At 40.2% G+C, this 55,762-nt stretch overlaps 1 long non-coding RNA gene across 1 annotated transcript; it reads right to left on the reverse strand.

Annotated features, from left to right (window-relative positions):
* Window positions 1-2,077: 2,077 nt before the first annotated feature.
* Window positions 2,078-41,827, reverse strand: LOC146558894 (uncharacterized). The gene is made up of 3 exons (XR_014888738.1): window positions 41,699-41,827; window positions 28,887-29,023; window positions 2,078-3,960 (listed from the first exon to the last, which is right to left on the reverse strand). It is a non-coding gene; the product is annotated as an uncharacterized LOC146558894 (long non-coding RNA).
* Window positions 41,828-55,762: the final 13,935 nt, after the last annotated feature.

A 55,762-nucleotide genomic window follows, 5' to 3' on the forward strand; every position in this document is an offset into this window, starting at 1 on the left:
ACGTGTCAGTGTCTTCATGAATGATAAAAACAAATGCCAATGAAATTTCTGTATCAAACATTCAGTTCAGTTTCAGTTAAATTTTATTTATACAGCACCAAATCACAACAACAGTCGCCTCACAGCGCTTTATATTGTAAGGTGGACCCTACAATATTACATACATAGAAAAAAAAAAACAATCATATGACCCCCTATGAGCAAGCACCTTGGCGACAGTGAGAAGGAAAAACTCCCTTTTAACAGGAAGAAACCTCCAACAGAACCAGGCTCAGGGAGGGGCGGGGCCATCTGCTGTGACTGGTTGGGGTGAGAGAAAGGAAGACATGCCGATCATGCTTAGGTGTGTAGTCACATCTGAAGCTCCACTCTCAGCCAGGAAAACCCTGTAATCTCCAATTTTATATCTCCTTTTATGTGTTTTGTACTGTACACCTCATTAAAAATGGCAAATGGCCTGTATTTGTATAGCGCTTTACTAGCACTTAGGACCCCAAAGCGCTTTACACACCCAGTCATCCACCCATTCACACACACTGGTGAAGGCAAGCTACATTGTAGCCACAGCCACCCTAGGGCGCATTGACAGAGTGCCTGACACTGGCGCCACCGGGCCCTCTGACCACCACCAGTAGGCAACGGGTGAAGCGTCTTGCCCAAGGACACAACGACTGAGACTGTCCAAGCCGGGGCTTGAACCGGCAACCTTACGATTACAAGGCGAACTCCCAACTCTTGAGCCACGATCGCCTGTTAATATTACTAAATAATTAATTAAAGTAATGGTGAAAGTTTTCACAGATTAACTGATTGTGAACGTGGTGAATTGCCACACTGTGTACTTGCAGTTTCATTCAGACAAACGTTTCAAAGCCTCGGTGAGAAAAAGACACCTGGCGTGGAAAAATAACCTGGTCTGACTCCACTGATAGAGTCTTCTCAGAAAAGAAAGGTGACATCATTTATTGGTCCATGGCTTGCCACAGTCAACACAAAATCACAACATGACACACTCAGTCAGAATTTCACAGTATTTAACTTCTAGGAACTGGCTTCAGGTGTGAGCTAAATTTCCATCTATCTGCACACTTCACTGTAAACAGATCCCTTTAATTATGTAATATTTTCACTGGGAATACTGGGAACACAGTGTGCATTCTTCCTGAATCTGTCGGCACAGAGTGTCATACACACACATACTATAAAAACTCAAAGTTAATACATTGTAACCACTTTTTTGCTTCAGATTTAGTTTTATGTATATATCCTTAGATACTCCAAGTGTGCAACAAAAGTTGGAAAACACAAAAAGTGACACGTTTTGATTGTGGCTGTGTCTTGAGAGCTTTCATTCTCAGTGTTATACTCTCCATTTCCTACAGTTTGACAGCTCTTGCTGCGATAGAGGGCTAGGAAACCTTTACAATATAATAAAAGGGTGTCTTTTTTGAGTTGCTTCACATCCTCCCCGTCCATCTAAATATATATAGATTTTGAGTCACGACTCATGAGCCATGTGTTTAAACGGATTGAAAGTTGTGGATAGTGAAAACAATAGATGTGAATTATGTAACATATGCCTGTCATTGTTCATGAACAAAAGCAGACTGCAAAATAAAAGAGAAGTGCAAACATATTAAGCTCTGTTAATATGTGGCCCTTCTGCTCACCTAACTATATGTAGCTGCCTCACTATTAGTTAATCGTTAACTCAATCTGCTTTAGAGGCTTAGAGATTTTTCACAGGGCTACCAATGCTCTGAGGAGGGCAATAAGAAAGGAGCAAGCTTTCAGAGAGTGATTAAGTTTCCTCACATGTCAAATGCAGTGCTGAGCGTGGCAATCTTTTACCACGTCTTCTACCAAGTCCCTTTCTCAGTCAACTAATCCTGCATCACCCTCATCACTTTTTCCTAAAGGTTGTGATAATAATCTTACCAGTCTGGACTTGCTTTACTTTCGACATGACGCATGTCTAAAATAAATGCAGACACATTAATGACATGCACAAATTTGGGACTCAGTTCAATTCAGCTTTATTTATATAGCTCCAAATCATAACAACAGTTGCCTCCAGCAGGCGATTCATATTGTAAGGTAAAGACCCTACAATCATACAGAGAAAACACCGACAATCAAAACACCCCCATGAACAAGCGCTTGGCAACTGTGGGAGGGAAGAAATCCCCTTTAACTGGAAGTGACCTCCAGTAGAACCAGGCTCAGGGCAAGGCAAGGCAAGGCAAATTTATTTGTATAGCACAATTCAACAACAAGGTGATTCAAAGTGCTTTACAGAGACATTAGAAACAAAAACAAATAAAAAGCATGATTTAAAATTGATTAAAACAAGCAAATAAACTAACTAACTAAACACACACATTTCACACCTGTTTGCGCGATCTGAACCCTTATCGTAAGGGGAGCTACCAGTCCTTCTGTGGACGAGCTACTTTCTATTTTAAATTCCCTGAATTTAAAATACTCTCTAGACCCAGTCTAGACCCAGTTGGGGAGCAACCCAGAGCTCTAGGGAGGGGCGGTCATCTGGTTGGAGGCGAGGGGAGGAAGGCAGGTTGTTGTCACGTCTCTCGTGTTTTTGTAGGACGCTCAGCTCGCCAGAACACATGACTGTGTTGCACAATGCGCTCATATTATCCACCCAACTCTGTTTCCAATTTACAAAAGGATTACAACTTTCACCTGCGATCCATTTTTGTTAGTCCCAATCTAAATTAGATAAACTGTGCTGTACTGGGTCAAATTCAATATCTTTGAATTGGCCTAGTTAGCACAAGTATATAAATATATATAATAAATGCAACAAGTGCAATTTGTTCCCTGGACATTCTATAATCAACTGTAACTGGTATTATTTTAAACTGGAAGTGTCTAAGAACCACATCAACTCAACCAGTTGACACACAAAGTTATAGGGCAACATAACTCAAGCCAAGCCAGGACATAACGATGAAGAAAAAGACCATCAGCACAGAAAACGTGCACCGGGAGCTTCGTATGGGTTGAGTAGGGGCTCCTGTAGGGGTAATGTGCCACCACTTTTATTCATTTAGTGAATCTCTCCTTCTGTTTGAGCCTGCGTATGGGGGACTGATGCTGTTATGTGTCAGCCTATATGGAAAACACAGAGTCTTGGGTGGGTGTGGGGGTTATGTTGGGTAAACCTTTCCCACGACAATGAAAACATTGAAACATTACAGTGTACGAGAGCAAATGATGTTAATCCTGTCAAACCAGCCATAATTTGTTCTGACTGCTTCACAGCAGGTATTAAGAGCCTGACGCCGCAAAAGAAAAAATGAAATAAATTGTTTTTGCAGACATCCAGGAAATGAACAGAATTAAAATTGCATATGTAAAGCATATCTAGCTGTGCAAAACAAGCTGTTTTACATGTCTAGATATGCTTATTTGCAGAAATAGATGTACAGTACATTACACCTGACAATGTCCGTCATTACACAAAAAAGTTCTCTTTGTCCTCGAGAGGAGGATCTTTGTCTTCCTTTCTCTCGCTCATTCCTTCAGAATGGCTTGAGCCTCCAAACTACACCAGACCGTTGCCCCCTCAGCTGTTGTAATCAGACTGCTCGTGCTTTCTCTGAGCCGTTGCCTTAAGAATTTTCTAATTCTGTTCTCTTGTGTGCTCTCATAACATTTGATGTTATGGCTGGAAATTCCTGCCTGTTGAAAAATTCCAGTTGATTCCTGCAAATCCTAATGACCTGTATCCTTAAACTGGCTGACATCAGCCTATCTGTTCAGTTTCCATTGCTCACCTCTGTTCTTCTGGCTCCCTTGCTGCAGCCTGCTATAGAGAAGAGAAACAAGTAAGCAATCAAACCAAATCTCTAAACAACTTCAAACCGTGACAGAAACAATTACCTCAGCCAGCTCTAACGTGTCCTCCCCTCTTTGGCAGAAGTCCCTGTGACGCTCCTGTAAAGGATCCAGTTACCTGTTTACTCAGCAGTTTAGAGTCTGTGACTCCCGAGTTTTCTGTAAACAAACCCTTAAATTGTTTTTGAGTTTGAATTCAAATTTCCTGACATTATGACACGGCTAAAAGAGCATCATCAAGTTTAAGATGCTGATATCACCTGTTTTGTATGTAACACTTGTATGCAGTTGGGTTTTCCCTCTTCTTTGTTATCAAAGCCTCTCCTCTTATTTTAATGTAACGCCAAGCTGAGAACTGTGGCTTCACTGATACTGGTGTGGCCAATTACCAGATTAGATATTGGATATTTGATTATTTTTGGATTTTTTTTTCTTTTTTCTTTTTGTCATGCAGCCAGCTCTCTGCATTGCTAATTTTTCTAGATGACAGTATTATTACACTGACTTTATGTCACAAGTAACTATTTTCTGTGTTTGTAGAAGATACATAAAGCAGCAGATGAGAGCGAGCGAGCGATATATCACAGAGAAACACTCCAGCCACAAGTTGCAATAAATTTAAAGCTCAAGGGTTTGGGCCAAAAAATACTTCTGTTCTTTTTTCTTCTCTCCTTTGAAAGGATTCATAATGGAAAGACAGCTGTGACACAGTGAAGATAAAAAGACTTTTATTTGAAAAAATAACTTTGTTCTTCAAACTTTGTACATTTGTAGCACTCGCGGCTTTACAGATCTTTGGCATTTTAGCGAGTGATTGCTGAGGCAGATATTTAGCTCATGTCTACAGATTTAACCAGATTTCTTACGTCTTTAAGCAAAACAATTTCAGCTGTGATAACATGATTGAAAAAGCAGTTGTTCAATGATTAATTACCCTTTTATTCTTAATTTCTGTTGCTGAGTTACAACATTTTATGATCAATTTAATGTTAATCAAATTATTTTATTAATTAAAAAAACCAAACCAAACGTCATTTTCTTTTTTGAACAAGGACTCCAAAACCTATAAATCTCACACATGGATATACATATAGATATATATGCTAGCTGTGTTCAGCAAGGCCCAAAGCAGTAGAGCTGGCGAGCACTGGGCTGTAATGCAATAATGAAATATAACGTCATTAATATTGGTTAAAAATGTCAGCAGAGTTTTATGTGATTATTCTGGAAACCTTTTCTCTCTTTCTGTTTGCTTTGGAGAACAGCTGAGAGCTGGATAGCTCTCAGACTCTAAAAGTAGCAGATGTGTGGCTTTTTTCATATTATTATTCATTTAATTTAGTTAATTTTTGCAGCATCTACCCTGTTTTTCATTTGTTTTCTGTTTTTCTTTTACACACATGATTGGATTGTTTTTCATGTAGAGGTTGTGCAATCATAGAAATAATACTTTTGACAGGAGATTGGCACAAAATAATGTGACAGATGTTCTTACAGCAGTTGTTTTGTTATTATAATATTATATTTTTGACCCAGTGTGAAGATCATCATGTTTGTAAACAGATTTGTCTTTAGCATATATATACATATTATGTTTGGGTTCCTGGAGTTGACCTTTTGTCTGCTTTTATTCTGCACTGACTGACACTGTTGACTGTCTTTGACCTCAGTTTACAACACCCTCTGTGATGTAAAGATCGTCGTGACGATAGGTGCTCTATTTTCAGAACGTGACCTCTTTCATGTAAAGTGGTTTATTTTAGCATCTGCTTGATGAGTTACTGGGTTTTTCTTCTATTGCCAGGCCATGCAGTATGATTGAGGTTTGAGTCACAGGGACATCTTGTGCAGGAAGGATCACTCCTGTAGTCAGAGATGCATTTAAACTTGTGATAAAGTTAGCTCACCTCTACCTGCTACTGTAGGTGCTAAGCTATAAGGCTTGTATGCCCATGAGCAAAGAAACAGGGATGACTGGCTGATGATGCACACTGTAAACAAACAAAACCGCCCCTCCCCATCTTGAAATGTCACAACACCCATTGGAGGTTTTCTTGATGCTCACACACACACACACACACACACACACACACACACACACACACACACACAGTGTCAGGGCAACCAGATCATTTTTGTAGGTTGTGTTGCCCTCGACTATTATTCTTGCAGTGTTTGTAGCTACAACAGCTTCTTTAAGTGCTTTTTCAAAAACCCAAAAAAGCACCAGCTTCTGCTGTTTAGCAGTTTTTCTTTCAACTTTTCAGTTGATGGTTCACACAAAACAAAACCTTAAGAAGCTCCGTTGGCCTTGAGAGCGTTATGATGGACCTTTTTACCATTTAATATAGTTTTTGTGGCAAGACGGCTTTGATTGTAACTCTGAACAAATGTCCTTGAATAGAGCATATGGTCAGAACAAAACTACCATGATACAAAAAGTGTATTTTTATAACCCAGATGTTTTGAGTAGGTGGACAATAGTGGACTGGGCTGCCAAAGAACAAAATCCTTGAATGGCTTCCAAAGGGACTCGTGTTTTAACATATTAGCAGAGTGGGAGTGGTGACCACACTGTCATGTTGGGTAAAAGATAAAACAGGAGCTCTGACCTGGCTTCACACAATAACTGTGGGGATTTTTGATCTAATGCAACAGACTGGAAAATGTATCACTCTGCTGAAATTATTCTCAGCAATGACGCTGTACACTGACCGATATCTAAATGTGCTTTCCAGAGGAAATTCTCTCCTTGCTGATGACTGATTGTTTCATGACTCTGCTATACTTAATCGGCCTGTTGTGTCTAATTATGTTCCAAATTTCACCATCTCCTTTCACCAACTGATTCTGCTTAATCAGGTTTTATGTATGTGTCTAGTACATTTAATTTTAGCAGAAATACGTATATCTGTTCAAATGTGAAGTTTTTAGCCATTTATACAAATATTATTTGCTTTCAAATCTGCTCTTCTGCTCTTCTTTTGGTTCATAGTCAGCATAGTAATTTATGATCTCAGAGAAATGTGACACAAAAAAGGCCCAATGAAGGAGAAGGCAACTGAAAAGGTATTTGTTGACCCGCCCTGTCATCATGTGAGCTGTTATGGGCCTCCATGAGTGAAGGTATGCCCCACTCCACCATCTTGTGGGTTATTAAGGTCACATGGGTAGATGTGAGTGTGAGGGAAACAGCTTGGAAGGGATCTTAGGACTCCACCTCCAACTAGTCAGCTCCACTACTGGGTTAAATACCTGGGACTCCATTCGGTTTTAAAGCCGAACAAGCCTCTTAGATGAGATGTGAAGTGCCTCCAGTTCAAATGCTTAGGACTACTGTGACTGGGAAGACTGAAAAGCTGCATATGAAACAAAACAGCAACTTCTTATTTTCTCTTGTTAAAAAAAAAGAGAAAGTGGTTGGTTGGTGTCACATTTGAACTTATGCAGCTAATTTAAAACACACAACTAAGAATCAATGCCACAGGCAAGGTTGCCAGTGCATGCTTTTGTTTGGGCCTTTTTAGTTTTTAGATAAATAAACACCTCATTGTTACATAATAATAAATAAGGATAGTTATGTGACCTTTCCAGTTATAGTGGAAAAAGCATTTATGGCCCTATTTTAATGATAATTTTGTGAAATGTCATCATCGCTGATTTGAGCAGACTCATTATGACTAGCTAGAGGTCTTTTCTTGCCAATATCTGTTCTAAACTTTGTCCCCTCCTCCCTTTAATTACTGTACAGTCTGAATAATAAAGCTTTGTGTTTATACGGATTGCTCACAATCAAAAAATAATTAGACATGGCAGTTGCTCTGCATTAATGTAGCTCCCACAGAAAGTTTGCAGTAATAAAGTATGCACAACCAATTACTGAGGAGCCGTAACCCTCTCCCCCCACGCTTGAACAATGGAGAGGAGCATGATTTCCTCTTCCTCTGCAAGGAGCATATGTCTGACTCTCAGAGGACTTTGTACTAAAGCCTCTCAGAGGGTCTGCTTTCTAACAAGCTTCACACAATAACTGATCATCCTCTGTTGATGCAAACAGCAACAGGAACCTGCTAAATCTGGTGCATGGCTGTGCGGATTTATGTCTGACCTACATACACATTCTAGGGGGGCCATATGGGGGCCGTAGACCTTTGGGACATCCATTCATTTGTCTTTATGTATCAGTGCAGAGAAGAACAACTTTGCCTCCCTCAGGTCACAAAAGGAAATGGATAAAGTCAAGCCTTAGTTTAACCCTTCACTCTCAAAACATTTAACCAACACTGAGACACTTTATTGTGCTGTTTACTTCTAATATTCTGTTTATGCATTGATGATTTTAACATTTTTTATATATTTTTTTACTTTATTGTATTTATTTTCATTATGCAGCTATATCACATTCTTCTTTTTTAATCTATTTATTATATATTCCTAGTATAAATCCCAAAATGCCAGTATTGAAAATCTAGTGATCCAAGATACTGATCGATGGTCCTAAATACGTTTTAGGCCGTATTTGTTTTCAGAAAAGAAATTGCGTGCCCGAGTGGTTTCGCAGGTTAGTACTTCTTGGAAACTCAGAACCACTGTCTGGAAATCTGGAATGTTAAACAATATCATGTACTGTAGGAGCACTGATGCATTATTCCCTGTATTCACTGAGGGCTGAAACAGACAAGGTCAGAGGAATTGTTCTTGTTTTTATTGTGTAAGAAGAGATTATGTAACTCTTCTGCAACTGTAGATCTGAGGAATCATTACCTTACAGGTTAAAGCAGATGGAAAAAGTGCTCGATTTATTTATGTTTATGTTTTATAAGAAATATTTTCATGCATTAAACTACAGCTGTTTTTGAACAAAAGTTTCATTAATAAGGATTTTGCTTTAATTACTTTGGCTTCAGTACATGGAGGTACTTTAGGCGGCTAAGTGGTTAGTGGTTAATAAATTTACATGCTTTACACAAGAATGGTTTGAGATCAGGAGGAGTCACAATCCCAGCCTCACAAACTGGTGGTCACAAGGTAGAGTGCTAGCAGTGCTGGTCCCAAGCTCGGAAAATGGGAGGACATCTAGTGTAAAACGTTTATGAGGCGGCGTTTGTAAACTGAAATATGCTGAAATGAACGGCACATTTTTTCCACATTTAGCTCAAAGCCTTACAAAAACATGTAAGGTTTTTTATATGTAAATCTAAATGTTAAATGTTAAATGGATTTAGCTGGACATGTGCTGCGGTGATTGTGAAGTAGAGACTGCAGCTGCTGAGGGCGCACAACTGCTGAACCTTTGGATGGCCGACAAAACGACTCTTCCAATGTTTTCAGCTAAATTGCTGGACATGCTGGTAGGTAAGAAGTGAAGCAGCTCATGGCGGTGAGAAGTGACGGTCAGGAGAGAGCAGACACAACCTGACCACTATGACACACTTTTGGGGGGGGGGGTTTCATAAAGCTTTTATTTTGGTGTTTCCATTGATCCGTACAATAAATTTGCATGTTAGCTAAATTTTTAGTTTCCTGTAACATTTAGATTTAAATGTAATATTTAGATTTAACATTTAGATTTAATATTTCACATCTAAAATTGTGTTTTAAATATAAAAAAGTTACAAATATTTTAGTAAATATTGTAAAAAATGACTTGAAAAAACATGTTTTTGTAAGGTTTTGAGGTAAATGTAGAAAAATGTTGCCGTTAATTTCAGCATGTTTCAGTTTTCAAACAGCGCCCCATAAACTTTTGCATCCATCTGCCGGGACTCCTTGGGAAATAAGGGAGCAACCAAAAGTACCTATGCAAGACAGCACTTTAAGCTAGCAAAGCCTTTACATTTCTGGATAAGCAGGTTTCTCCATCATAAATCTACCTTTTTATCTCAGTTTATTAATCCTTCAATCCGGTAAAGTGATGGGATTCGCATTGGGATGTTTTTCCACTTTACTGCCCAAAGCTAAAGATACTGTAGTTGTGTTAAAGTGCACTTGAATGCAGCCTACATGTGCGCATAATGTATGTTTGTGTTTATATCCATTAGGAGCAAGTGAGAAGTGTGTTAATGGGGGCTTTTCCAAGTGCAGGGGGCCTTTACAGATTAGAGAGCAGATGTTGTATTGATGGGTTCGGCTGTTACTTTTTGCTGTATACTCCTCAGAATGAGCTGTGGGCACAGCAGAGTGCTGCATTCTTCACAGTGGCTTCCTTGTTTTATAATGTAACTAACACCAACGCCAAGCATTCCTAAGAATCACACTACCAAATGCCAGAATGAGATTGTAGTTCTGGGCACAATGCCCCTGTTTTGTCTTACAAGAGAGGTGATTTTATAATGTTGCAAGCATGAGCAGATATATTACAATAATGCCTCCAAATAAGTCATAGTGGAAATTTGGAGAGTCTGAAAACATGCATGGGTTATAAGTACCAAATTTCATTACAATAAAGTCTATTTTTAAGGTGCCATTAAACCTGCAATTATCTTTGGGTACTTTTGCACAGTTACACCAATTTCAAAACATTTGGGATGTTCTGTAAGTAAAAAACAGTGTTTTGCAGATTATGTCAATTCAACAGGACATAGAAAACATATCAAATGTTTGCATGCATCTCCTTTTCTTTTAACAACAGCCTGTGAACATCTGCAAACTGAGCAGATGTTCTTGTGGGAAAGGAATGTGTGTCCCGTGTCTTCTTTGTCGTATTTTTAGTTTCACGATGGACCAAATGTTTTCATTTGGTGAAAGATCTGAACTGCAGATGGACTGGACTCGGCTTTGCAGCTGATGCAGTTTAGCATTGTTTTACTGAAAAATGTTCGGCCTTTGTCAAAAAAGATCTGGACAAGAATCTCTGTTGGATTTTTCTGCACTGGTGGTGCCTGTCCAAACCTGCAAGCTGCCAAATCCACCGGCACTAATCACCCCCATACCATCAGAGGTTTTTAAAACTTCAAAACCTTTGATATGTTTTCTATGTAACATTGTGAATAAATTATGGGTTTATGTGATTTTCAAATCATTCTGTTTTTATTTACATTTTATGTAGTGTGTAGTTGTTTGTTTCAGTTCGATGACTAAATCAAAGTCGAGCATTCGCTGCCCTATAATCTCTGTTTTGGCTACAGTAACTCTTGAAGGAAATATTTTTCTTTAGCTGCTCCATATTTCACACTGTTTATGACCAGATTGGACTTTTGCAGCTGTTTGCTGAACACACTTGTTGCATAGAGCGGTGATAAGCAACCAGAACAGCAAGACTGCATGGTACAAAACCAAAACACTAAAAAGCACATAAGAGGTGACAGGACTGAAGAGTTTGGTTGTATTTACCAACAGTTTTGCCACCTGGATCAGCTCTTATACACTCACCCAGCAGTTACACATATTTCCCCTTGTTAGGAAGAAATTAATGATGTGTACTGATGTCAAGGCTAATTAGTTAAAAACTATCAGTTCTGACATGAATATCTCACAAACTTCATTTTTTATTTGCAGTAAGATAATGACATTCTTGTAAAGACTGACCTTACTAACATTATTCTAAGGCAGCCACAGGATTTAGTTCCAATTAAGATTCAGTACATTTTTAGCAGGTTTCAGGCAGGAATCCTGAAGCTCAGGTGGGCTATCCCCCCCCCGACCTCCTCACCACGGCTTTTTTTCTACCTGTCCAAATCAAGGACACATTAAATCGTGCACTGCCAATGAAAGTCGACATTAGATGTAAATCCAGAACCATGGGGTTTGACTGAGAGGGGGTTCAGAAAGCGAGGCAGCTTGAAACTGTACAGCTGCTTAGAGAGAATCTGTATGTTGGAAGATTTGTTGCAAAAGAGACAAATGATTTATGATAAAACCCTCAAAGGTCTTAAAGTTCAGTGTAGGTTTTCAGAAACTATTTTTCTTAAAAAGACCTTGAAAACTGCTTTGAATACATTTTTCTTTTTTTTTTAAATATTCCGCTGTTTTACATGTTTTGGCAGTCAAACATGTTGAGTATTACCTTCTTTTACCTTCTTTCTTTTGACCGAGCTGGTGAGAAGCCGTTAACCTGCTTTTATTTTACAGACTATAAATATGGCCGACAAAGCTCTTATGAATATTTCAGGGGACAATAAATGCTCTATATAAATGATTATACTCACGCTCTCCAGCAGACAGTTTAATAAAGTGAAAAATTACAAGCAGGTGAAGGAGGGTTGGAAAAAAAGGAGGATGAGGAAGGGTGGCAGAAGGTTTAGCAGAGTGCAAACTCCTACACTTCTTCACCTTGACAATAAACCAAAATATGTTATTAGGAATTATAATAAATATTATAAATTACTCTTGAAGTAAAGCTTACTAACACAGGAACGGGAGGGCCGATGGCCGTGCTAGGTGACATATTTTTTAACCTTGTGATCAAAGTTAATTAAGCTTCAATCCAAGCCCAGTGGCTCTGGGCCAGAAATTTACATGTAATTAATTACCTTCTTACTGCATTTGGAGTTGCTCAATAAATAATGCAAAAATTCATCCTTACACTAAGGTTCAGGTTGCCATCAAGCAAGACAGCTTGCCCCAACGGCATGGGGCCCCTTGCCAATAGAGGTTCCCTGAACGCTTACAAACTTTAACCCACAGCAGTCGCTATGTACAGAATTAAAACTTACCTCAGAATAATTTACAGACTTTTAATGGGAAAAAAAGTTAAGACCCAGGAAAATAATATCACCCAATATTTGTGACCGGCTGCAGCTGCTGGGTCGGAAACCCTGTGAGGTAGTACTTCCTTTAGAAGAGCACAGGATTTAAACAAGCCTCTAAAGAAAGCTTAGATTCCACTTTGTAAATAAGACACTTTATATTTTGGCTCTGAGAGCTGACAGAGAGGATGAATGAGATGGAGGTTTGTGGAGCGTGCGCTGACCCCGGACCTGCTGCGTCTGGTCCTGTGTGATATGAGGTGTCTGAGGATTACGGCTGCACAGAACCTGGAGCATTTAGGCTCAGGCCTGCTGCGTATTAACTTGGACAGAGTTACCAGACAAGAATAACTCTCTCAAGAGATCATCAGAGAAAATGTCTTTGGAGGGGTCTGTGGCCACCAGCCTGTTACATCACAGCCTGAAAAACAAAACATCTCGGGGCCACAGCCCTTGTTGATTTTGGGAGTTATGTAATCTCAATTGAATTTCGCTGGCTGTTGTTTTCAGTAAATGCCCACCTTATCTGCTGAGTGGAAGCCTGGAACTTCTAATACCCCTTTCATTATTAATCACCCTGTTTGGAATCAGGATTACGCCGTGCTGTTCGCAACAAGCTTGTTGTATGTTTGTGGATGTCTGTGCTTTATTTTTTGTGTCTTTGCAAACCAGCTGGATGATCAGCTGGTTTCTCCTTTGGAGAGAAGATATTTTAACCAAAAGAGTTCCTTTTGGCTTAACAGGGTTTGCAGTTTGCACACAGATTTAATGATTGATTTTTGGTCTCTACTGCAAAGATAAGTGATTTGTATGAAGTTAAAATACCCTTAAATACCCTTAATAAGGTTAAAAAAAAACAAGCTTGAAAGCTGTAACACAATAGTAGCTGTACATATATCTCCTTGTGCACCCATTTCTCAAACATGCTGCTTTCTAGGATTGATTTCTACCAGCAGTTAGCACAAGACAGAGTACAGCGCATCTTTCATGCTGCTGTTGAGACAAAAGACAGGCTAACCCTCTACAGTTAAATAATTGACCTATGTTAACATTCAACATTTTTTATTTCTGATAAACTGTAGGAAAAAAATCATGTTTAACAGCACCAACATCCGTGCATCCATCCTGTTTTTGTTTAACTTTCTGTATCTGTATCTATAGCTTACAACAGTGACATGTTTTCTAAAGCTGATTTTAATAAGCTTCTCAAGGAAACACATTAATCTTTTGCTCTGTTTCTCTTTTTTTTTTTTTTTTTTTTTTTTTTTTTTCTTAAATGACATCAGAAACAGCAGTATGCGACATTACGTGATGGCAGAGCTTCAGTTCATCCTTTGTCTTTTTTTTTTTTTTTTTTTTTTTTTTTTTTTTTTTTAATAAATAGGACAGGGGGAGTGAATGAGAGAGAGAGGGGGAGAGAAAGAAAGAAAACCCAAGGGGAGAAGAGACGGTGAGAAGGGGGGGGAAGAGAGACAAAAAAAAAAAAAAAAAAAACTCCTGGGTCACCTGTATGGAGAAAAAACAAACAAACAAACAAACAAACAAACAAACAGAGGAGACAGCAAACAACAAAGAGCAACATAATAATAGAGAAAACAAAGCACCATCACAATAAACTAGCTAGTCATAGATATCAGTATTTACTAAGTAATAAACGATATTGTGCAGCACGCAAGATAGACAGCGCACAGTGTGCTTTGAGGCAGCAGCCAAGAAAGCTTTAGTCCGCGTCTGTGAATACCCATGTGTGCATACCTGTGTGGATCAGCATGCTTGCATTCCAAAGGTTTCTCCATGTAATGATCTGCTAGGGAGTGTGGGGGGGCCACAGCCCCATCCTCCAGGGTGTGAAGCGGGTATGGAGGAGATCAAAACTCCAGACATCCAGAGGCCCCCAGAACACAAGAGACCATGGAAGACCAACAGAGGGGCAGCCGCGCCACTGTTCCAGTAAGAGCTGAGGAGAGTCCCAGATGAGGGCTCACTCAGCAGCCGCGGAGCAGAAGCCAGGGGGGGTTGCAGTGACGCGCCCGTGAGCTCCGCCGGCCCCCAGCTGCGCCTGAGTGACCGAGCCCTAGGCCGAGAGGCCGGGGGCACCCCACCTCCAAAGGGGCCCGAGCGAGCCCCAGGCCCCAGGCCCCGACAAGCGGCCGCCAAGGAGTGAGCCGGTGTGTACCCGGACGCCCACCCCCAGACACAAAGAACCACCAACACACCGACACCTGAGGGAGTCCGCCACCGGCAGGGGAAGTGGTGGTGGGTGGAGATAGGCCTCCAAACCTTGGAGGGCCTACTGCAAAGATAAGTGATTTGTATGAAGTTAAAATACCCTTAAATACCCTTAATAAGGTTAAAAAAAAACAAGCTTGAAAGCTGTAACACAATAGTAGCTGTACATATATCTCCTTGTGCACCCATTTCTCAAACATGCTGCTTTCTAGGATTGATTTCTACCAGCAGTTAGCACAAGACAGAGTACAGCGCATCTTTCATGCTGCTGTTGAGACAAAAGACAGGCTAACCCTCTACAGTTAAATAATTGACCTATGTTAACATTCAACATTTTTTATTTCTGATAAACTGTAGGAAAAAAATCATGTTTAACAGCACCAACATCCGTGCATCCATCCTGTTTTTGTTTAACTTTCTGTATCTGTATCTATAGCTTACAACAGTGACATGTTTTCTAAAGCTGATTTTAATAAGCTTCTCAAGGAAACACATTAATCTTTTGCTCTGTTTCTCTTTCTTTTGATCAGAGCCATAAAAATGTTCAAACTAAAAAATAGCTGTGCTAGCAAAAAACAAAAACACATAATTGTTTAGATCCTGAGAGGAAGTTTACTGCCTGTCGCTTTGCATTCTCTTCTGCAAATCTGGAAGGAGTTTGAAGTTCACCTGCACCTTCTTTGGAATAGGCTCGCTACAGTGGAAAGAAGTGTTTACCTGCCCACTCTCCACCAAATTCACTTCAAGTTTCCATGAAGTCTTTCTGCCCACCTGCAACCCCTTACAGCAAGTAAGGCCTTAGACATTTTTCATTATATGCCTTCACAAATTCTCATAATCAGCTGTCCCTCTCCAACTGCCTGTTTCCTTGTCTACAGAGTCCTCCTGAGTTTGCATGATGAAAAAGCCCCCTGCTCTACAGCCCACTTGCCCTTTATTATTTACTTGAGTTCTGTAAACAAACCTTGAAAAACTCTGCAGTCTGAATCTGGTCCTTGGGTTTGGACACCTGACAAAAGGAAGTGGCTAAACTGTAAAGAGAAAATATTTTCTCGCATACTCAGCACACAGATGTAGTTGAAAGAGATTGGGATACCTTTTTAAAATGAATTACTGGCTCAAGGGCCATTTCAAATGAGAAAGACACAACTTGAACCAAAACTCTCAAGTTAAACAAAATAAAGTAGAAAACCATAGCACTGCATAAGGTGTGCTAATCAGTGTTTTCATGTGTGTCAGTAGTTAGATGAGTGATTAAGTGTGCATTGTATTGTACAGTGTAAAACCTAAAACAACCAGGCTGTAGCCTACCAAACAAATAACATGATGCTGCCTGAATGGAGAGGAAAAAGCCAGCAAGAGCTGAGGCGGCTAGTTCTTCAATGCTCCAGAGAGATGGCCAGGTGCTCCCAGTCGCACTAATTAACCCTGCCTACCTGGAACCTGAAAGACTACACAAAGAGACAAACAAGGGAAAAGACAGCAGGCCAAGGCAGTGAGCCATCGCACTCAAATAGAGGTTGCGTCTTTATTACACTCAGAGTCTGTATGGAAAATGTTCTGGGCCACCTATGCATTTAATCTACACTGTGAAGCTCCCAGTGCACAGTTTTGGTGCAGATGTTGATGCCAGAGGAGGTTTGGACTTCTGCAGTTACTGAGTCAGCGGCGTGTCGACGACTTTTATGCAATAAGCACCTGAGCACTTGTCAACCCTGCTCTATAACTTTATATGCTGTGATTCCTATATGCCTCCACTATGCAATAATACCACTTACAGTTGGAATATTTAGGAATTAAGAAATTGAATGAACTGACTTGTTGCAGGACTGTAGCATACAAAAATTCAGTGAACTCTATAGAATAGCATATTCTTTAACAAATATTTGTAAATGCAGACTGCATGGCCAGGGGCATTATTTTGTAGATCTGTGGCATTGGGACTGAAATCACGTCTAGAAGACAGTTTGTAGGATATGCAGCACAACCCAGGTAAGACAAAGAAAGAAATAATTAGACTTGATATATAGTCACCCTGAGGGTGGAGGAGGAACCTGGGATTGGACACAGTATCACCAGATCTCTGGCTTTGTTTTTGAGAAGTGAAATTGAACTTCAGATGAGTCAGATTTTATTGTTTTTGTCTCTATGAGCTGTAAATGATAATCAGACATTAATAATGTATTAATCTTGGCAATTCTCATTCTCATAATTTTTCTTATTCTCTGTACAGAATAATGTGTTTAGTGATGATGTCATACAGAAAGTCCTGTCCAAATTGACTGCAATTATTCCCTTTTTGTATTATATTATCCTGCTTTATATTATCCTGGCTCAACCCAGTTCTGAGGTTCAATATTTTATGAGTGTATTACAAGTTCAGGAAGCTGTTGTACTTTTCAGAACTCCCTGCACTTTGTCTATAGTCCTTCCTGTCAAACCGTCTCATCTAGTTTTTCTTACTTGTTTTGCTTGTTCGGGTTTATTTTTAAGCATAGGATATAAAAGGCTCGATTTAGCCGTGCGCCTCCTAATCTCATTTCTTTAGGACAGGCCAGAGGGTAACACGACCACTGCTCACCTTCATGTCCACTCAGCACCACTGTGGTACAAGAGCACAATGCAGTGAATGCATTTTCAGCGGGAACAACAAATCAGAGATTGTACAAAGGTCGTATTAGAGGGTGTCCACATGTTTGTACAGAGTTAGCATGTATGTGTATGTTTGTTATTTCATTCCTGTGAGACCATGTTTAGCCCCCGATCGAGCAGATTTCACACAGCTGTGAAATCTAGTAAATTAAGAGAGAAAATTTTAACCTAGTAGTTAGCTGCTTTTTGTAAAAACACTCTTGTAACAGACGAGACCTTCTTATCAACAAACAGCAAACAGACACAGTGTAGCTTGTCATCATAGTGGATTAATTAGCAGCTACTGAGACAGATGTGCTTTAGGCAGAGACCAAAGACAGAGTTCAACGGCATGCCAGTTGTTCATTTTACGGGTAGCAGGAAACATCACTCTGTATTAATTTAAAACGCTGCTTTGTAACTTCTGGATCTGTAAATAAACAACTGTTTGCAATATCGACTTAGTGGCAGTATGCGGACGCTGTATTCACCGCTTCTTTTGATTCTCCAGCTGGCCAAAAAGCTTTTAATTACATGCTCACCTGATATATCAGTGTTTCCTTAGTAAAACTGTAAATCCTTGTGAACCTACAGAGCACACTTTGTAAACAGTCCGTTACACAGCAGATTGTTAGTGGTGTAGAAACTACAGGGCCAAAAGACTCGATGGATGGAAAGCAGATGGACCCACATTGGATTCTGACCACAGTGAACTTGCTGCTAATGAACCATATGAGGCCTTTTCTGCCAGTTCGTCAGCTGACACTCTGAAGGTAAAACACGAGAACTCATTAAGCACTAACACATATTCCCACCGTTATTATTTTTTTTAATGATCCTTGTCAGTAGCTCCAACATGCAGTGGCATTTTTACCTCACCTCGTTTTTAAATTTTCTATCCAGCAGATATGCTTCATTGGGTACACAGTTTATTGTCACTACTACAGTCTTGGCAGAAGAATTAATTGCATAAATCAGATGCCAACTGGGTAGACTGATATATACAATACTAATTCATCAAAAGGCTGAACAGTGAAAACATAGGGCAGTATAAATGTATGTTAGTTAACCGTGTTTAGCCACAAATATTACTGTGTGCAGGACAATGAAATCTGATCAAGTTGTACCTTGAAAAGGGAAACATGACGCCACATGTGAAATGTTGCCTGCTTTTGCCAGACTGAAGACCCTTAGTGCAAGTTTCATGTCAGAAGAATATAATAAAATCACTTGTTGGTGAGATCAGGAGAGAGAGTCCACCTGCTCTCCATCCACCACTGACTGTGTAGTTAAACCACCCAGTTAGTTAAATTAGTTTTCATAATGACCATAAAATGTAACAAAAGCCCGTAAATGTTCTGTGATATGATTTCAAGTTGTGTTTCGTGTTGGTTTAGGGTACAGATGAAAACTGCTGATTTAAAATGTCCTCATGCGGAGGATCTCAAAGATGAAAGTTATCACCAATTAGGAAGAAAAAAAATGGGGGAGAAAATTGCACGGTAGACCTAACTCGAAATTTAGATTTATCTCAAACTTTCAGGTTATGTATCTCAAAATTCTGAGTGAGCTGAAATTTTCAGATATCCAGCTCAAAAGCTGAAGATACCCAGCCCCAAAACGAATAACCTCAAATTTCTGTGTGGCAAAAAGGTCTTTTTTTCAGTGGCATGAATAAGCTTCCACAGGAAACATTTAAATTATTCTAAAGTTTAATTATTCAAACATAGATGAGATTATCGTCTCCCACTGAACTGAGAGACTTCTATTCATGCGTCACTTTCAGAGGTTCAAATGAAGGTTCTAATAAAGAAGAAAGTGCACAGTATAGTATAGTATGAGCATGGAAGCTGATTCAAATTGCAGTTCAGAGGCACACACAGCTGTTTGTCCGAGTCCTGCGTCTGTGGTACTCGAGATTTCTTAAAGTCTACAGAGTAACACGAGCACAAAGACTTCTGTGTATCAGGGCAAGCTAGGTACTTATAGGGATGTGATTTCTTAGATCAAAGTTCAAGACACAGGTGTGTAATATGAAGATACACGAGGATACAATGGTCTCATTTAGGAGGCTGACCAGTGGTACAACTGGTTGCTTCTCATCTCTACAAAGAGAGGAACAGACCCAGCCTCATGTAACTTACAGCTGAACGTCTGGAGATGAAACATATGGAGTCAGAAGATAGTTTAAGATTAACTCTCTGGTTTGCTTCTTCTTTGGATCTCAAATGTTTTTCCATCACAGCAACCCTAAAAATACCTATAGTAATATTAGTAATGATGATGTATTTCAGTATTATTTTGGCATCGTCCTCTAATGTTATATTTGCCAAATAGTCTGCTGCTACATTGCTAGTTGGGAAAATAAAAAAATCAAATATTATTTCAGTTTGTGAAAGTTTTCTATTCTTGTTCTGGGCTTCGTTGTTTGTTTACAGTACAGCTCCAGATCCAGGTGAGGGTAAGACCAGAGGATGATACCTGTCTATGTCCAGCAGAACGTAAAGAACATGTTTAGCGTTTAACCGGATTCATATCAATAAACATGGGGTAAACAAGATGGCTGTGACTATATTAATGTGACAGGCAGAAAAAACTTTAATTTAAGCAGCTGTCTGACCAGTTTGCTTGTGTATGGTGTGGCAGTGCGATTTTTCCCCTTTCTTTACTGACTAATCTTTCTTCCTCTGTGTGTTTAAAAGACTGAAACAATGCTGTGCATGTTTCCTCTTTCTTTTACAAACTGTTATTTAACTTATTTTGAAAACTGTGGTCAACATGATTGAGCCTTTGCACAAATTTGATAGCTAAAGTGTCCACCCTAAAACTGGTGTATTATATTAAAATCTGTAATTATTCATTCTGAATTATTTTTAGACACTCAACTAGGTCATCCAACTATTTAATTTGCTTTTGAAGGTAGCAAAGTATGTTATCCAACTGAAATGAGCTTTGTAAATGTGAAAAGAGTTGACTACAAGTAGCATATTCCTGATATATTAATTGCAAGGCACTGTGTGCTGGCATCATGACTGGAAGCTGAGCATCCCAGAAACTCTGACCATAGATTCGCTGCTGCTCTAGATGATAAGATATTCAGTTTTTGTCATTTTATGTCAAAGTCAAATTTATTTATATAGCACATTTAAAACAACGACTGTTGACCAAGGTGCTGTACATTTATGATAATCTAAAGAGATAAAAACATAGGAAGACATGATAACATTTAAGAAAAGAAGCATAAAATGCGAAGATTTGAGTAAGAAATAAGAAATAAAAGTAGAACAAACTGATTCTGATTTAAATGCCAAGGAATAAAAGAGGGGTTTTCAGACAGGTTTTGAAAGAGTCTAATGTTGGGGAGGTGCTGATGTGAAGGAGCAGTTTGTTCCACAGTGTAAGAGCAGTTACAGCAAAGGCTTGATGTCCTCTGTGCTTTAATCTGGACCTCAGGACAGCTACCAGCACTTGATCTGCAGACCTCAGTTTTGGACCAGCTGCAGTCGGCTAACTGATGACAGACTGTCACCTGAGTAAAGACTATTACAAAAGTCAAGACGAGATGAAATGAAGGCATGGATAGCTCTCTCAAAGTCTCTAAAACAGAGCAATGGCTTCACTTTTCCAAGTAGTTGGAAAGAAACTGGTCTTGAAAGAATGTCTCGGACTCCCGGACCATCAGCACCGGCTCCCCTCAGGGCTGTGTTCTTTCTCCTCTGCTCTTCTCCCTGTACACCAACTGCTGCACCTCCACCCACCAGTCTGTCAAGCTAATCAAGTTTGCAGATGACACCACCGTTATTGGACTCATCTCGGACGGGGACGAGTCTGCCTACAGGAGGGAGGTTGAACGTCTGGTGTCCTGGTGCAGCCACAACAACCTGGTGCTGAATGCCCAGAAGACAGTGGAGATTATTGTGGACTTCAGGAAGCACACAGCCCCACTCCCCCCCATCATCCTGACTGACACCCCCATCACCTCTGTGGACTCATTCCGCTTCCTGGGTACCACCATCACCCAGGACCTGAAGTGGGAGCCCACCATCACCTCCGTCATTAAGAAAGCCCAGCAGAGGATGTACTTCCTGAGGCAGCTGAAGAAATTCAACCTGCCAACACGGACGATGATGCAGTTCTACACTGCAATCATTGAGTCCATCCTCACCTCCTCCATCACCGTGTGGGACGCTGGAGCCACTATCAGGGACAAACAGAGACTGCAGCGTGTTGTGCGCTCTGCTGAGAAGGTGATTGGCTGCAGACTCCCATCTCTGCAGGACCTGTACACCTCCAGGACATTGCGGCGTGCAGCTCGGATCTCAGCTGACCCTTCTCACCCTGGACACAGTCTGTTTGACCTGCTCCCCTCAGGCAGGAGGCTCCGGTCCAGTCGCACCAGAACCTCTCGCCATAAGAACAGTTTCTTCCCCTCTGCTGTTGGACACATGAACAATAACCATATGACTGTTCCCGCTACTAACACATGACCCTACGCTGTGTTCACTGCATCATTCCATGTTTGGCACTGATCACCACCTGCACTCATGTATATATCTTTCAACGTAGCACTCATAATTCTTATTCTCATGTACATATCTCATGTATAGCTCATGCACATATCTTTCTACGTAGCACTTTTAATTCTTATCCCTACTTTTATTTTTTTTCATGTCTATTTAAGTGCTATTTATGACACTATGTTTGCACTGAAGCACCGCAGCAATTTCCTAATGTTGTAAACCTGCTCAACATTTGGCAATAAACTGATTCTGATTCTGATTCTGATTCTGATTACAGCATTGATCTGTGGTGTCAAAACTTAGGGGACTTCCTTCTAAAGGGCCAAAGTCGTAGTGGTCACAGGGACAGCACAATGACCTCTGTTTTCTGTTTCAGTGGTAAATCTGTGAGTCGTCTGCATAACAATGAAACGAGAAAAAAAAATACATATGAAAAAATAAAAAACTGAGTCCATAGGGAGCATATAAATTGAAAAAAGGACTGGGCAAGAATGGACCCCTGGAGGACCCCACAAGAAAGTGAGTTTTTTGAGGATGACGTATCCCCCAATCTAACTTTAAACCATTCCAGTGCAGTGCTTCTGATTCCGACACAGCGGTCAAGCCGAGAGGTAAGAATCCTATGAACTACGGTACCAAAGGCAGCACTGAGGTCTAATAGTGGCAGAATCTCCCAAGTCAGTAAATGTTAAAAGGTCATTAAAAACTTTTAAAAGAGCAGTTTCAGTCCTGTTTTGTTTCTTGTTCTGAATTGTTCCACGATTTGTACATGCATTTTTGTTCAAATTGGCAAACCTCTGCCCACCTTTACTTTTGAGAAACTATGCCTCTCTAAGATGCTGTTTTTATACCCAATCATGTTACTCACCTTTTGCCAACTGACCTAATTAGTTGTCCCATGTTTTTGTTAATGTTCTGTTCTGACTAAAATAACCACTGCGTTCTTTTTTTATTTATATATTACGCACCACACCTTTTATTTCGGGGTTATTACCATGGTCATTTCTCAATAGTTTATTCTGGATGCAGAGAAGAAATTTTAGAGGCTTTAAGGAGCAACACATTGCAAAGCATCATATTGGATCTCAAACCTGTACAAACACTGTGCAACAGCAGCTACATAAACATAAATAAAAAGTATAATACAACGGTTCATTTGATGAAGAATTGACATTTAAAAACCTCTTTTAAACTGTATGTTTTGGACAGAACTGAAGTCTGTTATGCAAGGCCTGTCCTCTGTAATGAGGCTATTTCCAGGACTTTGTAGAGCATGAATAATGTGTTTGTATGAACTTATCCAACTGACCAAATTCACTTACATAATGAAGACTGTGCAGGTTTCGTGTGTGCACTATGATACATGCCTGTAGTGTGATAAGTCAGGTTATTTATTCTTTGTTTGCTGCCAAAGGCCTTCGTGTGATACCAACACATCAGTGTAGAAATGGGGTCAACTAGGTGTCAGTTTGTAGCATCAGTGCATTTAATAATTTGCAGCTTGAAATAACATAAGGCCACCAGCCTATCAGCCACCACTGCTGAGTTATTCAGCACAAGCTCGGAGGTAAAGTGAGAGCGAGACACCCAGAGACAAAACAGAGAGAGGAGTGGTATCTCAATACAGCAGCCATAAAGAACAATGCCCATTCCCTTTTACCACATATCGTACACCTCACTCCTATTAAGTGGAAGCAACTTAATGAAAAAAGGGGGTCAGAAGATCCCATCACATAGAATGAGGTCAGTCTGAGCTCATAAAAAAGATCAAAACTCAAACCATGAAGGTCACTCTCTCATTATTAGTGTGAGAATCAGGGCTACCTCGCCTCTTCTGGGGTTCTGCAGTATTCCAGAAACTATTGATCCAGCCGCACTAATGCAATCACACTCCCCATACACCGGTTATTGACGCTAGGGTTTCAGACTAATGGCTGCAATAAACATTGATGCAATCATGTGCAGTAAATGAGAACAAATGGAGAAGAGCAAATGAAAAACAATAACAGCAGCCTGAACAGCTCAGGAAAACATGTAAACAACACCAGCAAAAAAATGTATTCAGAACTAAAAATGGAAAGATTTGCTACGTCAGCTTAATCAAGCATGTGTTGCATTTGTTATCAACATCATCGGTGGAAACGTCTTTTACAGGGAAGTTGGAGTGTACTTAATCTTTTGTATTATGTTGAGATTTTAACATGAAGCAATATTTGTCATGAAGTAGATTAGGCAAAAACAGAAAATACAATGTTATGTTATGACTGCATACAGGAGCCCAAAGTACAAAAAAGAAAAAATACAGAAGGAAACAAACTGCAAAACAAAAAAATCCAACAGGCAGAATGAAGGAGGAAAAAAGAGGTGGTATGCAGAAGCTTTGACAAAGAACAAAGGAGAGGTACAGAATGAATGCAATCAATAGACAGGATGTAAAACTCCGAACAAGGCAGACGAGGCACAAACCAACCACGTAAAACAAGAAATAAAAGAATGCAGAAAAATCCCCCACAAAGGCAAGAAACCACTGTGGAGTGCCTGTAAACTGAAATTCAAGGAAAATACAGGGAACCAAATTCCATATCTAACAATAACTATAATTCTAAAATGCATTTAAGAAACCTGGAATAATCATGAAAACAAACAGGAATAAAAACTCAACGTAGCGTTCATTAAAAGGTAAAAACAATGATGATACAAAAGGATTCAAAATGCAAAAGAACTCGGTTACAGGGGGACAAAGCTCCAGGACCACTGCAGATACATGTAACCTTTTCTTTTTTTAAACTTCACAATGTAGAAAGAACACAAAGCACATGCGGGGAGAATGAGAAAAACCTTGAGCACTGCAGCCTTTTGGCATACGTACTACCTTCTCAACCAAGTGAGCTACAACAGCACTCACAGCGAGTCTCCTGAAAGAAACTTTATCTCCTTCGGGCTCTTTCTCTGCGACTCAGAAGGAGGAGACGACTCTAAAGCAGGTGTCTGTGGCAGCGCCATGGCAGCAGTTCCTTTTAAATTGAGCATCTGTGTTTTTCCAAGGCTGATGTCTGGCTGTGCTCAGAAGGTAAGCATCCTTACTTTTCTGGCACTCTGAAGAAATAGTGCAAAAAGCCCATGCTAAGGCGTATGGAGCCGCATATTGCACTGAGCCATTATCTGCCACACCAGGATTCTGCAGAAGCCCAATTTTGAAAATATGGTAAAAGGTGAGGACGTGCTGTTGTGGCCTTGGCTAGCTCCAGGCTAAGTGGCCATGGCAGAGACAGCAGGTATTGTGGTGTACTGCATCTACCTGAGAGGTGCTTCAGTGTGAATAGCACGTGTGTGCATGTATCTTCCAAAAATGTTGCCTTGGAAAAGGACAGGAGGTTATGCTCTAGTGGCAGAATGACATAAAACCAGTGGCACGATGTCAGCATTACAGAGAAACGTAGTCAGTAAATCATGGTGCCATCAGGAACAGCACAGCAACATATTGCTGACTTATATGGACTGTGTGGGTGATGGTAGCCCTGAAGTAGCAGAGACATGTCTTTGATTACTTAGAACAGGTGCGTAGCGCTGCTTTGCCTACATTTTACCTCTCTCTGCATATTCGGCAGTGGTGATGTAGCTTGCTCATTGGCAAGACATCAAGGCAACATTGCTTACCTCTGCTTAACTGCTGCTTTTTCTCTCTCTGTGCAACCCATGGGAGGCACTGAGTAGCTTGGAGATCATTTGGTGCACTTGGTTTGTGGAGCTGGATCATGTAGAGTTGTTGAGACTGACTGAATTTGCTTTTCCTTTTTCAAGGGAAGGATGCATCCTTGAAAAAAGATGCATTCCCCTTTTCAGTTGTGTCCAAAGCGATTCACAAAGCAAATCAAATGAACAACAACATTTTCACCAACAATGGCTCTGAGCATGTGCCACATGAGCTGCAGATGTTCAAAACTTGTGACATCAAACCCGTCAAGCACATAATTGTTCCATTTGTTAGCTATCAAAGCACAACCAGGAAAGAGGACAAGGAAGAGTGCCGGGGTTGATGCTGAGCATTTTGTGTGCAGGTTTGTGTGGACAGAAACATAGTTAAAGGTGCTTTTAAGAATACTTCTCTAATATATTTAATTTACAATAAATGACTGCAAAAACACAGCTGTGCAAGTTATGAAGAAAAAGCGATGGCATTAGTGATGCGGGATGAATGAGGGTTCCCAGTGACTGATGTCACTGCAGATAAACTGAATCTGCTCTATTTTAGCTGCTAAATGCGTTTTCCCAGCTGACTTTTAATTCCTGCATCTCATTAACTGAATTCTGTTTTCGTCAATGGAGCAAAGAGAAGCTATTACCATCGTGAAGCAACTGGAAGATGTGGCACGCACGTTGCAGGAGCATCAGGAAAACAAATAAAAGCTTATTTATTGCGGTGTCCTCGTATGTCACTCGAGTTTGAGTCACAGATCCATGTAATGGCTCACGTGCGGCCCGTCATCATCAAGGCCCATTTTCACACCTCAATTTCCTGTAACTTCTAACCCTAAGGATGCGTTCTTGTTCAGAAGGCTGAATGCCAACTTGTTCTTTATTTTGTCTGCTGCCTTGAAAAAATAGGAGGAGATGAAAGGAAGGTAATAACTGGCTTCTCTGCTGCACGTGAACAAACAAACTCATTTCCAAGATTTCTGCCACAGACATGCATACAGCACGTGCTTCTGCCATAATGAGTTTTCTCTTTTTATTTAGCTTTTCAATCATTTGTTGTTCTCTAAACAGGAAGCATGAAAACTCCAGCAGTGGTGTTATTACACCATCTTCAAATACCCATAACTGCTGTCTCAGACCTTTTCCGCCACCGATATGTTGATTTATTACAGTATAGATCAGGTTTCATTAACAATGTCCTGTCCTGTTAAGTTTTAGAACAAATTAGCGACACTTGAACAAATCTTAATTTCCATATAATCGACGCTCAGTCTTAACAACTGTTTAAACAAACAAATACCAACATCACTGTTCTTCTTCGCATTTATTCCTGGCCAAGAAAAATGCAAAATAAATAGTGACTTTGAATTATACACAACTAGGTGAGGTCCTAACACCAGTCAGTAAAGTTTCATTATATTCTTGCTTTAATAATAATTAAAGGAATAAATATTTGCACAATTACAGACTACTGAACACAACATTCAGCCCACATTCAACTTAATTACAGTGCAAACTTAAAGAGCACTCACAGTGATTGGTTCCTGGGTCGTTGACCCGGTAGTTTGAGTTTGTATCTTTATCTGCAGTCATTGGTTTGTTTTCATTATATTCCTGGTTCTGGTTTCATATGTAGTCTGTTCCCGGTTTCAGTTTATTCCTGGTTTATTCCTTAGTTTTCTTCTTGTGGGGATCCACCCACATGCTGTGTTTTCTCTTTTTCATGTTTAGTTCCTAAATCTCCTGGTTATTAAGTTCCTGGTTTCATCCTTGCTAGAGTTTCATGCTTTGTACTTTGAGTTCATGAGTTTATGTTGTAAGTTTGTTGTAATTATTTCAGCACTTTAAGCAGTTTTTGGTCTTGGGAATATTAAATGTTAAAGCTTTACCATCAGATTGATGTTGGATTTGCCTGCATTTAAATGGGATACGGCAATTGATAAATGATCATGAAAATCATGTATATATGGAAAAGTGGTGGTGCTAATACGGATCCCTGGGGCATACCCTGGGACCCATCATGTCCTCTAACTCAGCGGTCCCCAACCCCAGGGGCACAGACCGTTACTGGTCCGTGAGTTGCTTGGTAACGGGCCCCGAGAGTTGAGGATCGATTAAAATTTCTGGTTTTCAGGGGTTTTTAAAAATCGTTTTTAGTGTCATTTTTTTTTATCATTTTCATCATTACCTCGGTTTCCCCGGGTCTTTTCCCATGTGTTATGAATAAATCTTCTTTTTTTTGGTACTAGTGCTGGTTTTATTTTGTCGTATTTATCCGCAACACCTTAAAGGCTGTTCCGTGAAAATATTGTCAGACATAAACTGGTCCGGTAACTGCTCTAACTGACAGGTATTTTTAAAACCAATTTACATCAACAAGAAAAAAAGGATTAAATGCCGGAGGGGTATCTTTTCTATACATTAAAATGGAAGGAAACACACGTTACAGCCAAAATTATTGAAATATCTTTCTTTTTCATCTTACTTTTATGTTCATAAATGTACAAACAGCTCGGACCATATCACTACACTGGCCACATTTCAAATACTGGAAGTTCCTACATCTTCAGCATGCGCAATCATAAATAAGAATAAGAATAATTATGAATGAATGCCAGTATTCCTTTGTGCTGTGTCATAGGAAGCCAGTAAATCAGACACAAAAGCAGAACCTCCCATGATTAATCATCACTACTGGGACAAGTCAAAATATCTGCCACAGAAGAGGCTTGTTACAAATCTGAATACAAAAATCCTTTTCATTTGAGATTAAAAAAAATATATCTTGCATTCCACTGCTTAATTTCCCTGATTGCCTCTTTAGAGAGAGCTGTTTACTTTTGCGTCAAATACCCAAAGGTGATGAGTAGCAGTGCTCTGATGAAGGCCACAAGGCCAACATATTAGCCTGTTTGTTGGCATGGCCTAATATAATAGGTGTAATTGAAGTTTTGTGCTTGTGCTACCTCTTACCTTACCTGACGCTGGAGTTATAGGATTATGGTTTGGCACCATGGACAAATGTACTGGGAAGGCAAATCCTCTTCACAGACCATTTGAACTCTTTTACCTTTGTTAGTGACAGAGAGGGATGTGATTTTCTGTCGTTCTGTTTATGAATAGACTGGGATACTGTGAAACATAAATGTTTCTGCACAGACTATGTTGTCTGCCACTTCCTATTTTATCATCTCCTCTGCTTTTAAGCTGTTTTAGCTCTGTAAAAATACCACACTTATTTTGGATTAAGGCTATCACTTACCGTAATCTCACACCAACTCTATGATCCCATGATGCTGATCAAAACTTGGGCTGGGGTTGGGTGGGGGGGGGTGCCATCTGTTGTAGGACTTCCTGCTGTTCTTGTAGCTGGAGCTAGGTCTTCATGGTCTTTATATGCTGCAAAGTGAAATGATGCATCCTAATTTTATAGATGCATTAAAATATAAACATCAGCAGAAGGTGCGAAGAATAGTAAAAAATATATATATAGAAAAAGAAAACATTTTACATATTCACTGTAACTGCATTGCACATGTTAACAAGGCACGAACACCAAATTGGTTACATTTATGTTACATGTAACTGTGCTGCCTCATTTTTCTTTTTAAAAAGTAGCATTTACAGCATACAGCATTTAATATAAATAAAACTGCACTCTGCCATTCCAGCATAACCCTTGCCAGTTTTTATAAAAAGCCCACATGAAGTTTTCAGAGCACCCTTTTCAAGGTCCAAGTACACTTGTAGTTTTTTAGCGGTGATTGAAAAGTGTATGTTGCCAAGTGATTTTTATTTGTGGCAACATTTAGCCTGGATTCACAGTCACCTTCATACGGGTTTTGATTATGAATGTCAGACTCGTATAGGCCCGTGTTATTTCCTATAAAAGCTTATTTATGGTGGTTTATCAGTGGATCCTTGCCAGGTCTTATTTCTGTGTGTGAGGATGTTAAAGGGCAAAGACAGGAAGCGAGAACATTGGGAAACTATAACCTTTTACAAAACCTGCAAACCTTTGTGGATCATAAAATACGTTTTGTGTTGACCTCACTGTCACACCTAGAAAACAAACTGTTCCCATCTTGACATTTCTATCCTTGATTCACCCACAATAACTTTGGTCCCTCTTGGGCTGTGCTATAGCCTATCATCCACGATAATACAGGTGTAAATTCTTGCCTGACGGAGTGCCATACCATGATATCAATGATATGGCGACACCATGCATTTACTTTTCCTTAGTGCGTGCAACAATGAGACATGAACCTCCACTGAAGCTTTATTGAAAAGGAAACTATTTCAACAACTTCCAACAAAACACAGTGCTTTGAAAAGTGTGCAAGAAAATCGTTCCAGCTGAAGCAAACTAGTTTCACTGCTTGAGGCAAAAACACAATCTGGCTTTGAAGGAGGACACGTTAGCAGCTGGTGATGTGCAACCCAGAAGTAAACAAATGACTCCATAAGCTTCGCACTCGGTAGCTCCACACGTGTGTCAGGAGTAGTGGATGAAAATTACTGATGCAGTTAGATTTTGGAAACAAGCGTTTTAAGCAAGTTGTTCAAAAGCTCAACTCAAGATAGACCACCCAGGAGAGGAAAAGGTTTTAGTTTTATTATGAAACAGTAAGTTACTTGAGATATTTAAACTTGTTATGCTGGTATTTTACACAGAGAAACACTACTTTTGTGCTGCTGCTGCTGCTGCTAGCACCTTATAGTAATAAAATTCACACTTTTATTAGGTAGTGTGTCATGAATGACAGCAGCCCACTGGAAGGGAAGGATGAAAAATGTTCTTTGTTTACTTAAACTTATAAATGCTGCTTCTTGTAAGCTCCAAGCATTGATAAAATCTTGTTCAGTAATTTTTTTTAGTATCGTCATTAATATACATTAATGTAATTATCTGACATTTACTTAAAATAAATAGATATGTGTGTGATTCTTACTCTGAATCTGAATAAGTACGCGGGACCACTGTGTGCGGTAAGACCATCTCTTTTACTTCCTGTATTACCATCTACCGGCATGCATTGCCAGTGCGTAACACGTAATTACACAATCAAACAGTGAACACATACTGCCCATACAACAAATGTACCAGAGACAATTATGAATACACCACATCTCCCCTTTTAAACAAAAACAGAATATTCCTTTTCTCAGGACAGAACTTCTCTTTTTCAAAGCCATACAAGAACATCTGGCAAACAATCTGCATTACATTTTTAACCTTTTGTTTTTGTTTTCTTGTTCTTTTCTTTTCTTAACAACTCTTTTTAGCTTTATTTTACTGTGCTCTACAAAACCCTTATAACACAGTTACATAACAACAACCTTTTTTTTTTTCTTACAGATCTAACTTTTTAGATTTAACTATTGGCCTCCCTGACTTGGTTCTGACCACATCAGTGTTAACAGGTGTAGCAGGGATCACACTGGGTGTTTGAGGCTTCTGCAACACAGGCACATTAGCAGGTTCATGCACAGGTGAACTTAAAGGAATCAAATGCACACGATTACGCCTCACAGTCCCTTGTGGTAACTCCACTGTGTATGATCGGGGTGTAGAGTGATTTTGGATAACAGTGCCTGTAGTTTTGACATCAGTCACCCAAACTTGCTCTCCTGGGGACAGGCTGCATAAAGGTTTTGCGCGGTGGCGCCTGTTGAAGTTTGCCATGTCCATCATCCTCTTCTCCCTTTCCTTTCGAGCGAGCAGTGCGTTGTCCGGCAGTGTGGGCTCCAGCTGCGATGGAAGCATCGGCAGTGTGGTTCGCAGACGTCTGCCCATTAAAAGCTCTGCAGGGCTGTATCCGGACTGCAGTGGTGTAGCTCTATAGGCAAGAAGAGCTAGATAAGGATCAGCTGCTTTTTTCAGAAGATTTTTTACAGTCTGCACAGCACGTTCTGCTTCTCCATTACTTTGCGGAAACTTGGGACTGCTTGTGATGTGTTTGAAGCCGTATGCTGCTGCAAAGTCTGTAAAGATTTGACCTGAATACTGTGGTCCATTATCAGACATGAGGACCTCTGGGATGCCGTGACGGGCAAAGAAAGATTTCAGGTGAGTAATGACATCGTTTGATTTTGTCCTGTTTAACAAAGCAATCTCAACAAATCTAGAGTGATAGTCAACAGCGAGAAGGTAAGTTTTCCCTCCCAGCTCGAAAAGATCTGTGCCCACTCTCTGCCATGGGTGGGCAGGGTATTCTGTTGGCATGAGTGGCTCACTGTTATTGTGTCTTTCTTGAATACACGTTTTGCACTTGAGCACCATCTCAGAGATTTGTTGACTCAGCCCGGGCCACCACACTGTTTGGCGTGCACGAGCTTTACATTTTACAACACCTTGATGTCCTTCGTGTAGTTTTTCCAGCACCTCGTTTCTCATTGCTGAAGGAATGACAAGCCGTGTGTCTTTTAACAAAAGGCCGTCTTCAACAGTGAGCGTGGCTCGGTCAGGCCAGTAATTTCGCAGTAAAGGCTCTTGTTTTGCATGTTCTGGCCAGCCTTCGGTGCACATGTCCATGACGCGAGCACACACACTGTCGCTTTTCAGTTGTTCCTTCAGTGTTTGCATATATGATGAACTGACAGGCATGTTTGCTACAATACTGTCGACATATATGTCTGTGCTTTCCATTAGCTCTTTGTCTGACAGGTTCATTGGTTTTTTCAGAGGTGAGCGGGACAAAGTATCTGCTGTCCAGAGCGATTTCCCTGGGGCGTACTGCACAGTGTACGAGTAACGCATGAGTCTCATTCTGAATCGCTGGATCCTGGGTGGCAAGAGATCCAGAGCTTGTCCTCCCAGTAAGGAAACGAGAGGTTTGTGGTCCGTTTCAAGACAAAAATGTTTACCAATCAGGAAATCACGAAAACGCTCACACGCCCATGTAGATGCCAGTGCCTCTTTTTCCACTTGTGCGTATCGTTGTTCTGTAGGAGAAAGGGACCTCGATGCATACGCCACTGGTCGCCATCCTTCTTCCCACAGCTGCAAAAGAACACCTCCGAGACCATAGGATGAAGCATCTGCTGATACTTTAATGTCTCTGTTGGGGTCATACATTGCGAGCACTGGGGGTGAGGTCAGGGCATCTCGTAATGTTTTGAAAGCTCTCACTTGGTCAGTTCCCCAATACCATGCGTTCTTTTTGGAAAGAAGATCTCGCAGGGCTTTGTCTTTTTCAGCTAAATGGGGGATGAACTTGCCCACTTGATTCACCATGCCCAGAAAACTGCGCAACTCTGACACATTAGTTGGCTCTGTCATTTCTGTAATTGCTTCCGTTTTCTTCGGGTCAGGACTGATTCCTGTATCCGCTATGATGTGACCCAAGAAAGCAACCTTGCTCTGGGAGAGCTCGCATTTTTCAACATTCAGCGTTATGCCTGCTTTTTCCAGTCTTTGCAGTGTAGCATGGAGACGGGAATCGTGCTCCTGATGGTTACGTCCCCACACCAACACATCGTCAATGTGACACACCACTCCTTCGAGACCCTCGATGACCTCCGCCATCATGCGCTGAAAGTGTTCGGGCGCTGAGTTGATCCCAAACGGTAGGCGGTTAAAGTGGAACCGCCCAAAGGGTGTGATGAAGGTGGTGAGTTTGGCAGACTCATCGGACAGGGGAATCTGCCAGAAGCCCATGTTGGCATCCAGTTTGCTAAACACTTTGGCTCCTGCGAGCATTCCGAGACTTTGTTCAACCGATGGCAGCACATATTTTTCCCTGCACACATACTCATTTAGTCCGGTAAAGTCTACGCAAAGTCTTAGCCTAGGGCTGTTTTTCTTTGGAACAACAACCATGCCGGCACACCAATCCGTTGGTTCCTCAACTCGGGTAATGACACCAAGCTCTTCCATTCGTTGGAGTTCCTCTTTCACCCTTCCCATCAGAGGCAGAGGAAGCCTTCGCGGAGTTTTGAGTGAGTACGGCACAGCATTCGGTTTGAGTTTAATGTGATAGGCCCGCTGCACTTTCCCTAGACCATTGCAAAGTTTAGGGTAAGTAGTCTTCAGAGTGTCCATTGAAACCGCGTCAACTCGCACCAGCAGGCCAAGAGCTGTAATGGCGGGCAGGCCTAGCAGTGGAGTGCTCAGGTTTCTTACAACATAGACCTTCTCTGTTGTCTGTTTCGCTCCGTAGTTGAGCTGTAGCTTTGTAAAACCTGCAACGTCCAGTGGTGTTTTTCCAGGGCCTAACAAAGGTTTTTCTGGCTGCTGGAGAACTGGTCTGTGTTCGTTAGCAAAAATCTTTGATAAGTCCGAGTCAGCTATTACAGTCACATCTGCTCCAGTATCCAGTTTGAAAGTGATTTTTGCATCTTTCACTTGTATGTTGGCTGTCCACGCCTGGCCGTCACTGGAAACTGAGCCTAGGAAGAAACCTTGCTCCTCTTCCTCCTCAATACTTTGCACTGTCTTGCTTTGTCTGCAGACTCGCTGGTAGTGACCTTTTTTTCCACATAAATGACATTTTGCATCATTTGCTGGGCACTCAGGTTTCGGATGTGGAGAGCCTCCGCACTTGTAGCATTTGTTACTTTGTCTCTTGCTATATTGCTGTTGTGTTTTGACAGTTTTATTTTTGAACATGTTGAACTTTGTTTTGTCGTGCTTTTGTATCACTCTGTCAACTGTTTTCGCATTTACATGCATTACATTTGTTTCACTTCTCAAAGCTGACTGTTGCTTTTTGATTTCTTCTGACTGCCTGGCCATATTTATAGCTTTATCCAAGTCCAAGTCTTTTTCCATCTGCATGCGCTCAGACAGCCTCGTGTCGGCCAAGCCCACTACTATTCTGTCTCTTATCAGCTCATCGTGGAGCGGTCCGTAGTTACAGTGCTCTGCTAATGCATGCAAGGCAGTCACGAATGCATCAACAGTCTCATTCGGCTCTTGTTTGCGCATATTAAAACGTGCGCGCTCATAAACAACATTTTTCCTGACAATGAAAAAGTTGTGGAAGCTATCTCTCACTTTAGCATAGTCCCGTTGGTCTACATCACTTAACTTTAGTCCTCTCAGGACGTCATCCGCTTCGTCTCCCATACAATATATGAGAGTGTTCACTTGATTTTCCTCCGAGCTCGCAGACAGATTACTTGCCTGACGGAATCTCTCGAAGCGACGGACCCATCTTGTCCATTCGTGTGGTTTGGAAAAATCAAAGGGCTCCGGTGGTTGGATGCTAAACGTAGCGCTGGGAGTGCTAGCCGCGGTGCTAACTCCTGCCCTCGGACGATCGTCTACGTCGTCATTCGGCATTTTGTTTCCACCTTCCCCTTCTCCTCACACTCGGCAGATGTATGGAGTCTTACGAGTCACACAGCACTTCTGACACCATGTGTGATTCTTACTCTGAATCTGAATAAGTACGCGGGACCACTGTGTGCGGTAAGACCATCTCTTTTACTTCCTGTATTACCATCTACCGGCATGCATTGCCAGTGCGTAACACGTAATTACACAATCAAACAGTGAACACATACTGCCCATACAACAAATGTACCAGAGACAATTATGAATACACCACAATATGGTTTTGAGGCTTTATTACCCACCCCCAATCTCTCTTCATCCCTTTATCCCTGAATCAAGCTTTTGGTGCCATCCATGATTTGACTACACCCTCAGCCTATTGGTAAGCTGTCAGTCAGCCATGGGTAAATGCAACATCGATTTGATTAATCAAAAAGCAAACTGAGGACAAATGTGGGCAAAGGGGTCATCCCTGCAACCTAGATGTGTCTATCAGTGCCAGTGCACCTACTTGAGTCTCTGCACGAGAAAGTCAGAAAGGAAAAAACAAGAGGAAGTAGAAATTACTTTTATACAAAGTGCTCACTTTGGAAAGACACCCAACAGATGATACAACCATTTACTTCCTTTTTAATTCAGGTAACTACAAAACCCACAGTAGCAATTAAAACACAGTGACTTCTGAACTAAACACAGAAGAAGAAGAAAACTTAAAATAGGAACTGAGGCTAAATAAAAACCAGGAATTTAGTTCTTTTTTTTTTTTTTTTTTTTTTTTTTTTTTTAAATGGAAGTGATGTTGTAGGTGACGTCAGACGCCGGAGATTTTGGCGGAGAAAAAGCAAATGGTAGCATAGAGTTTAACAAAGGTTTTCCAAGCTTCAGTATTACCAAATATACTAATCAATTGTCATATAACTAACAACATCTGTTTTATCATCTCTAACACCCTGGAGGACAACGGGGAGAGTTTAGACGCTCTCCAAGATTACATCGACCGCTGTTTTCAAGATTTAGTAATGCATAAGGCCCAGAGTGCATCTTCCCCGGCCAAAATCGAGACGCCGTCATCGAAGAGAAGTCGCCAGGCAGACTCCCCCGGTACAACATCGCCTGCCGGCAAAGACATCGCAGAAATCCTGGAGTCAATCGACAAGCGATTGTCCAGTTTCGATGCGAGGCTGTCCCTGGTGGAGATTTTACACCGGGAATTTAAATCTCTGAGAGAATCCCTGGAATTCAGCCAGCAGCAGGTGGAAACGCTTGCCGCTGAAAATGCCACGCTACAGGAATTTAGTTCTAAATATTGAACAGTGAGACAATCTAAACTCCACATAAACCAAACAGGAACCATAACTCAAATAATCCAACAAAGACTAATGCTCAAAATCAGTAGAACAATAGAAGAAGCAGGAGTCAAAAACTAACAATTAAAAATGAAAATACTGAAATAAGAGTAGAACTATTCAAAGACAGAGACTGTGAACACCAAATCTACGACCATGATGGGACTATCTCAGTGTCTTCTGTTTCTTCATGTATGTTTGAGGTGTATAACAAATGGAAATTACACGTGATTAAACTCTACTATGACTAAGTATCACAACAACATGTGCTTCAAAAGCTCTGAACATTAGGTTTTGTGTTTCTTGTTCTGGCAAAGAACAAAAACAGCAGACATGATTAGTACTGTGCTCCTGGCTCTGCTCTCAGTCAAGGTTCGTGCATTGATCACTCAAAACGTTGCAATTCCTGAGCATAAAAGGAAACATTGAGCACAAGGGATTTTCAACACAACAGCTTTAAACATATTAAAACTTCAGCAAAGGTTTGAGCTGTCACTTCAGAAAGCATTGTGCCAAAAACAAAAGAAGTCAGTCTAAATTTGAGAAAAATTATTATTGATTTTGACAAAGCAGGAGATGGATATACAAAGCTTTCATGGCATTTTCAACTGTTAAGAACTGGAGTAAGAAGTGTCATCAAGAAATACAAAGAGCGCCATACAGATAGAACAAGTACTGTCACAGTGATGAATAGTGATGTGTCGGTCGCAAACGAAACGCTCTTAGAGCCATATCTTTGACGTGAATGACGCGAGCCGGCTCCTTATGGGTTTTATTTTCTTTCTCTCACCCTCTCTCTCGCACTTTTTTCCGCTTCACTCCGCACGCGAGCCTTGTGCTTTGCGCTGGGCAGTGGGCCGGTGGTTACACTCAGCCAGGGTGCCAGGGACAACAATGTCACATTAGAAAGGTATGGTAATCATCCACAACTATTTTCAGTTGCAGATGATAAAGGATTCAGAAAGTTTATTCATGCAGCCCCATATGACAGAGAATATGCATCTTCTTTTTGTTTTCATATTATAATTTATATTTAATTGTGTTGTGGTTTGCAGTGTTTTGTGTTGTTTCACTTTAAATTTGTTTAAAAGGAAAAAGCTGAAAATTTAAATAGTTAAAAGCTGAAATGTGAATAATTGGTTTTTTGTATTATTTGATTTATTTATTACATTTTATGTGGAGTGAATAAATAAATGTCTATTTATGGTGGCCCCTAGAAACAAAGCACGTAAAAACTTTAAAACACGTACAAAACACAACAGAAGTGCTCCAGGATGCTAGGCGCAGTGTTGAGCTTTTGTTATAGTGGCTACACAAGCCAGGAAGTACCAAAGACCGGATTTGGTGTGTGGTAGTAACAGGTAAATGAACATTTTTTTTAAATTATTTGAATATATATGAGTGCTTGTGTATAAATACACAAACAATACACATATGCTTTCAATTGTGTAATTTCAGTGATCTAGGTATTGTCATGGTCCGGGTGAATACGGGGTGTTTCCACTCTGCTGGGCTCCACCTTCAGACGGAGACTCCAATCAGCTTCCACACCTGGTTCCAATCAAGTCACCTGCATATAAGACCAGCGTTCACGACAGACCCCTGCCAGATCTTCTGCTAACACATGTTAGTGCTAGGCCGCCAAGCCCTTGCGAGAACTCTGGATTACTGTTTTTTCTCCTCACCGTGTTTTCTTTCCTTTTTCGCCATAGGACCCATCTGCCTGCCTCCCTGCTCAGCTCCCCACTCCAAGCCTATTCTGGATCTGCTTTGGACCAACTGCCTCCCTCTGTGTCTGCATTTGAGTCCACACCCACTGCCTGGCCCTCTCGGCCGCAACAGGTATCTCTGTTTTGGAAGTTCAGTTAACGCTAGAAATGTGTTTTAGAGTTTGTACGTGCTTTGTCTCAAGAGGCCACTGCATATATTTATATATAAACATATATAAATAAACTTTTTTTTACATTAGTAATTCCTTTTGTGCATAATTTTATATTATTGTTAATAATAAATTAATTAAAGCAACAAAACAACCTGATGAGCCGGTTGGGAGCCGAAAGAGCCGGCTCTTTTTAGTGAGTCTAGCCGAAAGTGCCGGTTCTCTAAAAGGAGTTGGAAATCCCATCACTAGTGGTGAATGACCTGTGCAAGCCGGTAAATGAAGTCTCAAAGAAAACAATCACTAGAACCCTGCACAGGAATGGACCGCAAGGTTGCTGATCAAGAAAAAGTCCACTTCTGCAGAAGAGACACCTTAAAGCCAGTCTGAAGTATACTAAGGACAGCCTGGAGAAGATTATGTTTACTGGTCAGATGAGATGAGAAACCCAAAGAACACCTGGGACTAAAACATGGTGGTGGGAGTAGCTTCAGTTTATTTGGAACTGGGCAATTTTATCAAGGTGGAAGGACTGTGAAGAAGGATATATGTGAAGACTTTGAAAGAAAAACTCAAGCAGTGAGCAGCAAAGCTGGTTTTGGGTCATCACTTTCTCTTCCAATGCAACAATGACCCAAAACCTGTGCTGCTACTGGTTAAGAACGACCTCAAAGTAAGAATGTAAGGCCTAACTTTAATCCCACTGAAAATCTGTGGGGTGAACTGAAGACCCATGTTCATGCCAGAAGACAACCAAATCTGGAGAAGCCTGAGAAATTCTCAAAGTAGAATAGGCTGGTATTGCACAGGACACGTGTGTGAGACTTTTTGTGAGACATTTTTAAACTACAACAAACAAACTACAGGCTGTACAGAATGAATACAGAAAAAACTATTACTGTACCATTGAGAGATAGTTTTAATAGTTTTAATCCTGGTAGTTTTTGTTTTTTGTGAAATGATATTGTTCCTGTGTGCATGCAAGTAAAATAATGTAAACATCTAAAAATGAAACCAGGATGTTTGGAAAGGCTGTGTTAAGAAATTAATTCCTTTGGAAATACTTAATAAAAAAATCATAGGGTGAATAATTCTGTCCTTAGCTGTAAGAGTAATTTCAAATAGGAAAGCATTAAAATCCTGCAGGTTTATATTGGACTGACTTTGGACAGATGTCTGCCAAGTCTAGTTGTACTGAGGAAGTTAACCGTACATCACGTCCTCTGAAGATAACGCATTTATTATCAGTTTGGGACCTCATGATGCAGTCTGTTGACTTATGTTCCAAGGCAACTAATAATTTTTTGAGTATTCAATACGACATGGATATCAAAGTATTTGTTTCTTTTCCACTATCTTTTATGTATGAATTCAGATGCATTTGAAATGGTATTTTAAGTATCTTGTATTTTAAAGCAGCGGTCTCCAACCTTTTTTGTGCCACGGATCGGTTTATGTCCAACAGTATTTAGACCGGCCTTTAAGGTGTCGAAGGTAAATACAACAAAATAAAAACAGTATTAAAAAAGATTTATTGATAGCATATGGGAAAAGACCCAGGGAAACCGAGTTAATGAAAAAAAAAACAATTAAAAAAATAACGATAAAAACTGATAAAAACCCTGAAAACCATGCACTTCACACCCGAGCCACAATTCTCACGTCCCGGTACCAAACGACTCATGGACCAGCACCGGTCTGTGGCCCGGGGGTTGGGGACTGCTGTTGTATAGTTCTGAGATTGAATTCAGCCAAATTCAATATGTCCTCTGCTCTCAACCCAAAGTGTACATATGCTTGTAACTAAAGCCTGCTAAAACATAATTGGCCCGTAGTTACTACTGGAAGCACAAACAAGTCAAAGCATAAAATTTAGGGTAGCAAAAACCTTTTGTACAAATTTTGCTGTTCTTACGTATGCAGATTAACTATGTTGCCAAAAATACCTTTAACTTTTACCTTCCGGTGCTCCAGTTACTTCCATGGCCTCAGGTGTATAAAGTCAAGCAGCTACACAACCAGACTGTTTATGCAAACATTTGTGAACTTGTTGGTCGGTCTCAAGAGCTCAGTGAATTCTAGTGTGCTACCGTGATAAGATGCCATGTGCAAAAAGCCCAGTCATGAGATTTCCTCACTTCTAAATATTCCACTGTCAGCTGTTAGTGGTGCTATAAGTGGAAGCAAGTGGGAATGACAGCCATGAAGTGGGAGGCCATGTAAAATCAATGAACATGCTGAGGCACAGTGCGCAGAGGTTACCAACTTTCCTGTAGCGTCAGTCACTACAGCCCTCCAAGATGGCATCGCATCCAAGCCTTACATCACCAAGCACAATGCATAGTGTCGGATGTAGTTGTTGTTGAGAACCGGTTCCCACCGTTTCAATTCCTTGGAATTGTTTGCCATTTTTGCAAACGATTCCTTTATCGATTCCAGTCGCCCCGAATGACTTCACCACGTTGCGGAGCGTCATTTACTTGGCAGGAAACATGGCGGCTCAAACGCTCAAAAGTTTGGTTATACTTTACGAGAACGGATGACAAAAGGGCAACTTGCAATACTTAAAGTAGATATTTCATTTAAGGGAGGAAACACTACGAATATGCAAAAGCATTTGCTCACAAAACACGCTATGACCTTAAATGAATGTCATGTTTTTAATTCCGCTCGACTCGTGAATCTCAACCCAGCAGCAGCGGTAACGTTTGCGTGTCCTCTCCCGTTAATGCGGCAGGTAAATAATCAGCTAACAGTGCATATTATGTTAGTGCGATCTGCCTTATTACAAAACCTGCCATTACTGTGCATTTAGGTGACCATGATGAGAGAGACAGAGTCTGGCTCAGACTGGCAGTTCTCGCTCCAGTCTGCCGGTAGCGTCTCCTTTCAGGCCAGGATAGACGAACGTCACCGAGCAGTGACTAAGTTTGTGGTCAAAGGCTGCCACAGCAGATGCCCCGATTTTCGGTAAGTGAATGTGTTTAATTGTAGGCAGGGACATTACTGGATATTCTTGTGTAATTGCTACAGAATAATTTATGTTATACTTTGTTATTGCTACAGAAGAATATTTATTTTATTATTTTACATTTACAATTTTTTTTTTTCCTGGGGACCCTGTGACACCCCATTGAAGAGCCGTAGGCTGGATCTCTTAAGATGTCACTGTTGGGTTTGTAAGGCCATGTTACTCCTAAATTTCTATCTTGTTCAAAGAGAAGATATAAAACAAAGTTCTAAGCTAATTGACCTTAGTGTTCTCCTTTTTTAAAAAGAATCAATAAGAGAATCAATAAAGAATCGAATCATTAAACAGAATCGAAAATGGAATCGGAATCGTGAAAATCGTATCCATACCCATCCCTACTAACAATACTTTTTAAAGTGTTCAAAATGAATAAAAATGTAATATCTTTACTTTTTCTCCAAACAGATTCAAGTCATTTCTTATTCAGATTGAAATAAATCAGTGCTTAATAGAAAAAAATGATTGAAGCTGAAGAGACATTCAGAACTGTAACATCACTGCCAACTTATTATCACATTTTAAAATGCAGCCTCACCATTCTTCTCTGTCCTGCTCTCCGACACAGTCTGTCCTTCTCCGTCTTCATCACTTTAATGCCAAATTGTCTATTTGAAGTAACGACTGAGTGCAAGTTAATTATGAGAAAGACTGACAGAGGAAGAGAGGGACAAACGTGTCTTGTCTGGCCAAAATTCCACTTTCCCCAATTGGACAGCAGGCGGAGAGCTGCCCCCGGCTGACTGGAGCACCAATTAACATCCACAAAGAGAGGCATGAGGAAACCTTTCTAACTCAGTGCTGTGACCTGACATTCACCCATGCAAACTGTGTATATTAACAGCCTGCCAATGAGGCCATAATGAGATCACACCCAAGCAGGACAGAACTTTGGCACAGTATACTGACTGGAACTCTTACATGATCTTCAGTAGTCATGTTTTATAATATAGAGCTCACAAAAATATACGATTAAAAGTACAATTCCATGTATATTTCTTTAATGCTACAACAGGACACAGAGGCTTCTACTTGTATATATACTGGAGTTAAAAGCAAAAGCAAACTCACTGATGTGCTATTTTTAAAAACCTTTATTGGCTTTTCTTAATAATAAATATGACATTTTTTATTTGACTGAATTTTCATGTCATAGTCAGGTGAAAAACATTTACATAGGAATCTAGCACCCAGTTGCTGCTAATGAAAAGCACTTGATTAACTGATTCTCAGTGTTATGGTGTGACCACCTTTATTAAAGTAAAAGTTTTTGCATTTCGCAGGTCTGAAGCCTTCAGTTGTGTGCGAACACAAAGGATGGACATCACCACAAATTCACCCCAAGACCGGATTGTGCAATGCTCAAAGAAACAGCAAAAATCCCAAGAGCTACATCTCAGACTCTGCAGGCCTTGCATTGTTCGCATTGTTAAATATTAAAGCTCATGGAACAAGCTTTTGTTCCATCCAAACATGTATGGTTTGTTTGGATGAATTGCCAGGAGAAAGCTGCTTGACTATAAAAAAAAAACACACAAAAACATGGCAGCATGGTTTAGGTTTGCAAACTGCATCTGAGCAAACCACAAGACTTTAGGAAAAATGCCATCAAAGTGGAGATTTTTGCCCATAATGCACAGTCTCATGTTTGTCAAGAACCAAACACAGCATATCAGCATTACCACATGTTTAGGATGGTGGTGAAGGGGTGATGATTTGGGTTTGTTTTGCAGCCACACGACCTTGGCATCTTGCAGTTAGTGAGCTGACCATGAACTTCTCTGTATACCAAAGTATTCTAAAGTCAGAAATAACGCCATCTGTCTGACAGTTAAAGCTTGGCTGAAACTGGATCATACAACAGGAAATGATCCTAAGCACAGCAGCAAATTCAGTGGCAGGACTTTGAGAGAGCTGTGCATAAACAAGTACACACAAACCTTAACACACTGAAGAGACCCATACCAGTTATTAGAAGACTGTCATTTACTTTAATATTCTTTCCAAGAAACAAAGAAACGTGTTCTGTAAAAATAAACGTAACTTTTTTAAAAGTCATTTGGATTTTCATCTTAATACTTTTGACATTTAGCCAGCACAAAACTCTTGTGATACACTAGTTGTTGTTAGTCAAATTCGAGCTATTAAAGATGACGTAACCAGAAAACATCTTTTAACCCGTGCCGTAACCTGCACCTCCCAAGACATGTCACTACACGTTGAGTTGACTCACCTAACACTGACGTGGATGGTGTGGAAGATTGCGGTGTGGAGTTATGAGTCATTTCCAGTTATGTTGTAAGTTAGGACGTAGACTTCCAGTAGAATCAAATACACAACCATAAATAACTACACAAAATACAACATAGATAACTATGCAAACTCCTTCTTTTGCTGTTTTTATGGTTCCACTTTAGCGGTTCTTACTCAGACACTTAATCAGAAACTGAAAATATAAGGAAAAAAAAGTATTTTTCACACTATAAGGCGAACTTAAAGTCCTTTAATTTTCTCAAAAATTGACAGTCCGCCTTATGTATGAATTCTGGTTGTGTTTACTGACCTTGAACCAATCTATGTGGTACACGGCACAAAATATGTCAAAAAATGTTTTAGTACGACTTTGGTAAGCTACGAAGCCGCACCACCTGATGGGTTGTCGGACCATTACTACTACCATAGTCAGGAGCCTCGTGGAGTCATCTGGGTCCAAATTCCGCTTCAGGTCATAAAGTCAAAGGGATATTGTGCCATAACTGAGAGTTAAAAGTGGTCTAAATTCTTTAGCTGCCTCCCATTTAACATCCAGGGACCCATGAAAACTGAATTTATTAAATTTAATGGAGTTAGAAGCTAGCGGAAGTTAGCTCGCTAGTTTCCACCTAAACATGATATAGCATGTTCTGACTGAGAGATTTCTGAACAAATGCAAATGTGCAGCTCTGCTATCACTTTCAACATAAATGAAGACAGAAAACTAAACAGCAGTGACGTTTGTAGGGTTACTTAAGTTGGGCTAGCTGGTATATAATGATGTGCTATGTAATCGCTAGCTAACAGCTATGTTAGCATAACATAAACACAGTGAAGCTGGAGGATGAACACTAACTTTTTTCCACTCGATAAAAGTTAACCTGAGGGTTCCTGATGGTTAGGGACAAATGCAATCTGCATGGCAGGATGCTGTAAACGGACCAAACTTCAGTCAGGAGAACAACTGAGATAATCCTCCCACAATACGAGGTTAGTCATTAATATACTGCAACAACATGGGAATAGAGCAGCTGTGAGAGAATTCAACATTAATGAATCAATGGTGCGGAAGTGGAGGAAGCAAGAAGAATGATTTGAGTAAAGTTTGACTTATCTGACTGTTTGGTTTCGCTTAATGCACCTTATAATCCGGTGCGCCTTATGGTCCGGAAAATATGGTTTATATATGTTCAAGTGATTGAACGAACCACCTGGCAAACTGTAAAGAAAAATGAACATTAAGGGCTTGCAAATCGCTAGCATTTATTAATATTCATTTTGGAGTTCATGTTTCTATGACTTTGATACTTCCCATTATAACCCCTGGGAGCCCAGTTGAACTGAAGTGTGCAAAACATGCCGGAGCAGTTATGAAAAACAGTTATGCAACTGTTGAGTCCACATAAAATGCAGGAAATACTACTGCAGGAATGTGGAGCACTGTTGGTGTTGCAGGTGGAGCTTTCCATTCAGCCTTTTTGAAATGAGAGAGAGAGAGAGAGGGGGGGAGGGGGGTTGCTAATTCATATGGTGCTCAGTGCTGACTGACCTGAAAAATAAGTACAAAGTGTTCCCTCCTGTCTTGCTGCGGAGATCCGTGTCAGCTCAACAGTCTGTGGAGATGTGCAAAGATATGGTGCCCCTTTCTTTTGCTTTCCTTCCTTGTGTCTCTCTCCTTTGCTTACACCCCCTCCTATCTTTTATCTCCTCCATTAAAGAGCTGAAATTAAATCTTTGGCAAAGCTCCTGCAGTAATCCTGGATTCCAGGACTCTGCACTTAAACTGAGGTCGGCCTGAGATCAACCTATTCTCTTTTAGTCTCACTGTGACTATTTTGTTTTGTCCTCTTGTTGTACTGTACAAGAAAGACAGTAACTGAGAGACATGAACTGTTTTTTGTTTTGCTTTTTGTCATGCCAATCCTATTCATCCATGTGTTACAGGAAACTCACGAATCATAGTTTGATACATTGTTTATGTGGTTCTCAAGTTTCACTGATACATAATAGCAAAGAAAGAAAGAAAATCTCCTAGAGTGAGCAAAGTTTTAACAAAAAGGCAGAAATAAGGAATTCACGTTCGTCCCCTTATTTAAGCTCATAAATCAAGACTACATTCTAAATAGATTATAACTGTTTAATATAAAATGGGCATTAAAAAGATGCTTCACAATAACTGATGGGGCGCACAGTTTTGATACAAGGAATGCATGCATCAGGTCTGCCTCGTTATCTTCTCAGATTTTGCTTCATTGATATAAACAATTCTGCAGATTCTGCAGATATAGCAGAGGTTCACCAGCTAAAAAGTACCTTGCATGGCGTACGAGCATTTTAAGACGCTTTTGCATTGTGTGCATGTTTGAAATTTTTGACTGGATGAACTGAAGTGACACACGATAATCCCGACATAGCCTTAGAGTTCTGTTTACATTGTGCCATAAAGGGCGATATGAATCGTTTGGGGAGCATTTGGAGACTTTCAAAATAGCAGGAAAAACACGTTAAATTCACAAGTGAAAGATGCTGTGTTAAACATGTTCATCAAGGAGGAACTGACATATATTTCCTTGGACCAATTATGTCAGTGGGCCCAAGTTTACATCAGAAGATTATGTCATCTGGTTTAGAAATACTCAGCTTGTTTGCACAAGCGTATTTTTAGCCTCTTGCTCAGACAGGAGAAACACTCCTCTCACTCACTGCTATGAGAACAGATCACCCCAGTAGAGAAGTGAAAGTGATAAAGTGGTGCAAAATTCATCGCCACACCAGCAAAGCTAACTATGACAGCAAAGTCATGATACAATTTCTTGACACCTTCCATTCTCCCATTCACTTCCAAACTGAGCAAAGAAGGAAAATTGTAGCAAAAGGTCTTCACGTGTTTCCAAGTACTGAAGTTCATTACACTTTTACTCACGTGACAAGAGAATTGTTGCACCTCAGCTGGAAACAGTGCAGTGAAATATGCAGAGATTTTTTTATTCTGCTAGAGCAAGTCTAAATACAAAAATAACTTGGCTAGGACCTGCTTACAGAAATGGGGCAGCACAGTGGTCTCGGGTTAGTTCTTTTTCCTCAGAGCAAGAAAGTTGTGGGTTTGAATCCACTGACCAGCCTGTGTCTGGGTGGATTTTCTCTGTTTTTTTTTATAGATTTTGTTTTTCAGGTTGTGTGTAGCTTTCCTTCAGCTAATCTGGAGCTTTCAGTGCAATGCATTTAAGAAGTCTGCACTATACTAAAGACTGGCCCATACTCTTATCTATGAAGACATCTTCAATCCTTTTTTAATCAACAGCAACATTTACAGAACTATTTGGACTTGGAGTCAAATTCAACAGTAAAATCATAATCAGATATAATTGTCTGATGTCTATGAAGCTGTCTATTAAGGGGTTTGACAAAATATCCTGTTTATGCTCTTCTTTCATAGGACTAGCTCTGAAGTAACACTAAAGCAGTGTTACTGACATCTGCCTGCATGAATATGACAGGGATGAGAAAGAAAGAGAATGTGTGAACGCGGTACCATGTGGTGAGTTGCGTCTTTGTGGAATCAGCTGGAAGAGCAGCCAGCCTGTGGCACATGACATGAAAAATAATCTCACCTGACAATAATTTGTATTAAGCTACCATTCAGATTTAATTACTTCTTAACCCTTTAAGACCTACCATAGAACCAAGTCCGCAAGAGCTTATATTATATTTTTTACATGCTGCAGTGCCATCTTTGGGAGCATTTCAAGTTGCTATACATCAATACAACCATTACAGCCTAAATTCTAATAATATGTATACATTAAGTGCATAGTAATTACATAAATTGCAAAAAAAGTGCAATAAACTACAAAAAAATTGAAAATCATTTTTGTTTTTCTAACATATATTTCTAGTTAGAGAAATTTAAGAGGCTTATCCCTCAAAACTGTAAATACAAAAAAGTTGCACAAAATAGTTTCCCACCAAAGGAAATTTATTTTGAGTGTCTTCATAGTTTTATTTTTGAAATACACCAATTTTTATACACTGCAGGAAAAACAAAAATAAATATTATAGTGCAAATTTGCAAAAAAGCAGCATATGCATCAAAATAAACTATTTCCAGCAGTGCAATATGAGTCCTAAGCATCCCAGAAACGACACAGAAAGTCATAAAGTCAAACATAACTTTTAAAAACACCAGTGTAGGCTCATGAGGCCCTCATGGTAAAAAAAATACATTTCCGCGAAAATGACGTCACTTCCGGTTTCGGGCAGGTGATGGCAGACAGGCGATCGTTCACGCTGACGTCTATTCCAACATAGGAAGTGTTACGAACAGCTGATTGGATCGGCAAAGTGTGTTTCTGGAATATTGTGTTTTTGTTGCTTTAAGTGCTTTTTATGCAGTTTTTGCAAAGCTATATGTGAAAGGAAACTGTGACCTAAGACAAGCTGATGGCATAAGATGTAAGTCCAACTCCTCCGGTTTCATATGCAAAAAAAATTATTGCGCTAGCTCACGTGGTTGCAGAGCTACCGGGATTTAAATGTAGTTGCACAAAACGGAGCGTGCCAGCTCTGACCGGTTTTAAAGGGTTAAATGAAGGAGCTGGAATGCCCTTCGAGGTCATTTGTGCCAGACTTTAAGGATTACTTTCCCTCGCTTTCTCAGTCACGTCCACTCCGGACTCGTCGCCTCTCATTTCAAAACAGCAAGGATGTGATGCAACCTTGCTAACCACTGTGTGTCTCTATGTCCATCTTTTATTTACAGTATGTTGTGAACGGGCTACGTTTGACCTGATGCTTCCTGAAACTCCTCCAACAATTTTTCTTTCATTAATCTATCTAATATTTTTGATAACATTGTCTTTAGAATTACCATGATAGCATGCTGTTGTTGGCTGATACCAAATAGTGTATTGCTAAAAGAAAATGTGCTTTAGTATTTTTGTACATACACATAAAAAGACTTCTGACAGCATCTATTTGGCTCACATTTCGGCTCACTGAAGCATGGAAATGTCATGCCGAACAGTTTGGGTCGCACAAGGGTGTAACATTTTATTTGGTGGTATTTGATGGTTTGGGCCCCAGGAAGACTAGCAACCACTGTTGTGGAAGCTAATGGGGTTCCTTATAAATAAACAAATAAACAAACAAGCATATTGTAACACACTAGAGCTGGTTTCATCCAGGGAGTTACATTCTTATAGTTTTGCATTCTCACAAACACTGCAGTACATCACGTCAAGTGTAAGGCCATAACACAGACCCTCCTGAACTCCTCAGCTGGTCAAATTCACATGTAGCTCTACATATACAGCTGAGAATGACTACGAAGCTGGACTTCAGAGAGAGTGCTGTGGGGAAAACAAGAACAAAAACTCCCAACAGCATTAACAGACAAAGGGCAACATGAACTGAACTGCTTCAGGAAAGTTCCACTCTGCTGTTTTGTAATAGTGTGTGGGCACGACTGTAGAGGATGAAGCCTGTGTGAAAAAAAACTAATTATGCTGTACTCAAACAGCCACGTGTGAGATTGTGCCTGGTCAAGCTGGCTGCACAGAAACGGTTGCTAAGGATTCATAAACACTACTATATTTTCAAGCCGAAACTTCAAAGAAATTGTTCACATGAACTTCACATTTGCATTCAGAGGAGCTTGTTTCTATGACATTATCACAGGACTATGCAAACTGCACCTACACTGTAATTTAAAATGTGAATGAAAGCATATTTGAATCATTGTTTCCCTCTCAGCAGCTCAGTGCTATTTTGACTAAGTATGTTTTTTCACGCAGTGTCATATCATAATGAGAACATATACAGTCTGCTGACTGAGTTGAAAACAAGGAAAATATTGCACTACTTTTTCAAAACGGCATGCTCGGAAAGGAACTGGTTACAATTAAAATGAAAATGTGCTGCATGAACAAGATAAATACTTTGTGAACACCCACAAACAAGCAACAAACAGACTGTCAAGGGCACACAGACAGCTAAGCCAGAGAGACAGGGTTTGTGCATCTGTGAGTGCAAGCATCAGGGCTGTGGGGGGAGCAGGCACGACACCGGCACGTGTTATGGCCGCTTGCTGTGGCACCCTGGTGCCTTGAGGGAAGGGTGAAAGGGGCTGATTGATCACCTGCTGCACAGAGAGGCTTCAGTCAGCATTATACAGAAAAAGACAGTGATAGAGGGAAACAAAAAAAAGGCAAGAGAACAGATGTGTAGAGATTAAGAAGAGAAAATAAATGCTAATCATAAGAAAAGGAATAAAAGAGATAACTAGGAGAGAAAGTGATTAAGAGAATGCTTATAAAGAGCAGGGAGGAGAGGCGATGAGACACAAAGACTCTCCACGTGATCATGTGGTCACAGAAAACAGGACGGAAAGAGGCATACAGCAGAATCTGCTTTTCAGCATCACGTGAAAAGATAATTTTCCCCCTTTGTTTCCCATCACATCACTGCATGTGTTCAGCACGTGTGCTGAAGGAAGTATTTTTACCGGGTTGTCAGAGTGACATGCTCCTTCTTCATTTAATTTAACCATTCAAAGATTTGACAGCTGAGTAATTGATGGCTCCACAGGAAAATACTTCGAGGTAAATGTTAAAGAAAAAAAAGTTCCTTTGGGAAGTCTCCTTGGAGCAAAATACAAAGAAATAAGGAGTGAATTAAGACTTTTGCAAAGTACTGTACTTCTGACACCAGTTGCTAAACAGACTGAAACAGGCACCCAACCTATAGGCTGCCCTCCTGCTGTTTATGGGGCTGAATGCTATTTCTGAAACGGCATTTCCACCACAAAGCTGTAGGTTCTGATACAGATATCGCAAAGCACCATAAAAGGACAACTCAACAACAACAGAGCCTTTCATCTCAGCCTAACAGAAATTTAAATCTGGGTGCTTGTGATTACACGCTCTGTAATTAAAGTGTGCAGGTAGGTTGCCATGAAGGCACAATGACATAACTGTTAATCAGGCATACACCACAACCTTCAAATCCTTTAAAACTAAAAAAACAAGTTACAATAAGGGAAACTGAGATTGGAGCTTTCTATGGAAACTTAGCTATTATTTATTTTATATTTTAGGTTAGCAGGAGGCAGTGGTTAAAACATATATTTATTTTAAAGAGGCAAAAGTTGCAATTTTCTTTTAAGCTATAAAATGCTACACAGTACTGCAGGTCCTTTTTTTTTTTAAAGTAGCTTTTGCAAAGGATATAAAAACAGAGTAATTAGAGGAAAATAAATGTGCTTTCATCAATATTTTTAGTAACAAAATTAATTTAAATTACAGTTTATACTAGGAAAGCGTCGTGGCATAATGCTAAAATCACAGTTGCTCATAAAAAACAGGCAGAAAAATGTTTTCAGTTTTAAAAAAATGGATAGAAAGCTTCAGTTGGGAATTCATTAGCCTGGTGTTCAGAAGCACGACCGGTGATGAAAGCTCCTGCGTTACTCCTGCGTCCCCTGCGTCTGCTGTTTAACTGGGCAGTTACGTAGCAAAAGGACGATCCTGATTGCATCAAAATGGAAAAAATAGGGCTGCCAGGACCTTTAACGCTCACTGATGCACGCTTGCTCTTTTTATTCGTGGTTTAAGGGGAGTTGTGCCTTACTGTAGTCGACAGGTTGGCTCACTCATTTTTAACAGCTTTCTTGAATTTGGTGGACATGTTTATGGAGACAGTAGCTGAAGATGCTGCACTTAATCACTAGTTGAAATACAATAGCAGACTGTTATATGTAACAATAAATATATATCCAGCATTTAAGCCTAAGAAAACCATATGGAAATTATTCCACTCAACATTAGCATAACAATGTGGGAGCCAATGATGAAAATAATAGTACGGCTGAATATCAGCAAAGCATGTGTTAGGGACGAAAGGATCAGAGCGGGAAATGAAGAGCGCTGAAGAAGAGAGGGAGGCTGCTCATCGTGAATGATGGAAGCCTGGAGTCGTAAATGTAGGTCACAGACTCACAAATGTATGTCAGTGTGTTAAAAACAAGGGATGCAACCTCAAATAGTAGAGCACAAGACACAGAAACAAAACAGGACAACAAAAAAGAACGAGACAAACAAAAACATTTGAGAGCCAAAAGACAGGACAGAAGTAGGCAAAGGAAAAAGAGATAAAGTCAATTGAAAGAATGCGATTGTGCATTATATGGCAAATCAATGCTCTGTTTAATTATGTATGGCGCCGGATGGGCCAGAGATCACACTGTGTAACCATGCAATTAGCAGACCTGCATTGGGTCAGCCGTTCTCGGCAGGGAAATAATCAATAATGGAAAGTTGTGAAGATATAAACTTCACCTGTAAACGGACAAAAGAAGTTCAAATTCTTTTAATTTTACTGCTTCTTTACTCCATGTTTTTAACCTGTGCTATTTCCAGTTAATAGGCTAGAGCATTAAACATAATATTTACACTGTGACCTTTGCTCAAAAGAGAATGCCTGGAACATACGATAAGATTAATTGCATGATAATAGTATCCTAACCTATTTATTATGAGGTTACAGTCACTTTAAAGTCAGTATATTAAATGTCTAATTCAACGGTCATCAACATTTTTTGCGCCATGGACCGGTTTATGTCCGACAATATTTTCACTGATCGGCCTTTAAGGTGTTGCAGATAAATACAACAAATAAATGTAGTACTGGCACCAAAAAAGAAGATTTATTCATAACACAATAACACTAAAAACTGATAAAAACCCTGAAAACCATAAATTTCACATCTGAGCCTCAACTCTCGCGGCCTGGTACCAAACCGGTCCATGGCCCGGGGGTTTGAGGACCGCTGGTCTAATTGACAGATTTTAATGTGTTATTGTTAACAGGTATTGATACTAACACATTATTAAACTATTACTGATTGTTATATATTTGTTTCCACATTTCCCAGACCCCTTATTATCCCATAACATAGATTTCAGTGTAATATTACTCAGCTAAAACCATTGTTCATACAAAATATTACTTGGATTTTATTTAAGTAGTAATACTTAATGCTTATTTCTATGTTATTGCCTTCTAGTTTCTACATCATTTCCCCAGTATTACCACATCATTACTGAGCTGTAATGAAAAGTGCTACTAAAAGAAACTACAAAGGGAAGACAGGGCAGGAGATTAAAAACCAGCAAAGTGACCATTAGCTTCCAGAAAAAAAGAAGGAAAGCCCTTTGTTCCACCATCATTATGCAGGTGGAAGGATGAAAAGATTATTTTCCCCCTTTGTTCCTCATCACCTTCATGTGTTCAGCACATGTGACGATGGAGGCGTTTTTACTTTGTTGACTGCGTCACGCTCACAGGATGTCACAGCATGGCTCCCTGTCCTGAGTGACAAGTGACTGATGCTGATGTGTTTCCCTTTGGTTTCTATATAAAAGTAAGCAAAGAAAAGAGACACACTTCTTTACTAGACTAGAATTCAGTAGAAGTAGAAATCAAAAACTAGCATGAAAAAAGCAAAGTGCATACACTTAAATGAAGTAGGGACCATTTTTGAAATTGTCAGATGTTTTACTGTGGGCAAATGCTGTGCATCTCCTAGTGAAATAATACAATAATACATGCTTGCTGGCCAATTTCAAATCATCAGTGTTATCTGCTCAATCCAAAGCCCTACATCACTTTAACAAACAGCAAGTAAACAGACTGAAACAACAGTTAATGTTAATAAATTAGTGACGGGCAGGACAGTATAAACTAAAAGTACCTTAGAACCACCAGTCTGGGTGTGTGGTCCAGGTAATCTGCTCTTTAACTGCACACTAACGGTCAAACGCTGATTACATGGTGCAGTCAAAGTGTGCGTCTACAAAGAGATTGTCCCGTGTCGTGAACAGCAACAGTGCTCCCATCAGGGTACAGCAGCGCCTCCGATAGGTGGCCCGAAGGGTGTCTGTGGCCTATTTTACGCACCGTGTGAACAGAACACAGTGTACAGCAGAATACACTGTGCTGCACAACTAACAAGCTCAGATCGGTGACAGTGCCTTCATATATATCAATTTATCAGTGATACAGGAGTATATGAGTGAATTATTACAGACATAGATGGGTAGACAGACAGACAGATCCATAAATAGATGAAGATAATATTCTGTCATGTAGTGCTACTGAGGCGTGTGTGTGTGTGTGTGTGTGTGTGTGTGTGTGTGTGTGTGTGTGTGTGTGTGTGTGTGTGTGTGTGTGTGTGTGTGTTGCATACATTTGTGGGTTTTTGAAGCAGTTGTGTTACAGGTTTGTGGGGTGTGTCTGACAAAGATGTTTAAGATTTCTCACATATCATCTTTCTAGATTTCAACCAGTACTGTCACACTGCATACAAATGCATTTAAATCACAGTATGTAGCCAACAAAGAGCAAGAAATCTCATTACTAAAAACAAAATGGTGTGTACACAAATCTTTTGCCTCAGAGGAAATTTGTTTGTGTATGTCTGCATAGTAAATCAGAGTTTTCATGGCTGGTGTCACTCGAGCCAAAGTCACAGCAGAGATGAGTGTTGGGATGGGGCACTGTGCCAAGGCTGAGCTGGCAGCTGCTCTGGGGCAGACGGAGGAAGTGGCACTGCCATGGGGGTGGCACGGGTGGTTGTACTGCTCTCTCTGAAATATAGTTTGAGTGTTTTGAAGCATCACACTGTGAAAAAGAGACAACAAAAAAGTCTGCATGTTTTTTCATCACAAGGTATCCCCTAATAGCACCATACACGCACATAAAAGCAAGACTTTAGAAGACAGATGAACAAAAACAGAGCGGCATGAACCTAGAACTGAACACAGGCTATAAAAATAGACTCAGAAAGGCATGACTGACACCTGGTATTGTCTTTATTACAAAAGCAACAGACAACATCTTACTAATGTATTAACTACTCGTGACATCAACATATTTGCAGCAGGACAGTTAATGTTGGACAGCTTTTCGCCCAGCACACCTCATATCACCAGTGAAAAAACTCTAAATATGGCCTGTCACCATCGGCTGGTGAAGGCATTTAGCACTACTATAGCTGCAAATTTCCAGTGTCGACCAACAGGACATTAAACTGTCAGATCATTCACAGGTTAACCATGCCAAAAGTCTAAAATGAATGAATAAAACCATCAATGTTTATTAGCTCTGTGGCATCATAAACCTTTATTGAACCCACAACACAGATGTGGTTTGCAAACTGTAAACTTCTTGTCTGTTTACAAAAAAAAAGTCTGGAGAACCGTTTAGCTAAGAGTGTTCAGGCTGTGTTGAAGAATAAAGATGGTGTTTCCCACATTTCAATAAATCACTAAACCTGTTTCCCATTTGCACCTACAAGCAGGCACGTGCAGAGGGGGGGGCTAGAGGGGCTTGAGCACCCGCCCCTTTAAACCTCTCTGCACGGCCCTGCCTACAAGGTAGGATGGAAAGAAAAACAAGGGAATGGGAAAATAAATATCTGGTTTTATGTTAGTCGTGCTAAACATACAACAAGATCACTCAAAGAGGACAACTCCCTTCGAAGGCTACACTTACAATATGCTGATGTCAGCCTGTTTTTAACAAAATGTTATGACACTAGCTTGTTATGGCTTCTTTGTGATGTCGCAGATCATCATACTAAAAATAAAAAGAGTGTTTTACAGCTTTCTCCGTGTTCTTTCATATTACTTGATAAGGTTTCTTGGGCCTGGGGTATTGTTGTGAAAACGATCCATAAGAAATTGTGGGTAATATAAAGTTTTTACTGATTTTCACATTTGGAGTGACCTTGACCTGATTTTCACCAAAATGAAATCAGATGGACCTGTTATTGGTATCTATCATCACACAAATTTTGAAAATGATATCTTGAAAGCTGTGGACGCGAGTCTGCTAACAAGCAGTCAGACAGACAAATAAACTGAATTAAATAAATTATTGTGTTTCAGGGTCTTAAACCAGAAAAAGATGCAAGGATGAATCTGCTTATCACAGTAAGTTTCTGCCCTGTGATGAAGAGCAAAATGGAACTTCTGGGAACTTGTTCTGCTACAGTTTACCTCAGGTATTAATTAAGAGTAGTGAGCTACTGAGCCGTCATGAAGCGCACATTAGGGGTAAATCTGTGGAGGAAAGTAACAGCTGTTGATGGACAGCACAGCTGGAACATGACTTTATGTATAAAACAAGTCTGTGTCTGGAATGTGAAGGAAAATGTGCTGCAGCACGTGCATGTCAGGTTACATTTACGCTGGGGTTTGAGACTAATGCACGCACACGTTTCTTACACACACACAAACACAAGGGAACACCGCTGCCTTAAACTGCAGGCAGCATGTGCGCCGTTTCCATC

This window comes from Mchenga conophoros, linkage group LG15 (genome assembly GCF_057382185.1).
Source record: "Mchenga conophoros isolate Kocher_MC1m ecotype Shallow Benthic linkage group LG15, M_conophoros_male_GT1.1, whole genome shotgun sequence".
Classification (NCBI taxonomy): Eukaryota; Metazoa; Chordata; class Actinopteri; order Cichliformes; family Cichlidae; genus Mchenga; species Mchenga conophoros.